At 35.5% G+C, this 72,089-nt stretch overlaps 1 protein-coding gene and 2 non-coding genes across 5 annotated transcripts; 2 read left to right on the forward strand and 1 right to left on the reverse strand.

The window, feature by feature from the left end:
• The first annotated feature begins 21,891 nt into the window (after window positions 1–21,891).
• On the forward strand, window positions 21,892–21,999 carry LOC112760196 (small nucleolar RNA R71). Its single transcript, XR_003180648.1, has one exon. It is a non-coding gene; the product is annotated as a small nucleolar RNA R71 (small nucleolar RNA).
• A 17,591-nt stretch (window positions 22,000–39,590) lies between these two features.
• LOC112760529 (small nucleolar RNA R71) lies at window positions 39,591–39,698 on the reverse strand. The gene has a single exon (XR_003180965.1). It is a non-coding gene; the product is annotated as a small nucleolar RNA R71 (small nucleolar RNA).
• Window positions 39,699–62,238: 22,540 nt separating this feature from the next.
• LOC112754611 (protein NRT1/ PTR FAMILY 3.1) lies at window positions 62,239–69,786 on the forward strand. 3 transcript variants are annotated; one of them, XM_025802306.2, is made up of 4 exons: window positions 62,239–62,422; window positions 63,026–63,243; window positions 65,511–66,061; window positions 68,663–69,786. In XM_025802306.2, the coding sequence occupies exons 1-4, from the start codon at window positions 62,314–62,316 to the stop codon at window positions 69,618–69,620; spliced, it is 1,836 nt and encodes a 611-aa protein (XP_025658091.1). In that variant the 5' UTR covers window positions 62,239–62,313; the 3' UTR covers window positions 69,621–69,786. The 3 variants fall into 3 exon arrangements, with proteins under 3 accessions (XP_025658091.1, XP_072077032.1, XP_025658092.1); XM_072220931.1 differs by lacking the exon at window positions 62,239–62,422 and adding an exon at window positions 63,700–63,775 and having other exon boundaries at window positions 63,105–63,243; XM_025802307.3 differs by lacking the exon at window positions 62,239–62,422 and having other exon boundaries at window positions 63,120–63,243; window positions 65,536–66,061.
• The last annotated feature ends 2,303 nt before the right edge of the window (window positions 69,787–72,089 follow it).

Consider the following 72,089-nt stretch of genomic DNA (forward strand, 5'->3'; position numbering starts at 1 on the left):
CAGAAGTGGTTTCAAAGGCCAGCAAGTATTGTCAAGTGAAAAGGGGGCTAAGATTCAACCCCCCTTCTCTTAGCCACTGATAACCATCAATTGGTATCAGAACTTGGTCTCAAAGAGATCAAGCTTTGCAGTTTGGAGTAAAGATCCAGATGGCAAAAAACAGTGGCTCAAATCTGGTGTCCTACAATCTGACCGAAGGACAATCAAGCAACAGACCTCCTCTTTTCAATGGGAAAAATTACACCTATTGGAAGGAGAGAATGAAGATATTTATGCAAGCAGTGGACTACAGACTTTGGAAGATTATCCTTGAAGGTTCTCAATATCCAACCATCACAAGTGCCGAAGGAGTTGTCACTCCTAAACTAGAAGCAAGGTGGACCGAAGAAAACAGAAAGAAGGTTGAACTCAATGCCAAGGCTATCAACTTACTCAACTGTGCTATCAGCTTTGAGGAGTACCGACGTGTATCACGATGCACAACGGCAAAGGAAATCTGGGACAAACTCCTAGTTACTCATGAAGGAACCACCATTGTAAAAAAGACTAGGATAGATATGTTAAACAGAGAGTATGAAATGTTTGCAATGAAGGAAGGAGAATCCATTGATGAGCTGTTTGAGCACTTCAACACCATTATTATTGGCTTGGATGCTATGGGAATCAAGTATCATGAATCTGTGCTAGTGAAAAGAGTGTTGAGATGTCTCACAAAAGAGTGGGAAACAAAAGCATTAATTATTTCTAAGAGTAGTGGTCTTGACTCCATGACTTATGATGATTTGAGAGGAAATTTACTTGCTTTTGAAAATACCTATTTAAAAAGGGATTCAAAAAAGAAAGGAATAGCTTTCTCATCTGTTACTAACCCTTTGGATGATGAATCCAGTGATAATTCATCTGAAAATGAATTTGTGTTGTTTGTAAAAAAATTCAAGAAAAGGGTAAAGCTCAAGGAGAGAGGCAAAGGAGGCAGCTCAAGAAAACAGAAGAAAGATCTCAGCAAGGTGACTTGCTATAACTGTAAGGAAACATGCCACTTCAAGTCCGACTGCCCTAAGTTGAAGAAGGAAGAAAAGCCAAAGAAAGGAAAGAAAAAGGGACTGATGGCATCATGGGAAGATCTTGAAAATGACTCTGAAGATGATGAAGAATCTGAAACAAAGTCTCAACCATGCCTTATGGCTGACCACGTTGAGCAGGTAATCATTCCTAACCCTGACACTAAATCTCTTCATCTTATGATAGATCATCTTTCTGAAAAAATAAGATGCTTTTTGCTGGATAATCAAGAACTTGAACAACAAATTATCTTCCTAAAAGCAGAAAATGGATTTCTAAAAGAAAAGCTAAGGGAGGCTGAAACTGCTTGTGATCTTGTTGAAAAAAATAAGCAGTTAAAAGCCCAACTTAGGAGCTGTAAAAGTGACCATTCGGTTGTTGCATATGTCGATTGTTTTGAAAGAAATGAAGAGTTGCTTAAAGAGGTCAAAAGGCTTAAAGAAGACTTAGCCAAGTTTACACAAAGTTTTGAAAATCTGAATCAAATCTTGGCTAGCCAAAAACCTCTATGATAAAGCTGGCTTGGGGTTCTATAAATCTGTTGAAAAATCTTATTTTGAAAATATTGCTTCATCTTCAAATGATACAAGGTTTCAAAACCCAAGAAGCTTTAACAAAACAGAAACACCAAGATTTTGTAGACTATGTAACCGAAGTTGACACTTTCCCATACAATGCTTTTTTGGTGAAAGAAGGATAGGTGATAAAGTTTACAAGGTTGTTTTTTATTATAATGGCTTAGGACATAAGAGATGGTTTAACATGAAAGGATCCAAGAAAATTTGGATACCTAAAGTCACTTGAGCTTGTTTTGTAGGTATGCCTAGCATCCAAACGGAAGGAGAATATGTGGTATATGGACAGCGGATGCTCTAGGCATATGACCGAAAAGACAACCTTCTTCATAAAGCTTGATGAATATGATGGAGGATTTGTCACTTTTGGTGATGATGCTAAAGGAAAGATTGTGGCTGTTGGGAAAGTTGGTAAAAGCTTTTCATCTTGTATAAATGATGTTCTTCTTGTAAATGGTTTGAAACATAATTTACTTAGTGTTAGCCAATTGTGTGATTTAGGTTTTGAAGTTATTTTTAGAAAGTTTGTGTGTTTGGTTGTTTGTGAGAAAACTGGGAATATTTTATTTGAGGCTAAAAGGTGCAATAATGTGTATGGATTGACTCTTGAGGACTTGAAAGAACAAAATGTAACATGTTTTACTTCTCTTGAATCTGAAAAATGGCTATGGCATGGAAAGTTAGGTCATGCTAGCATGTACCAAATTTCTAAGCTAGTTAAGAAAAAATTGGTTAGAGGAATTCCAAATATAAAATTTGATAAGGATCTTACTTGTGATGCTTGTCAATTGGGCAAGCAAGTAAAATCCTCCTTTAAACCAAAAGATGGAATTTCAACTAAAAGGCCATTAGAGATGTTACACATTGATCGTTTTGGTCCAACAAGAACTCAAAGTTTAGGAGGTAAACACTATGGTCTTGTGGTGGTAGATGATTACTCTAGATTTGGTTGGGTACTTTTTCTTGCTCATAAAAATGATGCTTTTCATGCTTTTTCAACTCTTTGCAAGAAACTTCAAAATGAAAAAGATTTAAAAATTGCCCATTTAAGAAGTGATCACGGAAGAGAATTTGAAAATCAAGACTTTGAAAAATTTTGTGATGACTTTGGAATTGCTCATAACTTTTCATGCCCTAGAACTCCTCAACAAAATGGGGTGGTTGAGAGAAGGAATAGAAGCCTTCAAGAGATGACTAGGGCCATGCTTTGTGAGAATGAGATTCCAAAATTTTTATGGGCAGAAGTTGTAAATACAGCTTGTTCTATTTTGAATAGGACAATTATTAGAAAAGGGTTGAAAAAAACTCCCTATGAGCTATGGAAAGGAACCCCCCCCCCAAATCTTAAGTATTTTCATGTTTTTGGATGCAAATGCTTTGTACTTAACAATAAAGAAAACCTTGGCAAATTTGATCCAAAATCATATGAAGGAATGTTTGTTGGATACTCCACCACTAGCAAGGCCTATAGGATTTATCTCAAAGAACATAGGACCATAGAGGAATCCATACATGTTACTTTTTGTGATTATAATTTAATTCCCAGTACTGTGATAGATAATGATTCAGATTGTGAAGAAGCTGGAACAAGTAAAGAAAATTCCAAATTTGCTCAAAATGAAGAATCTGCCAGCCTAGTTTTGTCTCGTCAGATTGAAGGAGACATTTCCATTTTGTCTCCAGAGCAAGCACGAGAAACTGAAACAGTGAGACCACCAGAAGCTCATCAAAGCTCAACGCCACTCCGGAAGCCTAGAGAATGGAAGTCTATGAGGGGTTATCCTCATGACTTTATCGTTGGTGATCCCTCTCAAGGTGTAACAATGAGATCCTCAACCAAAAGGCAATTTGAACCAAGAAATTTTGCCCTCTTGTCACAAATGGAGCCCAACAATGTCAAACAAGCTCTTGAAGATCCATCATGGGTTAAAGCAATGCAAGAAGAGCTTGCCCAATTCGACAAGAATGAGGTTTGAACACTAGTACCTCATCCGGATGGTAACAAAATAATGGGTTCTAAGTGGGTCTTTAAAAATAAACTTGGTGAGGATGGACAAGTTGTTCGTAACAAGGCTAGATTAGTGGCTCAAGGTTACAATCAAGAAGAGGGTATAGATTTTGATGAGTCTTTTACTCCGGTAGCTAGAATGGAAGCAATTAGGTTGCTTCTTGCCTATGCTGCCCATAAGGGTTTCAAAATGTTTTAAATGGATGTTAAATGTGCTTTTCTTAATGGCTTTATTGATAGAGAAGTGTATGTGGCTCAACCCCCCGACTTTGAACATAAAGATTTTCCAAATCATGTTTTTAAACTCTCAAAGGCCCTTTATGGCCTTAGACAAGCTCCAAGAGCTTGGTATGAAAGGCTTAATGCCTTCCTATTAGAAAATCACTTTCAAAGGGAAACCACCGACACAACTTTATTCATTAAAGTATCTAATGATGACATTCTCCTAGTTCAAGTTTATGTGGATGACATTGTCTTTGGTTCGGCCAATGAGTCCTTGTGTGAAGAGTTTGGAAAACTCATGACTAGTGAATTTGAGATGAGTTTAATGGGAGAGCTAACTTTCTTTCTTGGCCTCCAAATTAAACAAACTCCTAGTGGTACTTTTATTCACCAAGGAAAGTATGCAAAAGAACTTATCAAAAAGTTTGGCCTAGAAAATTCCAAAGCAATGGGTACACCAATGCATCCCAACACAAAACTTGAAAAGGATGATGATGGCAAAGATGTGGATGAAACAAGGTATAGAAGAATGATAGGTTCACTCATGTACCTTACTTCCTCTAGACCGGACATTGTTCAAAGTGTGAGTGTATGTTCAAGATTTCAATCTCACCCAAAGGAATCCTATCTTTCAGCCGTTAAGCGCATCATTAGATACATTAAGGGAACTAGTGATTATGGCTTGTGGTATCCTAAATCTAATAATTTTTGTGTAGTAGGGTTTTGTGATGCAGATTATGTGGGAGATAGGGTGGACAGAAAGAGCACCTCCGGCATGTGTTGCTTCCTTGGAAGCTCACTCAATATGTGGTCAAGCAAAAAGCAAGCCACAGTTGCTCTATCCACAGCTGAAGCTGAATATATTTCTGCATCTGCATGTTGTTTACAATTAATTTGGTTAAAAACGCAGTTGGAAGATTACAAATTAAAGATCAATAGTATACCCTTATTTTGTGATAATATGAGTGCTATAAACATTTCAAAAAATCCTGTTCTGCACTCAAGAACCAAGCACATTGAAATTAAATATCATTTTATTAGAGAACATGTGCAAAAGGGTACTATTGATATTCAATTTGTAAAATCTGAAGACCAACTTGCTGACATTTTTACAAAACCCCTATGTGAAGATAGATTCTGTACATTGAGAAAAAGTTTGGGAATGATTGATTTAAGTTCTATTGATAACTTGTGAAATTTTGATTCTGCTCATTTTTGTCTCGTAGGAAAGGAGGAGATAAAAATCAGAGTGTGTTGGAAGGGCTATGATCAAGGGGGAGACTGCGCCGAAATTAATTCTTATGGACCCCACCAAATTTTCTTGACCCCACTCTGACCGTTTTGTTAGTTTCTCTTTGTGTAAATCACAATCTCCTTTTGTTGTCTCATCAAATCTTGTTGGAAGAGGATGTTGTCAAATCAAATCTTTTTCTTTATCTAATCCCTTGATTCTAGGAAACCACTTTTCAGTTTTAATTTTAAAATCCCTCCTTGGTTAATAACCGTGCTCCTTAATAGGTAATAACTACCCCACTTCTCTCTCCAATCAGTATTTAATGCTCCCTATTGCTGCTACTGCTGCTGAATACACTGTTATTTTGCTCTCTGTATATTTGATGCTTTGTTATGTTTTATTGATTTGTTGCCATGTTTTGCTTTGTTATGTTTCATTGTTGTCCTGTTTTATTTTTCCTTGATCTGGCTCTGTTTTGAGCATTTTATGGATTAATTTTGACTTGAGCTTTGATTGTCATTGATAAATTTATTTGCTCAAATGCATGTGTGATATGGAATTTTATTAAGGTGTTGGAAAAACATTTTCTTGTGAAAATATGATTTAGTCTTAAAGGATCTAAATCCTTGAAATTTTCATCTTTTAGGAATCATTTGGAGCTTGTACACAGTTTTTGCTATCTTGTTTTGGTATTGTACTTGGATACTCTAGACCATTGTATTTTGGTAGAAAATAAATATTCTGCTGTTTGGTATGATGTTTTCATTTATTTGCAGTGCCCCTTGATGCCAAAAGGGGGAGAAAATGGCTGAAAATTGAAATTGAAAACAGGGGATGAAATCCTTTTGTGGGTTCATGATCACCCTTGATTCAATATTTTGTTGTGGTAATATATTTGATAATGCATCTGTTCTATTTTAGTAAACATGATTGCTGCTGCTTGATGTTTGTGATTTATTTACCTTGGTAAAATGTTTGCTGTGTTTGTGATGCATTTGATTTATTTGATGGTTGCTGTTTTGAATTTATTTTTTGGCAGTTCCTTTAAGCATAGTTGTTATGGTTTGAGATGATCATGCTTAATTAGAAATATTTACCTTACTATAATTAACTTGCTCTGATTTGCTTATTGGAAAATAGTTTTAAAAAGGCTTGAAAAGCAGCTTCAGGAAACATCAATTTTTTTACCCAATTTTTTTGTATGTTTGAGCAGAAAATCAAATTATTGATAACAAATGAGTTTTGATTATCATTTAGTTCTGCTCATAAATCAAGCCATTCAACATTACATAATGTATATGTTGAATAACATTGCTGTCTTAGGCTTGATAAAAATTGTTACAAGTATAAAGCTTCACTTGATAAAATAGCATACATTAAGGGGGAGCCATGTGATAATTAGAAAGGGGGAGAAATTCAAATATTCAAAGGGAGTATTCTATACTTTAATCTTTAATTTCTTTCCATTTCAATTTTTTATAATGTTTGTCATCAAGGGGGAGATTGATGAGTTTGAAAAACTCTATTTTTAATTTAAGTGATGATTAAACATTATAAATGTGATTAATTGCAAAATTATTATTTTGATCTTAATTTTCATATGTTGATTAAATAATTTTACAATGCATGTTTATATTGGGCCAGTTTTTCAACCTTAATATTAAATTGATGAGACTATGGCTGAAATAATTTTTGTTTCTTGGGCCGAATATAAAAGAAAAACCAAAGCCCAGTATGAAATCAAAATTCAGCCTTATAGGAAATAAATGGTGGCTGAATTGTTTAATTGGACCAGTTTCTATCAACATCATCATTAAGCCCATATTAAACCAAAGATCCAATGCTTGGTCCGAAACATATTGAGGGAAAGCAAATATTTTGCCTCCAACGGATCTCAATCTTTACCATGTGGTGGAATTCAAATTTCATTAAAGTGAAGTTAATGCATTGGGAACCATGAGAGAGAAAATGTGATTGACATGATTGATTGCATCTAGCTACACGCTACTCAGCAAAGGGAGTGGGAAAATTAATTCACTATTACACTTTTTCTTTGTTTCATTAATTGTTAATAGTTTCTCTTTTCTCTCTCTCATTTCTTTCTTCTCTATTCGGTCTTTACACAACAAACAATGGAGGCTATGGCTAGACACCGAAAGGAAGAACAAGCAACAAAGACCATCACTATGATGGCAAAAAAAAGCAAACTAAAAGTATGTAGTAGCTGAGATTCTCACCAAGAATGGTAAGATTTGGTGAGGTAATCTCGAGCTCTTCATACCCAAAAAAGAAAGAAGAAGATCTCGGCCAGCAAGGAGAAGATCCTTGGAGAGGATGGCTTGTCTCTGATTCTGCTCAACCGCCACAGGAGGTAGCTACAGTGGCTACGTGATGGAAGAGAAAGAGATTGAAGAAGATGAAGCTATCATCATCATGAAGCATCAAGGGCCAGAAGTTCATCTTGGAGAGCAAGGCAAGGATGAAGGGCTCGGATTGATGAAGAGTGGTGACCAAGGAAGGACTAGAAGTAATTGCATGTTGGGTTTTGCATGGGTTATCTCTTCTCTCTCTCTGGCGGAATCGGTTCTAACTTGAAGAAGAAGAAGATTGGCTTGGTTTGTTTGGTTTCAACCTTGGAGGCTTCTCCCTATAAGTATGGGTGAACAGTCAGGGTTTGATTCAAGGAGTAAGAGTGCAAAAGCACAGGGTTCTCATAGCTCTCTAAGCTGACAGAATTTCTTCTCCTTCAATGTTCTCATTTTGTAATTTTTTTGTTTAATTTCGTCATGTCTTGAGTCTCATGGAAAAAGGCAAACAATGAGGTTTGTATGAAAAAGCCATAGAGTGGAAAAAGGCAGAGAGTGCAAAATTAAAAGAAAAAGCCATAGATGTTCTTAGAGTTCCTTTGTACATCTGTGTTGTGTTTCATGATTCTGTGAGAATCCTCTTGTAAGTTGGGTTAGCACTTTACAGTTGAAAGCTTGGCTACGACCAAGTCAAGTTCAGTTTGGGTTTAGATTCTAGACTTGTCCCGGATAGGAAGGGTAGTTCCTAGGGAGAATTGGTGTTTGTAATCAAGGATGATTATAGTGAAATTTCATCATTATTGTGATGGAGACTGGATGTAGGCTGCCTTGCACTTAGCAGCTGAACCAGGATATATCTTGGTGTAATTCTCTCTTTCTTCTACTCCATTTCTATTTCTGCTGCTCAGGAGATAAAACTGAAAATATCTCATGCCGACTGATGAGACAAAAAGAAAAGTCTCGTGGCTGGGGACGAGACAAAAGAAAAAGTCTCGTGGCTAGTTACGAGATAAAAAGATAAAAAATTTCCAGAAGTGGTTTCAAAGGCCAGCAAGTATTGTCAAGTGAAAAGGGGGCTAAGATTCAACCCCCTTCTCTTAGCCACTGATAACCATCATCCTTCAATGTGATTTGATTTTAATCTCTTTTAAACCATAACTGTGCAAAATCCTCAATTAATGACCTTAAAGGTATACTGTAAAACCCTAACACAGCGCAAAATGAATAGTATTGGAAGCTCAACAAGCATGAAATGTCAAAGGAAAAGGAATGAAGGCAGCAATTGGAATGGTAGGGGACGAGTTAGGTTGAGGATTATGAAGTGTGGCGGGCACTATATCCCAAGAGTGTGGCAGGTGTAACACCCCAATTACCCTAAGCCTTACCTCTAGCCGTAAAGCAAAGGTTAATCAGAGATTACGACAATTCTAAGGCTTATACATATTTATATAGAAAGAAATAATATATTCTAGAAGTCTGATGAAAGATTTAGCTCAAAAACAGGATTTAAAAAGCGCATAACGTACTGGCGAAGCTACTAACTTAAATCACAAGGTACAGATAAGATGTATCAAAACATAATAGTATAATATCATAAGAATTTAGCCATGACTCGCGGAGTTTAAGTCGGCTAGCCATATACAGACAACAAGAAGACTGTAGTTCCTAAGGGCTTATACAAGTTTTGTTCTCTCAAATAAAAGCCTCTAGGCAGAACAAAATACAAAAGTGAGAGTACAAGATAAAATAACCAAGAAGACAACAAAATAGAATAAGATTCTCCGCGCTGCTACCATCACCCAACTCACTGCGGTGGGTCGTGACATGCATCTGAAAAACAACAACAAAGTATGGAATGAGAACCGAAGGTTCTCAGTATGGCAACAGTGCCCAATGATATCAGATGTAAGGCCCCGGGACGCCGAAGGCAATCCTAGAACTTCACATCACATACTGATATTCAAGCTTAGAATAAAATAAATAAATAAATATATAAAGAACTTAAACCATAAACCAGGGTTGTCTAAACCTAGGGGAATTCTAACTAATACTGTTCACACCGCTGTATCTCACAACCGTCGCCAACCTAACCTCCGTGCGATCCCATTGCCACCGCCTACCTAACCTCCTCAGCACCAGACAATCACAATATAAGTGCAAGCAAGTAAAACACAAGTAGAAGCATATAGAACAGTAATTCAAGTAAGCAAATAGGCATGTTATTCATTTAGGCATACAATTACAAGTCGGCAAAGCATACAAACAGATAGAAAATGTACATGATGAATGTCTATCCTATTGGCTCGTGATATCACTTGTCGATCCATAAATGCCAACCTGACACATCCTTTCAGATGTCGCTTTTCTGCCGCACCCACAAATATAGTGTCGGGCACACTCTATTGACCCACGAATATAGTGCCGGGTACACGCTATTCACCCACGGATATAGTGCCAGGCACACTTGCATGCATAACCCAAGGATATAGTGCCTGGCACACTCTTGCAGCAGAAAAGATTATCAATCATAAGTCAATCTCAGGGACATAATTCCCTGCACACTGTCATACTCAACCCATGGATATAGTGCCTGGCACACTCTCATTATTCAACAAGATCATCATCCCAAGGATATAGTGCCTGGCACGCTTTCCACATTCAACTAATCCATTAACAACCCCAAATCATCACCAGTCATTACCATTCCTCATCTCACATCTCCTTCAATTATCCATTTTCAACATTCTAAGGATATAGTGCCTGGCACACTTTACCTCAATAAACATCAAGCTCATAATACCCATCATCAGTTCTTAATTCCATTCCGAACTCATTAGTTTCTCAATTTCTCAATTCATTGTCAGTACTCGCCAAGTTCACTACTCTTCCTTCTCTCTCAACCACATTCATCCTCCATACCCCAGAAACCTAGACCTCCGTCTGCTAACTTTTCAAAATAATCACCAACTAAAACCATTAGCTTATCTCTCATATTCCCATACTCATAATTATGCCCAAAAGCCTTAAAATGGTGTTATAGAAGCTTACAACCTTGTTGGAAAGGTGAAATAGTTGAAAACAAAATTTAAAATTATGAAACAGCGCGTGTGCGTCCGCACAGGGGTGTGCGTGTGCACGCCCAGGAAGATTTTGAAAGTGTGCGTACGCACAGGGGTGTGCGTACACACAGGTACAAAAATTCACAAGTCTGTTTACTCGCACAAGCTGTGCGAGCGCCCCCAACAGACGACCCTTCCCGACTTGTGCGTGCGCACAGGGCTGTGTGTCCGCACAGGTCATAATTCCTCATTGATGTGCGTGCGCACAACCTAGGCTAGCGCTGCCACCAGAGCCCTTTTCCCTGCTTGTGCGTATGCACAGGTCTGTGCATACGCACAGGTCTGTGCGTCCGCATAGAATAACACTGTTACAGGGTTGTGCGAGCGCATAAGGCTGTGCGTGCGCACATATCAGAAAATCCTGAAATTCTGCAACTTAGCAGAATTTTAGATTTTCTACACCAACTTTGAATGTTCATAACTTCCTCTACAAAATTTCAAATTTCACAAACTTTATATCGATTAAAAAGGATTTTCAAAGATCTTTAATTCTAGATTAGTTTCATCAGATTTTGAAAACCGAGGCAAAAGTTATGATCAGACAAAGTTCACCAAAAATCCACTTTTACCAAGAATCTCAAAACCTCAACATTACCAACATTTCCAACCAAAACCAACCAAAACCACTTAAAAATCCTAATTTCTATCATCACCTACCCTTTATAGCATATTATACCATTCCCAACCGCCAAACCTCAATTATATGATACCAAAGTCAATCCTCCACCAACACTTTCCTCAATCCTAATTCAATCATTATCCAATATCAAGATCAACCCCATTTCATTCCAATTTCAATCTCTCACACCATCCTTACCAATTTCAACATCATAAATTCATCAACATATTCCAAAATCATCAACTCATCATAATTCACATCATGTATCAATAATCTTAACACTCACCTTCATTATACCAACAACATCACTAATCACCATCAATTACCAACCACATCAACAACAATAAATCACATATCCAACATCAAGCATCATAATCCCTCAATACCACCAATCATTATCAAATTCACATATTTCTCATCAACTTTCATAATCATTAAATGCCAACAACCTCATCAAATCATATAATCAATATTACTAGTATTTGAATTCGTTTCACACAACACCACCACTTCATTTATCAATCCTCATTAACAACACCAATCATCAACACTCAATAACACCAACAATTCCCAATAATTATCATCAACCACAATAATCCAATACAACCCATAATTATCATCCATTCACATATAAATATTTATACACCAACAATATTCAATCCTATCTTAGGGTCAACTAGCCTAAGTGTCCATGAACATTACATATTACATAAAAAAAACCGAAACCATACCTTGGTCGATTCCCAAATGCACCTAACACCAAAACGAAGCCACCAAGCTTGATCCAAGGCCTTAACCAACTCCAACAAACACCAAAGCTCAAACTAACAACACATATATATACCAACATCAAAACTTAAGATACATAAAACAACTAAATACAAGGATTTAGTAAAACCTTACCTTATCCAACGTAAGTAGCGGTAAAATCCAACAATTACCCGCTATTAAAGATAACCTAAACAAGCAAAACCACAAAACTTGCTCGAAAACCAAACCTAAAACGCGCAGATACTTAGGGCACAAAACTGGGGAGTGAGATGTAATTTCTTACCAGGTTTGCTTAGATAAAAACGTAGAGCTCGTCAAGAGCTTCACGTGGCCTCAAACGGCTCGTCAATCGGAGCTCCGGATCAAAAGTTATGGCTTCCGAAAGTGGAGGATGAATAGTGCTCCCATGGCTTCTCTTCTCTCTTCTCCCATAACCGAACTCTCTCTCTCTCTTTAATGAAAATGAGCTGAAAGCTCATTAAAGGAGACTTATATAAGTTGGGCTTGGGCCCAACTTGGGCCCGGTCTAACCCGTTAGCGTTTTTAGCCCGTTCGGCCTAACTTTGGGCCAAACCTTTAACACTAACGCCCAGTTTTCCATTCCTAATATTTTTCTAAGGTTTTCGACTATTTTTCACTTTTTCTCGCACAGTACCGGGCAGACTTGAACCGATTCAACCGGTTTAACTGCCGGTTCGTAGTTTTTTACAGTTTTTCGCAGAAAACACATTTTCTGACTCAGAAAGACCTACTGAGTCCAAAAATCATATTTAAATCCCCAAATTCTCATTCTAACTTTTTAGAACTTACTTTGGGCATTTAAATTATTTTATTCGTGAAAAACTCGGTTCTTATTGCAGGCACTATATCCCAAATAACAATACCTTCAGTGAGATGGTGGAAGGTTGAGGATTCCCTTCTAGAAGGTTCATGATTTCCTTCTTGTTGTTTCTCCTAGAGATGCACGACAGAGAGATTATGTCCGAGTTAGCTACCGAATGTGTCAGGTCTAGCAGTTGAACTGACACGTGAGCTCATGGCTAGTAGGACAAGCATGCATCATGTGCATTTGTTTACTATTGTTTGAGTGTCCATATTTGTTTGGGTTTGCCTAACTATATATTTCTGTTTAATTACTAATTGAAATACTTATCGTACATATTCTCTACTTGTGTTTTCCTTGTACTACTTATTATTTGTGTATGATTTCATTGTTGAGACATGAGACTTGAGATTAATGATGATTATGACTATGGGAATGAATGAAATCAGTGGTAGTTTAGAAAATGTTAAGCATAGCAAATTAACTCTATATTGATTAATGTTTTTGATTAAAATTATTGTACTAAATGATGGACCGAACAATCGTGGTATTGAGATTTGGATAGTAATATCACTACAAAAAAAGTGGATTAAAATGGTGGCAGTCACACAAAACTGCTATTTCTTTTTTGCCAATTTCAGCGTTTTTAGTCTCTGCCAGAATTTTCATATTTTTGTGGCGGTTTTAGTTGATTATGGCAGTTTAAAACCACCCCTATCATTTTTCGTTTCTCTTTTAATTCGGATTATTAGTGTTGCTGCATATATGAGAAATTTGTGGGCAATGTAAATGACGAACCCTAATCCTTTTCCACCGTTCATCTCACACCATTGTCCTTCACCTTGCGTCACTGCCAATTATCGCCTCGCTATCATTCATCCCCTCATTGCTGCTCTTCTCCTCGCCACTGCAAGAAATGCTATTGTTGCTGCCTTCATCGAGCTTCTACGATCTGTTTCTCAATCTGGCTTCAATTTGAATATCTAGCTTCAATCTGGCTTAATTCATCGCCATCGTTCATTCCCTGCCACTGCTCATCCCCTCGCGACACCTATCAACATCGTGCCGCTGCCTTCAATGAGCTTCTACAATCTTGTTCTGGCTTCGATCAGAAGGTTAGTCATCGCCTATCATCTCCTTGCTGCTTTGTTTATCACCTCGTCGCCGCAAGCAACATTGTTGCTGCCTTTAGCAAGCTTCTGCGATTTGGTTTCTGTCACTTGCGCAATTACGTCCTCGCTCTCGATCACTATCGAGAACTTCCTCGAGCACCGCCTCCAGACTCTCGTCTTCAAGTTCGGCATGGCCAAGTCAATCCACCACGCCATGGTCCTCATTCGCCAGCGCCGCACATTAGGTCTTTCTTTCTTTTTTTCACTTTTTTCAGAAATTTAGGGTTTTTAAATTTCTAATTTTCTATCAATGGTTGTTTGTTTTTGCTCATTGTCGAATTAAGAATCTAATTTCCTTGGTTTCTAGGATTTTGATAAAGTATTATTAAATTTTGTGATTATAGAAGATCTGTTCAATTTAACATTAGGCAAATAAAGTATTATTCTTTCTGAGTGTTTTTGTTTGCTGAAGTAGGAGATCTTATGTTATGTTTTGATCTTTGATTTGGTAATTCAAAGTTGAAACACTTGCCTAATTTTCTTTCTATATGCATGTGCTAATATAATTGCAATAATATAATTGGATCTTATGGAAAATCAATTCTACTTAGCTTTTGGTGCACTTTGTCATGTCAACTTCTGTTCCTCACTCCAATCCTTCTTGTGTCTTGATTATTGCTTCTAAAATGCTTATTTTGATTTTGAATATTTTTGCGTATGAGTTTGCTTCCTATTCATTTAGCATGTACATACACTTCATACTAGAAATGCCTGATTACCTAGAGTTTGATTTTGGTTTGTTGATTCAAAATCTAGTATTCATGATTATTGAGGGACATAATCGTAGAGATCCATAAGATGATAATGTCATTGAGGGACACAATAGATCTTTCTCTATGTAACAGCTCTGCTTCCTTACGTTAGGTATGAAAATTTATTATTGTTATCATCATAATGGATTTGTGTTTTCTACTGTGAATCATGTGTTTGTGTGACATTGCAGATTGTATTGAAAACCTTAGAAGATCTACAAAAGATTGTATGATCCAATGAAAACCAGGTGAATGGAAAGATTTACAATCATATGAAGAGCTTAGACAATAGCTTCCTAATCACAACTTTTGAACCGAATGTGACTGTGATGTTATTGCACACCTGGTTAGTTAGTCATCTTTATTTATTATTGTTAAATAATCAATGATTAAACTAGACTTTCTTGTTCTTATGGACTTGTTTGTTTTTCCTTGTTAAAATATTCTCAAGGTATAATTGTTACAACCGTATTTTTATACAATATGCTATTAACCTTTATGTATTCTTCTTCGCATATATATGGGTTCAGTAATGCTCCAATCGGTTAAGGAAAATGGAAATGGAATGAAACAAGGTTGTTATTTGTGGCTAGTGATGCTGATGCTTAGGAGATCGAAAGAAATGGACAATGGGGGGTGGACGTGAAGTGTTGGTGCACGAAATTGTGATCTCAGGCAACGGCGTCAAAAACTATGCACGCACGTCTTAATAAATTATTTTTTCATTCACAACTTCGATACAACTAACCAGCAAGTGCACTGGGTCGTCCAAGTAATAAACCTTACGTGAGTAAGGGTCGATCCCACGGAGATTGTTGGTATGAAGCAAGCTATGGTCACCTTGTAAATCTCAGTCAGGCAGATATAAAATAGTTATGGAGTTGTCGAAAATAAATATTAAAATAAGGATATGAATACTTATGTAAATCATTGGTGAGAATTTTAGATAAACGCATAGAGATGCTTTCGTTCCTCTGAACCTCTGCTTTCCTGCTGTCTTCATCCAATCAGTCTTACTCCTTTCTATGGCTGGCTTTATGTAAGGACATCACCATTGTCAATGGCTACTTTTGATCCTCTCTGGAAAATGGTCTGATGCGCTGTCACTGCATGGCTAATAGTCTGGAGGCATCACCGTAGTCAATGGCTGCATCCCATCCTCTTGTGAAAATGGTCTAAATGCTCTGTCACAGCACGGCTAATCATATGAGGTTCTCGATCATACTGGAATAGGATTCACCCTCCTTTTATGTCTGTCACTACGCCCAGCACTCGCGAGTTTGAAGTTCGTCACAGTCATTCAATCCCAGAGTCCTACTCGGAATACCACAGACAAGGTTTAGACTTTCCGGACTCTCATGAATGCCACCATCAATCTAGCTTATACCACGAAGATTCTAATTAAGAGATCCAAGAGATAATCATTCAATCGAAGGTAGAACGGAAGTGGTTGTCAGGTATGCGTTCATAGGGAATGATGATGATTGTCACGTTCATCACATTCAGGTTGAAGTACGAATGAATATCTTAGAAGCGGAATAAGTTGAATTGGATAGAAAAACAGTAGTACTTTGCATTAATCTTTGAGGAACAGCAGAGCTCCACACCTTAATCTATGGAGTGTAGAAACTCTACCGTTTGAAAATACATAAGTGAAAGGTCCAGGCATGGCCGAGAGGCCAGCCTCCATGATCTAAGAACCAGGCGTCCAAAGATGATCCAAAGATTCCTAATACAATAGTAAAAAGTCCTATTTATACTGAACTAGTTACTAGGGTTTACAGAAGTAAGTAATTGATGCATAAATCTACTTCCGGGGCCCACTTGGTGTGTGCTTGAATGTTACACGTGTAGAGGTCATTTTTGGAGTTGAACGCCAGTTTGTAACGTATTTCTGGCGTTCAACTCTGGCTTGTGACGTGTTTCTGGCGTTTAACTCCAGACAACAGCGTAGAACTGGCGTTCAATGCCCTTTTACATCGTCTAAACTCGGCCAAAGTATGAACTATTATATATTGCTGGAAAGCCCTGGATGTCTACTTTCCAACGCAGTTAAAAGCGCGCCATTTTAAGTTTGTAGCTCCAGAAAATCCACTTTGAGTGCAGGGAGGTCAGAATCCAACAGCATCAGTAGTCCTTCTTCAACCTCTGAATCTGATTTTTGCTCAAGTCCCTCAATTTTAGCCAGAAAATACCTGAAATCACAGAAAAACACACAAACTCATAGTAAAGTCCAGAAATGTGAATTTAACATAAAAACTAATGAAAACATCCCTAAAAGTAACTAGATTCTACTAAAAACATACTAAAAACAATGCCAAAAAGCGTATAAATTATCCGCTCATCACAACACCAAACTTAAATTGTTGCTTGTCCCCAAGCAACCGAAAATCAAATAGGATAAAAAGAAGAGAATATACTATAAATTCCAAACTATCAATGAAACATAGCTCCAATCAGATGAGCGGGACTTGTAACTTTTTGCCTCTTGAATAGTTTTGGCATCTCACTTTATCCATTGAGATTCAGAATGATTGGCATCTATAGGAACTCAGAGTTCAGATAGTGTTATTGATTCTCCTAGTTCAGTATGATGATTCTTGAACACAGCTACTTTATGAGTCTTGGCCGTGGCCCTAAGCACTTTGTTTTCCAGTATTACCACCGGATACATAAATGCCACAAACACATAATTGGGTGAACATTTTTAGATTGTGACTTAGCTTTGCTAAAGTCCCCAATTAGAGGTGTCCAGGGTTCTTAAGCACACTCTTTTTTTGCTTTGGACCTTGACTTTAACCGCTCAGTCTCAAGTTTTCACTTGACACCTTCACGCCACAAGCACATGGTTAGGGACAGCTTAGTTTAGCCGCTTAGGCCAGGATTTTATTCCTTTAGGCCCTCCTATCCACTGATGCTCAAAGCCTTGGGATCCTTTTTATTTACCCTTGCCTTTTTGGTTTTAAGGGTTATTGGCTTTTTGCTCTTGCCTCTTGGTTTTAAGAGCTTTTGGCTTTTTCTTGCTTGCTTTTTCTTTTTCTTTCTATTTTTTTTGCTTTTTTTTTTCTGCAAGCTTTGTTCCTTGCTGCTTTTTCTTGCTTCAAGAATCATTTTTATGATTTTTCAGATTATCAAATAATATGTCTCCTTGTCATCATTCTTTCAAGAGCCAACATATTTAACATTCTTAAACAACAACTTCAAAAGACATATGCACTGTTCAAGCATTCATTCAGAAAAAAGAAGCATTGTCACTACATCAATATAATTAAACTAAGTTCAAGGATAAATTCGAAACTCATATACTTCTTGTTCTTTTGAATTAAAACATTTTTCATTTAAGAGAGGTGATGGATTCATAGGACATTCATAACTTTAAGACATAGTTACTAACTACTAATGATCATGTAATAAGACAAACATAGATAAGCACTTAACATAGAGAAAATGAGAAACAGAAAATGTAAGAATAAGGAATGAATCCACCTTAGTGATGGTGGCATTTCCTTCTTGAGGATCCAATGATGTCCTTGAGCTCTTCTATGTCTCTTCCTTGTCTTTGTTGCTCCTCCCTCATTGCTTTTTGATCTTCTCTAATTTCATGAAGGATGATGGAGTGCTCTTGATGTTCCACCCTTAATTGTCCCATGTTGGAACTTAATTCTCCTAGGGAGGTGTTGATTTGCTCCCAATAGTTTTGTGGAGAAAAATGCATTTGAGGCATCTCCGGGATCTCATGGTGATGAGCTTCATGCGTCTCTTGAGATCCATGAATGGGCTCTCTTGCTTGCTCCATCCTTTTCTTAGTGATGGGCTTCTCTTCCTCAATGGGAATGTCTCCTTCTATGGAAGCTCCAGCTGAGTAACATAGATGGCAAATAAGATGAGGAAAAGCTAGCCTTGCCCAAGGAGAGGGCTTTTCGGCTATTTTGTAGAGTTCAAGGGAGATGACTTCATGAACTTCTACTTCCTCTCCAATCATGATGCTATGGATCATGATGGCCCGATCCACAGTAACTTCAGATCGGTTTCTAGTGGGGATGATGGAGCGTTGGATGAACTCTAACCATCCTCTAGCTACAGGCTTGAGGTCCAGTCTTCTTAGTTGAACCGGCTTGCCTTTGGAGTCAATTTTCTATTGAGCTCCTTCCACACATATGTCCATGAGGACTTGGTCCAACCTTTGATTAAAGTTGACCCTTCTAGTGTAGGGGCGTGCATCTCCTTGCATCATGGGCAAGTTAAACGCCAACCTCACATTTTCTGGACTAAAATCTAAGTATTTTCCCCGAACCATTGTAATATAATTCTTTGGATTCGGTTCTTACTTTGATCATGGTTCTTAGTGATCCATGCATTGGCATAGAACTCTTGAACCATTAGGATGCCGACTTGTTGGATGGGGTTTGTTAGAGCTTCCCAACCTCTTCTTTGGATTTCATGTCGGATCTCCGGATACTCATTTCTCTTGAGTTTAAAAGGGACCTCAGGGATCACCTTCTTCTTGGCCACAACATCATAGAAGTGGTCTTGATGAGCTTTGGAGATGAATCTTTCCATCTCCCATGAATCGGAGGTGGAAGCTTTTATCTTCCCTTTCCCTTTTCTAGAGGATTCTCCGGTCTTGGGTGCCATCAATGGTAATGGAAAAACAAAAAGCTTATGCTTTTACCACACCAAACTTAGAATATTGCTCGCCCTCGAGCAAGAAAAGAAAGAATAGATGAAGAAGAAGAAGAAATGGAGGAGAGGGAGAAGGGTTTGGCCATAAGGGTGGGTTTTGGGTGGGAAATTGATTTTGAATTTTGAAGGTAGGTGGAGTTTATGAGGTAGGTTTATGGGGAAGAGTGGATGGATGTGAGTGGTGAAGTGGTGATAGGGAAGAGAGATTGAGGTGATTGGTGAAGAGTTTTGGGGAAGAGTGTTTATGGGATTGTGTGAAAGAGGGGTGAGAAGAAGTGAGTGGAGGTGGGTGGGGATCCTGTGGGGTCCACAGATCCTGAGGTGATCCTGTGGGGTCCACAGATCCTGAGGTGTTCAAGGATTTACAACCTTGCACCAAATTAGGCATGCAATATACCCTTGCACACAACTCTGGGCGTTCAGCGCCAGATTGGTGCTTGTTTTGGGCGTTGAACGCCCATTTGTTGCCCATTTCTGGCGTTGAACGCCAGAACCATGCTTGTTCTGGGCGTTCAGTGCCAGCTCTTCTCCAGGGTGCAATTCTGGCGTTCAAACGCCCAGATGCTGCCCATTTTGGGCGTTCAGCGCCAGAACCATGCTCTGTTCTGGCGTTGAACGCCATCCAGATGCTTCTTACTGGCGTTTAAACGCCAGTAAGGTCTTCCTCCAGGGTGTGATTTTTTCTCTGCTGTTTTTGATTCCATTTTCAATTTTTATATTTATTTTGTGACTCCACATGATCATGAACCTATGAAGACATGTAACCAATAAAAATATAATTAAATAAAAATTGGGTTGCCTCCCAACAAGCACTTTTTTAATGTCAATAGCTTGACAGTGGGCTCTCATGGAGCCTCACAGATGTTCAGAGCATTGTTGAGACTTCCCAACACCAAACTTAGAGTTTGGATATGGGAGTTCAACACCAAACTTAGAGTTTGGTTGTGGCCTCCCAACACCAAACTTAGAGTTTGACTATGGGGGCTCTAGTTGACTCTATTTTGAGAGAAGCTTTTTGTGCCTCTTTTCCATGTTTACAGAAGGATAACCTTGAGTTGTAAACACAAGGGAGTCCTCATTCAATTGAAGGACTAGTTCACCTCTGTCAACATAAATCACAGCTCTTGCTGTGGCTAGGAAGGGTCTTCCAAGGATGATGGATTCATCCTCATCCTTCCCAGTATCTAGGACTATGAAGTCAGCAGGGATGTAAAGGCCTTCAGCCTTTACTAACACGTCCTCTACTTGTCCATAAGCCTGTTTTCTTGAATTGTCTGCCATCTCTAATGAGATTTTAGCAGCTTGCACCCCATAGATTCCTAGTTTCTCTATTACAGAGAAGGGCATGAGGTTTATCCCTGACCCAAGGTCACATAGAGCCTTCTCAAAGGTCATGGTGCCTATGGTACAAGGTATTAAGAACTTTCCAGGATCCTGTTTCTTCTGAGGCAATGTCAGTTGATCCAGATCACTCAGTTCATTAGTGAACAAGGGAGGTTCATCTTCCCAAGTCTCAATACCAAATAATTTGGCATTCAGTTTCATGATTGCCTCAAGGTACTTGGTAACTTGCTCTTCAGTAACATCCTCATTCTCTTCAGAAGAGGAATACTCATCAGAGCTCATGAATGGCATAAGGAGGTTTAATAGAATCTCTATGGTCTCTAGATGAGCCTCAGATTCCTTTGGTTCCTCAAAGGGAAACTCCTTATTGATCACTGGACTTCCCAGGAGGTCTTCCTCACTGGGATTCACGTCTTCTCCCTCCCTTACAGGTTTGGCCATGTTGATCAATTCAATGGCCTTGCACTCTCCTTTTGGATTTTCTTCTGTATTGCTTGGGAGAGTACTAGGAGGGATTTCAGTGATCCTTTTACTCAGCTGGCCCACTTGTGCTTCCAAATTTCTAATGGAGGACCTTGTTTCATTCATGAAACTTACAGTGGCCTTAGATAGATCAGAGACTAAGTTTGCTAAATTAGATGTATTTTGTTTAGAGTTCTCTGTCTGTTGCTGAGTGGATGATGGAAAAGGTTTACTATTGTTAAACCTATTTCTTCCACCATTATTAAAGCCTTGTTGAGGCTTTTGTTGATCCTTCCATGAGAAATTTGGATGATTTCTCCATGATGGGTTATAGGTGTTTCCATAAGGTTCACCCATGTAATTCACCTCTGCTATTGTAGGGTTTTCAGGATCATAAGCTTCTTCTTCAGAAGATGCCTCTTGAGTACTGTTGGATGCAGCTTGCATTATTCAGACTCTGAGAAATCATATTGACTTGCTGAGTCAATATTTTGTTCTGAGTCAATATGGCATTCAGAGTATCAACTTCAAGAACTCCCTTCTTCATAGGCGTCCCATTATTCACAGGATTCCTTTCAGAAGTGTACATGAACTGGTTATTAGCAACCATGTCAATGAGTTCTTGAACTTCTGTAGGTGTTTTCTTTAGGTGAATAGATCCACCTGCAGAAGTATCCAATGACATTTTAGCTAATTCAGACAGACCATCATAGAATATATCCAGGATGGTCCATTCTGAAAGCATGTCAGAGGGACATTTTTTGGTCAGTCCTTTGTATCTCTCCCAAGCTTCATAGAGGGATTCACCTTCTTTCTGTCTGAAGGTTTGAACATCCACTCTAAGCTTGCTCAGCTTTTGAGGAGGAAAGAACTTGGCTAAGAAAGCCGTGACCAGCTTATCCCAAGAGTTCAGGCTATCCTTAGGTTGAGAGTCCAACCATGTTCTAGCTCTGTCTCTTACAGCAAAGGGGAAAAGCATGAGCCTGTAGACTTCAGGATCTACTCCATTAGTCTTAACAGTATCACAGATCTGCAAGAATTCAGTTAAGAACTGAAAGGGATCTTCATATGGAAGTCCATGAAACTTGCAGTTTTGCTGCATCAGAGAAACTAGCTGAGGTTTCAGCTCAAAATTGTTTGCTCCAATGGTAGGGATGGAGATGCTTCTTCCATGTAAATTAGAATTAGGTGCAGTAAAGTCACCAAACATCCTCCTTGCATTATTATTATTTTCGGCTGCCATCTCCCCTTCCTGTTCGAAAATTTCTGAAAGGTGCTTGCTGGATTGTTGTAATTTAGCTTATCTTAGTTTCCTCTTCAGAGTCCTTTCAGGTTCTGGATCTGCTTCAACAAGAATGTTCTTGTCCTTGCTCCTGCTCATATGAAAAAGGAGGGAATAGAAAAATAATAATAATAGGGATCCTTTTTACCCAAGTATAGAGGTTCCCTTATGTGAGTAGAAGAAAAGAAGAAGAGAAAATCTGAACTCAGAGAGAGAGAGGGTTCGGATTTTTGGGGAGTGAGGGAGAGATGATTTTCGAAAATAATTTTTGAAAAAGAGTTAGTGATTTTTGAAAATAGTTTTTTGAAAAAGGTTAGTAATTTTCGAAAATTAAAATAAAAAATTTAAATAATTAGTTAATTAAAAAGAATTTTTGAAAAAGAGGGAAGATATTTTCGAAAATTAGAGAGAGAGAGAGAGAGAGATAGAGTTAGTTAGGTAGTTTTGAAAAAAATAAGAAACAAACAAAAAGTTAGTTAGTTAGTTGAAACAAATTTGAAAATCAATTTTGAAAAGATAAGAAGATAAGAAGTTAGAAAAGATATTTTGAAAATCAAATTTTTGAAAAAGATATGATTTTGAAAAAGATAAGATAAGAAGATATTTTTGAAAAGATATGATTGAAATTAGTTTTAAAAAAGGTTTGGTTTTTAAAATCACAATTAATGACTTGATTCACAAGAAATCACAAGATATGATTCTAGAACTTAAAGTTTGAATCTTTCTTAACAAGTAAGTAACAAACTTGAAATTTTTGAATCAAAACATTAATTGATGATGTTATTTTCGAAAATCATGTGATAAAGATAAGAAAAAGATTTTTGAAAAATATTTTTAAAATTTTCGAAAATAACTAAGAAAAATGAAAAAGATTTGATTTTTGAAAAAGATTTTGAAAAAGATAATATTTTTAAATTGAAAATTTGATTTGACTCATAAGAAACAACTAGATTTTTAAAAAGTTTTGAAAAAGTCAACTCAAATTTTCGAATTTATGAGAAGAAAAAGGGGAAGATATTTTTTTATTTTTGAATTTTTATAATGAGAGAGAAAAACGTGAAAAAGATGCAATGCATGAAAATTTTGGATCAAAACAATGAATGCATGTAAAAATGTTATGAATGTCAAGATGAACACCAAGAACACTATGAAGATCATGATGAACATCAAGAACATATTTTTGAAAATTTTTATATGCAAAGAAAACATGCAAGACACCAAACTTAGAAATCTTTCATGTTTAGACTCTATGGATGCAAGAATGCATATGAAAAACAAGAAAAGACACAAAACAAGAAAACATCAAGATCAAACAAGAAGACTTACCAAGAACAACTTGAAGATCATGAAGAACACTATGAATGCATGATTTTTTCGAAAAATGCAAGATGAACATGCAATTGACACCAAACTTAAAAATTGACTCAAGACTCAAACAAGAAACACAAAATATTTTTTATTTTTATGATTTTATAAATTTTTTTTTTGGTTTTTTTGAAAATTATATGAAAAAGAAAAATAAGGATTCCAAAATTTTTAATATGAATTCCAGGAATCTTGTATTCTTAGTCTAAAGCTCCAATCTGAGGGTTAGGCATGACTTAATAGCCAGCCAAGCTTTAGTATGTAACTCAGACATGACACGCCTGACATTCCCTATCGAGAAGAATTAGACATGGCTTTACAACCAGCCAGGCTTCAACATGCTTCATGAAACACTAGAATTCACTCTTAAAAATTCTGAAGAAAAATATATTTTTTGAAAACATTTTTATTTAAAATCTTTTTTCGAAAACAAAGGAGAAATTTTTGAAAGAAATTTTTTTTTAAAAAAAATTTGAAAATAAAACAAAAAGAAAATTACCTAATCTGAACAACAAGATGAACCGTCAGTTGTCCAAACTCGAACAATCCCCGGCAACGGCGCCAAAAACTTGGTGCACGAAATTGTGATCTCAGGCAACGGCGTCAAAAACTCTGTACGCACGTCTTAATAAATTGTTTTTTCATTCACAACTTCGATACAACTAACCAGCAAGTGCACTGGGTCGTCCAAGTAATAAACCTTACGTGAGTAACGGTCGATCCCACGGAGATTGTTGGTATGAAGCAAGCTATGGTCACCTTGTAAATCTCAGTCAGGCGGATATAAAATAGTTATGGAGTTGTCGAAAATAAATAATAAAATAAGGATAGAAATACTTATGTAAATCATTGGTGAGAATTTCAGATAAACGCATAGAGATGCTTTCGTTCCTCTGAACCTCTGCTTTCCTGCTGTCTTCATCCAATCAGTCTTACTCCTTTCTATGGTTGGCTTTATGTAAGGACATCACCATTGTCAATGGCTACTTTTGATCCTCTCTGGAAAATGGTCCGATGCGCTGTCACTGCATGGCTAATCGTCTGGAGGCATCACCATAGTCAATGGCTGCATCCCATTCTCTTGTGAAAATGGTCTAAATGCTCTGTCACAGCACGGCTAATCATCTGAGGTTCTCGATCATACTGGAATAGGATTCACCCTCCTTTTGCGTCTGTCACTACGCCCAGCACTCGTGAGTTTGAAGTTCGTCACAGTCATTCAATCCCAGAGTCCTACTCGGAATACCACAGACAAGGTTTAGACTTTCTGGACTCTCATGAATGCCGCCATCAATCTAGCTTATACCACGAAAATTCTGATTAAGAGATCCAAGAGATAATCATTCAATCGAAGGTAGAACGGAAGTGGTTGTCAGGCACGCGTTCATAGGGAATGATGATAATTGTCACGTTCATCACATTCAGGTTGAAGTGCGAATGAATATCTTAGAAGCGGAATAAGTTGAATTGGATAGAGAAACAGTAGTACTTTGCATTAATCTTTGAGGAACAGCAGAGCTCCACACCTTAATCTATGGAGTGTAGAAACTCTACCGTTTGAAAATACATAAGTGAAAGGTCCAGGCATGGCCGAGAGGCCAGCCCCATGATCTAAGAACCAGGCGTCCAAAGATGATCCAAAGATTCCTAATACAATAGTAAAAAGTCCTATTTATACTGAACTAGTTACTAGGGTTTATAGAAGTAAGTAATTGATGCATAAATCCACTTCCGGGGCCCACTTGGTGTGTGCTTGGGCTGAGCTTGAATGTTACACGTGTAGAAGTCATTTTTGGAGTTGAACGCCAGTTTGTAATGTATTTCTGGCGTTCAACTCTGGCTTGTGACGTGTTTCTGGCGTTTAACTCCAGACAGCAGCGTAGAACTGGCGTTCAACGCCCTTTTACATCATCTAAACTCGGCCAAAGTATGGACTATTATATATTGCTGGAAAGCCCTGGATGTCTACTTTCCAACGCAATTGGAAGCGCACCATTTTGAGTTCTGTAGCTCCAGAAAATCTACTTTGAGTGCAGGGAGGTCAAAATCCAACAGCATCAGCAGTCCTTCTTCAACCTTTGAATTTGATTTTTGCTCAAGTCTCTCAATTTCAGCCAGAAAATACCTGAAATGTGAATTTAACATAAAAACTAATGAAAACATCCCTAAAAGTAACTAGATTCTACTAAAAACATATTAAAAACAATGCCAAAAAACGTATAAATTATCCGCTCATCAAGTGTAATACTCAAATCTGTTATGGGAATCTGACTCTGCATGCATTCTTGCTTGTGCCGTGTTTGTTACATTCAATTCAACGCTACTACCAAAAATACGGGTAATTGCATTTAACACCCTTCAATCTTTTGTTTTATACATATTACTCCCTGGATTTTAAAAAATGTACAGATTGATAAAATCAGGCAACAGCATCATAAACGTAGAAGCTTTAAAATACAGCAAAATACGTCTCCTATTCATCTCACGACCACACCTTCCATAGAAGCTTTAAACTATTTATTTTGATTGGTTTCTCAATTTTATAATTAACTATCTTCCTTAGTCTTTCACTTCATTACAAGACATGTTAATCATAATGCTAATGCTAATGGATAAATAGAAGAGCAATAATATATTTCGCAATTGTAATCAACATATACAATGACACTTTGGATTAATTTTATCATGAATAAAAAATGTTTGGACTAATTCTATTAAGAATCAATAATACTAGTACACTTTTTTTTAGAAGATAGGGTTTGCATTTTTGCTTATGGATAAGAGAAAATCAGAGTCATGAACATTAAACTCTTTGGGACATTGATTTGATTGCACAAAAATGGAAAGCCTTAGGTTCCAATGTTAATGTTTGAGAAAACACAATTTAATATATATATATATATATATATATATATCTTAGGAAAAATACGCATTCTAGTAAGTAGCATTATTGACAATATCACTAATAAATAAGACATGTAAGGAAGGTTAATAGTAGTTGCAGGACTCAAGGAGCAGCCCTACAAAATCGAAATGATTGGCTTCAGGTTTGAAAGATTTTATTCTAGAGTAGTATGAACCTTTTTTCTCTAGTATGAGAAGCTAACAAGTTGTTCCCATTCTTATATATTGCAGATGTTAGTTAATGAAAGATATGAGCAGATCAATACCTTGGAGTCCATGCTGGTATAGTTCTACTTTCGGTTGTTAGCATAAGACAAGCCACAGCTTACGCTCTGTGTAAGGAGATTTGTCCCTTCATTCCTTCCTTTCTGTTGCAGGGAAATGTTAGGCAACAGTTAGCTCTCTCTAATGATAAGGTTCGCCAGTTGGAAGTCGAGTTAAGCAAGGCAAAACTGACTGCTGTGAATTGAACAAAGGCAATCAATCTGGCATAGATGCTATTGAAGATGTTATCTATCACATTGAAATAACAAGTTTGTTTGATAGAGGAAAAGAGTTTTTAAATTTAAAGTGGCTCTTAAAATTGTTTGATTGAATTAGGTTTTATTTTTTATTCCTTGGAGAATGCTCTTGGTAAATTTAAGAAGCACTCATTTTTTTCCCTTAGTTTTATTTGGTGAATTGAAACATGCTGAAACATGCTGGGACCTCCCATTTGCATAATATTATTTAAGGAGTTAATTTGCAAGCTAATCGTGCTTTGAAGCCTTTGTTTGAGAGACAAGTGAGTGAAGTCTAAATTTTACATGTTACAAATTATCATCTTTCAATTTCAATTTCAAAAAAAATAAAACAAAAAAAAATTAATTTCTTCTTTAATCTTAAATATCTTTTTCAAATTTTTTTCAATTTCTTTTCAAATCTTTTTCAAAACTCATCTATCTTTTAAATTTCTTCTCAAATATTTTTCAACTCATCATACTATCTTTTCAAATTCATATTTATCTTTTCAAATCTCTCATATCTTTTCAATTTTAAAATTTCATCTTTTTCATATCATATTTATCTTTTACAAATCGTATCTTCTACCATATCTTTTTCAAAAATTTTCGAACCCACCCCCTCCCTTATAAATTCACATTCGGCCTCCCCCTCTCCTCCATAACTCGAATTTGACTCTCCTTCTATTCCTCTCATTTTCTTTCTTTTGCTTGAGGACAAGCAAACCTCTAAGTTTGGTGTATTTTTCGTGATCACTAAACTAAGATTCACTAAGATCATGGCTCCTAAGGGAAAACAAACCACTTCAAGAGGCAAGAAAGAGAACACTCCAAAACCACTTTGGAATCAGGAGAGGTTCTTAACCAAAGAACATGCAGACCATTACCACAAAATAATGGGTCTAAGGTCAGTGATCCCAGAAGTTAAATTCGATCTGAAAGAAGACGAATATCCGGAGATCCAAGAGCAGATTCGAAACAGGGGCTGGGAAATTCTAGCTAACCCTGAGACAAAGGTAAGTAGAAACATGGTTCAGAAATTTTACTCAAATCTGTGGCAAACAGATAAGAAGAGAATGACTGGAACCGCCTTCTCTACCTTTCGAACTATGGTCAAAGGGAAGATTATTTACTTCCACCTGGACAAAATAAGAGAGGTCTTCAAGCTGCCTCAACTACAAGATGATCCAGAATCCTTTAATAGGAGAATGGTGAGATTAGATAAGTGCTTGGACCAAGTTCTAGAGGACATATGCATCCCTGGAACTAAGTGGATAACCAACACAAAGGGTGTCCCAAATCAACTCAAGAGAGGAGATCTCAAATTAATTGCTAGGGGCTGGCTGGACTTCATTGGGCGTTCTATACTGCCCACCAGCAACCGCTCTGAAGTCACTGTCAAAAGAGCAGTGATGATCCACTGCATTATGCTGGGAAATCAAGTGGAGATTCATCATCTGATCTCTTGTCAGCTTTACACAATTGCAAACAAGAACTCCACTGACGCCAAATTGGATTACTCAAGCCTAATCTCTCTGCTATGTAAATATGCTGGGGTAAAGATGGGAGTGGATGAGTATATCTCAGTCGAGCACCCAATCACCAAAAATTCAATGGAAGGACAACAAGTGCAAGATAACTCCATCAAAAAGAGGGCACAGAAGTTCCTTCCAGAAATCTCTCAGATTGACTACTAGACCCGCCTAAAAGCATCTGTCACCAAGCTGCAAGAAGCTATGGATCAGCTGAAAGAAGAACAGAAAATTCAAAATAGTATGCTCTGCAAACTGCTGAAGGAACAAGAGAAGTAAGGGCGTGAGCTACAGGAGTTGAAGCGCCAGAAGCTGTCTCTTGAAGGGCCAGACACCCCACAGATTGAAGGAGCATCCATCTCCCAAAATAAAGGTTGTTGAGTCCTAATCTTAACTCTGTGATAACTTTTGTTATTAGAGATCTATTTTAAGAGTCATTTATTTTTATATTTTTAATTTTCTGTCTTCTATTATTATTGGTCTGCTTTTATGTTTATTTTAAGTCTTATTTTTATTTCATGATTAATAAAATTTAGACTCTATGTCTTAAAGCTATGAATGTCCTATGAATCCATCACCTTTCTTAAATGAAAAATGTTTTTAATTACAAAAGAACAAGAAGTACATGATTTCAATTATATCTTGAAAATAGTTTAATTATTTTGATGTGGTGGCAATACTTTTTCTTTTCTGAATGAATGTCTAACAGTGCATATTTTTGAATCTGTTGTTTATGAATGTTAAAATTGTTGGCTCTTGAAAGAATGATAGAAAAGGAAAAATGTTATTGATAATCTAAAAAATCATAAAATTGATTCTTGAAGCAAGAAAAAACAGTAAAAAGCTTGTCAAAAAAATGGCAAAAAAAAAAGAAATAAAAGAAAAAGAAACAAAAAGAAAAAGCAAGCAGAAAAAGTCAATAGCCCTTTAATCCAAAAGGCAAGGGTAAAATAAAAAGGATCCAAGGCTTTGAGCATCAGTGGATAGGAGGGCCCACAGGAATAAATTCCTGGCTTAAGTGGCTAAACCAAGCTGTCCCTAACCATGTGCTTGTGGCGTGAAGGTGTCAAGTGAAGAGCTTGAGACTGAGTGGTTAAAGTCGTGGTCCAAAGCAAAAAGAGTGTGCTTAAGAGCTCTGGACACCTCTAATTGGGACTCTAGCAAAGCTGAGTCACAATCTGAAAAGGTTCACCCAGTTATATGTCTGTGGCATTTATGTATCCGGTGGTAATACTGGAAAACAAAATGCTTAGGGTCACGACCAAGACTCATAAAGTAGCTATTTTCAAGAATCAACATACTGAAATAGGAGAATCAATAATACTATCTGAATTCTGAGTTTCTATAGATCCCAATCATTCTGAACTTCAAAGGATAAAGTGAGATGCCAAAACTGTTCAGAAGAAAAAAGCTACAAGTCCCGCTCATCTAATTGAAGCTAATCTTCATTGATAAGTTTGGAATTTATTGTATATTCTCTTTTTTTTATCCTATTTTATTTTCAGTTGCTTGGGGACAAGCAACAATTTAAGTTTGGTATTGTGATGAGCAGATAATTTATACGCTTTTTGGCATTATTTTTAGGCAGTTTTTAGTATATTTTAGTTACTTTTTATTATATTTTTATTAGTTTTTAAATAAAAATCACAATTCTGGACTTTACTATGAGTTTGTGTATTTTTCTGTGATTTCAGGTATTTTCTGGCTAAAATTGAGGGACCTGAGCAAAAATTTGATCCAGAGGCTGAAAAAGGATGCTGTTGGATTCTGACCTCCCTGCACTCAAAGTGAATTTTCTGGAGCTACAAAAGCCCAATTGGCGTGCTCTCAATTGCGTTAGAAAGTAGACATCCTGAGCTTTCTAGAAATATATAATAGTCCATACTTGGCCCGAGTTTTGATGATGCAAACTGGCGTTTAAACGCCAACTTTCTACCATTTTCTGGCGTTAAACGCCAGAACTAGCATAAAAGCTGGAGTTAAATGCCCAAACTGGCATCAAAGCTGGCGTTTAACTCTAAGAAAAGTCTCTATATGTGAAAGCTTCAATGCTCAGCCCAAGCACACACCAAGTGGGCCCTGGAAGTGGATTTCTGCACTATCTATCTTAGCTTACTTATTTTCTGTAAACCTAGGTTACTGGTTCATTATAAAAATCACTTTTAGTGATTCATTTTGTACCGGATAACATTTTACATCAGAACTTGTATTTTCTATGGTATGAGTCTCTAAACCCCATGGTTGGGGGTGAGGAGCTCTGCTGTGTTTCGATGGATTAATGCAATTACTACTGTTTTCTATTCAGTCACACTTGTTTCTATTCTAAGATATTCACTCGCACTTCAGCATGATGAATGTGATGATCCGTGACACTCATCACCATTCTCAACCTATGAACGCGTGCCTGACAACCACTTCCATTATACCTTAGATTGAGTGTGTATCTCTTTGGTTCCTGGTTCACGAGTTTGATTGCCTCTCCTGACAACAAAGCATTCAAATCTGTGAGATCAGAGTCTTTGTGGTATAAGCTAGAATGAATTGGCAGCATTCTTGAGATCCAGAAAGTCTAAACCTTGTCTGTGGTATTTTGAGTAGGATCCGGGAAGGGATGACTGTGACGAGCTTCAAACTCATAAATGTTGGGCACAGTGACAGTGTGCTAAAGGATCAATGGATCTTATTCCAACACTAGTGAGAACCGACAGATGATTAGCCCTATGAAACCCGTAGCATGACCATTTTCACTGAGAGGACGGATGGTAGCCATTGACAACGGTGATCCACCAACATACAGCTTGCCATGGAAGGAGCCTTGCGTGCGTGAAGAAGAAGACAGTAGGAAAGCAGAGATTCAGAAGACAGAGCATCTCCAAAACCTCAACCTGTTCTCTATTACTACATAACAAGTATTATTTATTTTATGTTCTTTAATTTTCATAAACCCAACCATTTTTATTACTAATTTCCTGACTAAGAGTTACAAAATAACCATAGCTTGCTTCAAGCCAACAATCTCCGTGGGATCGACCCTTACTCACGTAAGGTATTACTTGGACGACCCAGTGCACTTGCTGGTTAGTTGTGCGGAATTCCAAAAGTGTGATTGTAATTTCGTTTACCAACGCCCAATATGGCATTTAAAGCCAGTAGTTGGCCAAATTCACCCATTCTTTAGACTTCTCAAGTGAATTTAGTATTTATTAGTTTTTTTTCTTTTTGTAATTTTTATTTACAAATAATATCTTTTAGTCTTAGGATTTATTATTTTATTTTATTTCCGTATGAAATTAGGTTAGTATAAAAGGAAAAAGATACTCCTCTAAAAGGGGTTCGAACATTATCTTCTTTCTGCTGCACTTTTCATAACCCTAGTTTTTCTATAAGTCATGAGCAACTAAACCTCCTGGTTAAGGTTAGGAGCTCTGTTTATTTCTATGGATTAGAACTAATATTCTTCTATTTTAATTAATGTTTTGATTCAATTATAAGGATTGTTTTTGTTCTTAATCTTATGAATTTGGGTGAAACGAGAGTATGACCCTTATTCTACATGAGTACTTGAGATTCTTGAGAGAGTTATCTCGCTTGAACTACAGCTTGGAAACAAATTCCTCCTAAATTGCTAATTACATAAACTAATTGGGATATGTGACATATAATCCTATTAGCTTTGGGTAATTAGGGTTTTTGAACTTAACCCTCTAATCGGAATTAAGTGACCACGAGAGTGGCGGTTAATGAAGGATAGAGGAGGCTAAATCACTAAGAGATTATGGTTTAGACATTTATAGTTTGTCATAGAATGAATCTGCATTGTTAAAATAGTTGGTAAGAACATTTAATCCGAAAAGATAAACATCTCTGAAGCCTTAACTATTTTCTCATACTGTTTTCACACCAAACCCTTATTTGCTTTCTTTACTTGCTTCTTATTTATTGCATCGTGTGAATTGTGTAACACCCTAATATTCAAATCCTTATGCTCGAGTCATAAGTTAATGATAATAAGGTGGTAAGACTCTCAAAGGGGATTTTTAGGAGTATTAATCGAGAAGTCTGAAAAGAGTAAAAATAAAATCGCGAAGTTGTATCACCCACGTATTGACAACTAAAAGATAAAGCGTGAAGTCAAAAGCGATATACAGATGAATGCATCAAGGGGAATAAGAGAAGGACATTATATAGATATATAACATAAGTAGATAGCCACTAGGGTACAGTATAACAGTAGTTGACAACAGTATCTCCTAATCTCTCCCAAAAGAAACATAAAAAGCCTATATAGGCAAGTTCAAAAGAGTTCAATACATAATATAAGCTTTTCAAACTAAAGGTGGAGAGATTCTAAGAAAAATATAAAGTAGAGAATATAAAGATCTTCACCATCTCTAAGATGAAACACAGCTCACTTCTGAGCACCTAAACCTGTATCTGAAAAACAAGAGATATATACGAAATGAGAACCCCCGACCCATGGGTTCCTAGTACGGTAAAAGTGCCAAATAAATACAATGCATTGTAATAAAAACTCACTAAACATCATAAATTTCCTTTCACCAAATATTCATCCTATATTCTCGCTAATCCATGAATAGGCAGCTGTCATAAGGGAATGCTAAATCTGATTCATGTTCCTTATGCTTCCCAATTTTCTAACCCTTCGACAATTCACAATTAGAATTATAAACAAAACTATCCCCATCTATTCGGTCTCAGCATATCTATATCATTACCTCATATCCTTACCTGGATCAAGTGAAATCACTTCACTACGTCTACCCAGGGAGCTCAATTACCTCATTTAATAATCATCATCATTATTCAATTACATCATCAACTCATCTCATCAAGAACAACCCTCAGCGTCAACCGACACCAGCATGAGGGACCTCTCAGTTGTACAAACACAAGCAGTACAAGCAAGTAAAACACAATAAGGTACAAGTAGAACAAGTAGCACATAATCAGGTAACATAGCATATATGATATAGCAATCCAAAGCAAGTAGGCAAACCCAAACAATTCAAACATATGCAAATGATGTATGCCTGCCCTATGCCTGATGATATCATCTGTCGGTTATCAAGCCAACCCGACGTGTTCGGTAGCTAACCCGGGAACGGTCTCTCTGTTGCGCATTAATATCATTAGAGGGAATACGTGTCCTGTCACCATTAGAGGGTATATGTGCCCTGTCACCATTAGAGGGTATCGGTGCCCTGTCACCTTTACAACCAGAGAGAAAACACAAGCATACTCACATTCAAACATTTTCCATCATTATTCATTTACCACATTCATTCGTAATCACTCTTCATTATTACCAAGTCTCAAACAATGACCCAGAGCAAGTGGGATGAACCACGACGCTTGCTACTACCCAGGTATCACAAATACATTCATTCAAAACTCCATAATTAAACTCATTTATCATAATTCTCCTTCCCCATCTCATACCCGAAGCAAGTGGACAACGCCACTGCCTACTACCCGGGGTCACACGTCACATTCATTTTCAAACCATCATTTCTGCACTTCCGCAATCACAATTCATTACTCCAAGTCTTTCTTCATCAATAAGTTATCACATTTCCTATCTTCTTCTCAATACTAGGCATACTATAAAATTTAGGACTTAAAGGATAAAAATAAAGGCTTAGAAGTCTGAAATTCGGCTTAAAAAACTCAAAAATCAATCTTTGTTGAAAACGAGGTCACGCGTGAGCGTCGCCCACGCGCACGCGTGGGAAGCGTAGAAAAGCAGATGATGCGTAAGCGTCGCCCATGCGCACGCGTGGGAAGTAGAGAGGTAGGGTGATGCGTGCGCGTCAGCCACGCATATGCGTGGATGCGTTTTGTACTCCTTGCACAAAATCGGCACACTACCATCATAACTCTCTGGAATTTGTACCACGCACCTGCATCAATACAGTGACGCGTATGCATCGGCCAAGCGCACGTGTGAGAGAGTAAAAATCGTGAGTGACGCGTGCGTGTCGGAGTACATTTTACCAAAAATTTTACTAAGTTTAAAAAGCTACAAGATTACATTTTTAAACACCAAACTTCCGACGGGCATAACTTTTTCGTTTCAAATCATTTTCGACCCGTTATTCGAACGGCATAAACATCTCGGATCCAATTTTATTTCTAAAGAAGTTTGATACAAATTAGGGATCCGGGGACCAAATTATGCTCCGTCAAAGTAGACCAAAATCACAACTTTCATAAAAACAAACAAAAACTAATTTTTAACACAAACCAATTTCAAACCTTTTCAAAACCAACCAAAACTTACAAAAAATCAACCTCAAGCCTCCTCAACTCATATTTTCAACATTCTCATTAAATTCACAATCCACCAATCCACCATTTTGACTAATCTCAATCAAATAACTCAACTTCAAACAAAATACCATATCATATATCTCATTCCACATTCCTCCCATTTATTCACACACTCAATATTCAATATCCATTCAATCTCATATGACATCACACAATACACATATCACTTACCTTCCTTACCTCTTCGCGGCCTCCGGCCCAAGATTCACGGCCTCCGGCCAAAATTCACAATTTAAATGCATATTTCACAAACCAATATTCATTATCCAATTAATCAAATCCTCAACACACCAAACATGCAAATTCACACAATTCTCAATCCAATCATTAATTTACATTACATAACAACTATCCATATTAGCACCAACCATTTACAAAATCCAAACTTATTCATAGGGGCATCTAGCCTAGGAATTATCATCACACCACCCGGTACTTAAATGAAACTTAAACCGTACCTCTTGGAGCCAAACTGATGAGCGGATAATTTATACGCTTTTTGGCATTGTTTTTACATAGTTTTCAGTATGATTTAGTTAGTTTTTAATATATTTTTATTAGTTTTTAAATAAAAATCACATTTCCGGACTTTACTATGAGTTTTTTTGTTTTTCTATGATTTCAGGTATTTTCTGGCTGAAATTGAGGGACTTGAGCAAAAATCAGATTCAGAGGCTGAAGAAGGACTGCAGATGCTGTTGGATTCTGACCTCCCTACACTCAAAGTGGATTTTCTGGAGCTAAAGAACTCCAAATCGTGCGCTCTTAATTGCGTTGGAAAGTAGACATCCAGGACTTTCCAGCAATATATAATAGTCCATAATTTGCCCGAGTTTAGACGACGCAAACTGGCGTTCAACGCCAGCTTCCTGCCCTATTCTGGAGTTAAACACCAGAAACAGGTTGCAAAGCGGAGTTAAACGCCAGAAACAGGTTACAAACTGACGTTCAACTCCAAGAGAAGCCTCTACACGTGTAAAGCTCAATGCTCAGCCCAAGCACACACCAAGTGGGCCCCAGAAGTGGATTTCTGCATCATTTACTCATTTATGTAAACCCTAGTAACTAGTTTAGTATAAATAGGACTTTTTACTATTGTATTTGAATCTTTGGATTATCTTTTGATCCTTTGATCACATTTTGGGGGCTGGCCATTCGGCCATGCCTAGACCTTGTTCTTATGTATTTTCAACGGTAGAGTTTCTACACACCATAGATTAAGGTGTGGAGCTCTGCTGTTCCTTGAGTATTAATGCAAAGTACTATTATTTTTCTATTCAATTCAAGCTTATTCCTATTCTAAGATATTCATTCGCACCCAAGAACATGATGAATGCAATGATTATGTGACGCTCATTACCATTCTCACCTATGAACGCGTGCCTGACAACCACTTCCATTCTACATGAAGACGAGACAGAATGAGTATCTCTTAGATATCTAATACAGGGGACCGAGTCCGAGATATTAGAGTCTTCGTGGTATAAGTTAGAACCCATGGATGGCCATTCCTGAGATCCGAAAAGTCTAAACCTTGTCTGTGGTATTCCGAGTAGGATCTGGGAAGGGATGGCTGTGACGAGCTTCAAACTTGCGAGTGCTGGGCGTAGTGACAGACGCAAAAGGATAGTAAATCCTATTCCAGTATGATCGAGAACCGACAGATGATTAGCCATGCAGTGACAGCGCATTGGACCATTTTCCCAGAGAGGATGGGATGTAGCCATTGACAACAGTGATGCCCTACATACAGCTTGCCAAGGAAGGGAGTAAGAATGATTGGATGAAGACAGCAGGAAAGCAGAGGTTCAAGAGGAACAAAAGCATCTCTATACGCTTATCTGAAATTCTCACCAAGGAATTACATAAGTATCTCTATCCTAGTTTATATTTTAATTATATTTTTATTGTCAATTCACCATAACCATTTAAATCCACCTGACTGAGATTTACAAGGTGACCATAGCTTGCTTCAGGCCGACAATCTCCGTGGGATCGACCCTTACTCACGTAAGGTTTATTACTTGGACGACCCAGTGCACTTGCTGGTTAGTTGTGCAAAGTTGTGACAAAGTGTGATTCACGTCTGAGAGCACCAAGTCTTTGGTGCCATTGTTGATGATCGCAATTTCGTGCACCAAGTTTTTGGCGCCGTTGTTGGGGATTGTTCGAGTTTGGACAACTGACGGTTCATCTTGTTGCTCAGATTAGGTAATTTTATTTTAATTTTAAGCTTTTTATTTCTTATTTTCGAAAAAAAAAATTTAAATTATGTTCTTCAGAATTTTTAAGAATGAATTCTAGAGTTTCATGAAGCATGTTGAAGCCTGGCTGGCTATAAAGCCATGTCTAATTCATTTGGACTGGGGCTTCCACTTATCAGCATAAGAATGAAGTTGGATGAAGCATCAGCTTTTGTATGTCTGATTTGTATCTACTAAAGCTTGGCTGGCCATTGGCCATGTCTAGTGTTTTGGACCGTAGCTTTCACTGAAAGCTTGGCTGGCTAGTAAGCCATGTCTAATTCCTGGATTGGAGCTTTAGACTAACTTTGCAAGATTCCGAAATCCTTATTTTCCTTTTCAAAATAATTTTCAAAAAATCCAAAAAAATTTATAAAATCATAAAAAAACCAAAAATTTGATGTTTCTTGTTTGAGTCTTGTGTTAAATTTTAAGTTTGGTGCCAATTGCATGTTTTTAACATTCGTGCATTTTTCGAAAACTCATGCATATGTTCTTCATGATCTTCAAGTTGTTCTTGATGAATTGCTTTGTTTGATCTTTGCATTTTTATGTCTTGTGTCTTTTCTTGTTTTCCATATGCATTTTTAATTTGTTAGTGTCTAATTTTGAAAATTTCTAAGTTTGGTGTCTTGCATGTTCTTCTTTTCTTCAAAATTTTCAAAAATAAGTTCTTGGTGTTCATCTTGACATTCAAAGTGTTCTTGGTGTTCATCTTGACATTCAAAGTGTTCTTGCATGCATTAGTTGTTTTGATTCATAATTTTTATGTTTTGTTTCAATTTTTGTGTTTTTCTCTCTCATCATTAAAAATTCAAAAATAAAAAAATATCTTTCCCTTTTTCTCTCATAAATTTTTGAAAATTTGAGTTGACTTTTTTCAAAAATTTTTAAAATCTAGTTGTTTCTTATGAGTCAAATCAAATTTTCAATTTAAAAATCCTATCTTTTTCAAATCTTTTTCATTTTTCTTGTATGATTTTTGAAAATTTCAAATTGATTTTCAAAAATCTTTTTCTTATTTTATTTCATAATTTCAAAACCTTTACTAACAATTAATGTGATTGATTCAAAAATTTCAAGTTGTTACTTGCCTATTAAGAAAGATTCAATCTTTAAATTTTAAAATCATATCTTTTTGTTTCTTGTTAGTCAAGTAATCAACTTTAATTTTCAAAATCAAATCTTTCTCAAAATAAGTTTCAATCACATCTTTTTCAAAATCAATTTCAAAATCTCTTCCAACCTCTTATTTTTTCAAAATTGATTTTCAAATCTTTTTCAATTAATCTTATCTTTTTTTGTTTGATTTTAAAAGTTTACTATTTCAATCATATCTTTTTCAAAACTACCTAACTAATCCTCTCTCTCTAATTTTCGAAAATCACCTTCCCCTTTTCAAAATTCCTTTTTAATTAACTATTTGTTTTAAATTTTAATTTGATTTAATTTTATTTTCCTTTCTTAATTTTTGAATTTTAACTTTAATTTCAAATTAAAAACAAAAATACTTTTATCTTAATTTATTTAATTTTCGAAATTCTCTCCCCCCCTCATCTCTTTCTAATTATTTTATTTATTTACTAACACTTCTCTTCATCTAAAAATTCGAACCCTCTCTTCCTCCTGGTGTTCGAATTTCTCTTCTTCTATTCTTTTCTTCTTCTACTCACATAAAGGAATCTCTATACTGTGACATAGAGGATTCCATATTTTCTTTTCTATTTTCTTCTTTTTCATATGAGTAGGAACAAGGATAAGAACATTCTTGTTGAAGCTAATCCTGAACCTGAAAGGACTCTGAAGAGGAAGCTAAAGCACAACTCTTTGGAGAAAATCTGACAGAAATTTTCGAAAAAGAAGGAGACATGGCCGAAAATAATAACAACGCAAGGAAGATGCTTGGTGACTTTACTGCACCAAATTCTAATTTACATGGAAGAAGCATCTCAATCCCTGCCATTGGAGCAAACAATTTTAAGCTGAAACCTCAATTAGTTTCTCTGATGCAACAGAACTGCAAGTTTCATGGACTTCCATCAGAAGATCCTTTTCAGTTCTTAACTAAATTCTTGCAAATCTGTGATACTGTTAAGACCAATGGGGTTGATCCCGAGGTCTACAGGCTTATGCGTTTCCTGTTTGCTGTAAGAGACAGAGCTAGAATATGGTTGGACTCTCAACCTAAGGATAGCCTGAACTCTTGGGATAAGCTGGTCACGGCTTTCTTAGCCAAGTTCTTTCCTCCTCAAAAGCTTAGTAAGCTTAGAGTGGATGTTCAAACTTTCAAACAGAAAGAAGGTGAATCCCTCTACGAAGCTTGGGAGAGATACAAGGAACTGACCAAAAAGTGTCTTTCTGACATGCTTTCAGAATGGACCATCCTGGATATATTCTATGATGGTCTGTCTGAATTATCAAAGATGTCATTGGACCATTCTACAGGTGGATCCATTCACCTAAAGAAAACGCCTGCAGAAGCTCAGGAACTCATTGACATGGTTGCAAATAACCAGTTCATGTACACTTCTAAAAGGAATCCTGTGAGTAATGGGACGCCTCAGAGGAAGGGAGTTCTTGAAATTGATACTCTGAATGCCATATTGGCTCAAAACAAAATATTGACTCAGCAAGTCAATATGATCTCTCAGAGTCTGAATGGATTGAAGGAATCATCCAACAGTACTATAGAGGCATCTTCTGAAGAAGAAGCTTATGATCCTGAGAACCCTGCAATAGCAGAGCTGAATTACATGGGTGAACCCTATGGAAACACCTATAATCCCTTATAGAGAAATCATCCAAATTTCTCATGGAAGGATCAACAAAAGCCTCAACAAGGCTTTAATAATGGTGGAAGAAATAGGTTTAGCAATAGCAAACCTTTTCCATCATCCACTCAGCAACAGATAGAGAATTCTGAGCAGAATCCATCTAGCTTAGCAAATATACTCTCTGATCTATCTAAGGCCACTTTCAGTTTCATGAATGAAACAAGGTCCTCCATTAGAAATTTGGAGGCACAAGTGGGCCAGTTGAGTAAAAGGGTCATTGAAACTCCCCCTAGTACTCTCCCAAGCAATACAGAAGAAAATCCAAAGAGAGAGTGCAAGGCCATTGATTTGACCATCATGGCCGAACCTACAAGGGAGGAGAAGGACGTGAATCCTAGTGAGGAAGACCTCCTGGGACGTTCAGTGACCAATAAGGAGTTTTCCTTTAAGGAACCAAAGGAATCTGAGGCTCATCTAGAGACCATAGATATTCCATTGAACCTCCTTCTGCCCTTCATGAGCTCTGATGAGTATTCTTCTTCTGAAGAGAATGAAGAAGTTACTGAAGAGCAAGTTACTAAGTACCTTGGTGCAATCATGAAGTTGAATGCTAAATTATTTGGTAATGAGACTTGGGAAGATGAACCTCCCTTGCTCACCAATGAACTGAATGCATTGGATAGGCAGAAATTACCTCAGAAGAAACAGGATCCTGGTAAATTCTTAATACCCTGTAACATAGGCACCATGACCTTTGAGAATGCTCTGTATGACCTGGGGTCAGGAATAAACTTAATGCCACTCTCTGTAATGGAGAAACTTGGGATCTTTGAGGTGCAAGCTGCCAAAATCTCATTAGAGATGGCAGAAAACTCAAGAAAACAGGCTTATGGACAAGTAGAGGACGTGTTAGTAAAGGTTAAAGGCCTTTACATCCCTGCTGATTTCATAATCCTAGACACTGGGAAGGATGATAATGAATCCATCATCCTTGGAAGACCCTTCCTAGCCATAGCAAGAGTTGTGATTGATGTGGACAGAGGAGAGTTGGTCCTTCAACTGAATGAGGACAACCTTGTGTTTAAAACTCAAGGATCTCCTTCTGTAACCATGGAGAGGAAGCATGAAAAGCTTCTCTCACTGCAGAGTAAACCAAAGCCCCCACAGTCAAACTTTAAGTTTGGTGTTGGGAGGCCACAACCAAACTCTAAATTTGGTGTTGAACCCCCATATTCAAACTCTAAATTTGGTGTTGGGAGGTTCCAACCTTACTCTGATTATCTGTGAGGCTCCATGAGAACTCACTGTCAAGCTATTGACATTAAAGAAGCGCTTGTTGGGAGGCAACCCAATGTTATTTAATCATATCTATTTTATTTTCTTTTTGTTATTTCGTGTTTTATTAGGTTGATGATCATGTGGAGTCACAAAAACTACTGAAAAATCAAAAACAGAATGAAAAACAGCATTAAAAACAGCACACCCTGGAAGAAGAGCATTCTGGCGTTTAAACGCCAGAAATAAGCATCTATCTGGCGTTTAATGCTAGAAACAAGCACCAAGCTGGCATTTAACGCCAGAAACAAGCATCTACCTGGCGTTAAACGCCAGAAACAGGCTACATTTGGGCGTTTAACGCCAGAAACAAGCAGCAGTCTGACGTTAAACGCCAGGATTGCACAGCAAGGGCGTTTTACATGCCTAATTGGAGCAGGAATGTTAAGTCCTTGACCCCTCAGGATCTGTGGACCCCACAGGATCCCCACCTACCTTCTTCTCTCCTCTTTACACCTTTCCATAACACTCCTCCAAAACCATCATACAACCCACCTACACCCACCCACTCATATTCAAACCATTCACACACCTCCATCTCCTCCATTTTCTTCTTTTTCTACTCACTTCTTTCTTCTTTTGCTCGAGGATGAGCAAACCTTTTAAGTTTGGTGTGGTAAAAGCATTGCTTTTTGTTTTTTCATAACCATTTATGGCACCTAAGGCCGGAGAAACCTCTAGAAAGAGGAAAGGGAAGACAAAAGCTTCCACCTCCGAGTCATGGAAGATGGAAAGATTCATCTCAAGGGTCCATAGCTCAGTAGTAGAGCATTTGACTGCAAAACAAGAGATCATGGACCTCAACAAGAGCATGAGAAAATCCCTCACCATGAAATCCTTGAGATGCCTCAGGGGATGCACTTCCCTCCACAAAACTATTGGGAGCAAATCAACACTTTCTTAGGAGAATTAAGCTCCAACATGGGACAACTAAGAATGGAGCACTGATAAACCACTATTTTATGGTTTATATTGTGTTTATTTATGTGGTTTTATCATGATCTTTACCTATTTATTCGTTAAATAAGCATGCATTTATAATTTCTTCCTAAAGTTATTGCATGATTGAAAACTTGCTTCCTAGAGACTTTTAATTATGTATTTTATTTCTCTTTTATTCCATTCGATGCCGTGATCTATGTGTTAAATGTTTCAGGCTTTATAGGGCATGGATGAGTTGGAGATTGGAAAGGAAGCTTGCAAAAATGGAAGGAACACAAGGAATTGAGGAGATGACCAGCGAGAAGTGACGCGGCCGCATGGATGACGCGACTGCGCGACATGGAATAGCACGAGTGATGCGGCTGCATGGATGACGCGACCGCGTGGCAAAGCAGAAAGCCGAATGACGTGGCCGCATGGATGACGCGACCGCGTGACATGCGCGATCTGCATAATCTGCAGAATCGCTGGGGGCGATTTTGGGCCCTATTTTGACCCAGTTTTCGGCCCAGAAAAGCAGACTAGAGCCAGAGAACATGCAGAAACTAACAACAACATTCATTCCGCATAGTTTTAGTTTTTTAGATCTAGTTTTCCTCTCCTTTAGGTTTTTTCTCTCTACACATTCATGGTTTTTAGGATTCGTTATTTTTCATTTTTTTTGCATTGGGATATTGAGAAGAGTTATTGCCTCATCAAGACTTCGACATTCTAGTTCGTTCTCTTTACTTGTCTATTACCCTTCCATGTTCCTTAATTTACTTAATTTTACTGTTGGATTATTTTAGCATTTATTAAATACAAGAATTACTTTTATTTTTAATCAATTTTTTTATCATTATTTATCATGTTTTTCTTTAATTCCCTTTCTTATATTATGAATTTTACAATTACAATGAGCGAGTAGTTCCCTAGGTTGATGGGGAGTTGAGTGAAAGGAACACTTGAGTTGGAATGCTCAAGAGAAAGATTGTAATTGAGTTTATTGTTGGATTGCTCTTTCGTCACTAACACCAATCCTCCCAAGAGTGGTTTGGAACTTGTGGATAGAACAACGTTCCAACTTGTTTAACTTTCCCTTACTTAGTAAGGGACAACTAAACTTAATAACCCTCAATTGTTAATTAATCTTGAGAGTACTGCAACAAGAATAGGGCTTCCAGCTAATCAACTCCCAGTCAAGGCTTTTATTTAAATTCATATAAATTCTCTAATTTAATTTTCTTTCATTCAACTCAAACCTTTTTGAAAACATCTGATTAATAAAATAGCACACTTTTCTGCAACTCGTTGGGAGATGACCTGAGATTCATACTCCCAGTATTTTCATTTTAATTTCTGTGACACCCTTCCAAATTGATAAGCGAATTTCTGGTTGGTTGAGGACTATACTTGCAACGCATATTTTATAAACTTTCTTAACTCGCCAATTTCCGCTCGCATCAAGCACCAAGAGCACTCCATCATCCTCCATGAGATTAGAGAAGATCAAAGAGCTATGAGGGAGGAGCAACAAAGGCAAGGAAGAGACATAGAGGAGCTCAAGAGCACCATTGGTTCTTCAAGAAGAGGAAGACGCCACCCTCACTAAGGTGGACCCGTTCCTTAATCTCCTTGTTCTTATTTTCCTATTTTTCGTTTACTATGCTTTATGTTTATGTTTGTGTCTTATTGCATGATCATTAGTATTTAAGTGTCTATGCCTTAAAGTTATGAATGTCCTATGAATCCATCACCTCTCTTAAATGAAAAATATTTTAATTACAAAAGAACAAGAAGTACATGATTTCGAATTCATCCTTGAAACTAGTTTAATTATTTTGATGTGGTGACAATACTTTTTGTTTTCTAAATGAATGCTTGAACAGTGCATATGTCTTTTGAATTTGTTGTTTATAAATGTTAAATATGTTGGCTCTTGAAAGAATAAGGAAAAAGGAGAAATGTTATTTGATGATCTGAAAAATCATAAAATTGATTCTTGAAGCAAGAAAAAGCAGTGAATACAAAGGCTTGTGAAACAAAAAAGAAAAAAAATGGCGAAAAAAAAAGAAAGAAAAAGAAAAAGCAAGTAGAAAAAGCCAAAAGATCTTTAAACCAAAAGGCAAGAGCAAAAAGCCAATAGCCCTTAAAACCAAAAGGCAAGGGTAATAAAAAAGATCCAAGGCTTTGAGCATCAGTGGATAGGAGGGCCTAAAGGAACAAAATCCTGGCCTAAGCGGCTAAACCAAGCTGTCCCTAACCATGTGCTTGTGGCGTGAAGGTGTCAAGTGAAAACTTGAGATTAAGCGGTTAAAGTCGAGGTCCAAAGCAAAAGAAGAGTGTGCTTAAGAACCCTGGACACCTCTAATTGGGGACTTTAGCAAAGCTGAGTCACAATTTGAAAAGGTTCACCTAGTTATGTGTCTGTGGCATTTATGTATCCGGTGGTAATACTGTAAAACAAAGTGCTTAGGGCCACAGCCAAGACTCATAAAGTAGCTGTGTTCAAGAATCAACATACTGAACTAGGAGAATCAATAACACTATCTGAATTCTAAGTTCCTATAGATGCCAATCATTCTGAACTTCAATTGATAAAGTGAGATGCCAAAACTATTCAAGAGGCAAAAAGCTACTAGTCCCGCTCATCTGATTGGAGCTAAGTTTCATTGATATTTTGGAATTTATAGTATGTTCTCTTCTTTTTATCCTATTCAATTTTCAGTTGCTTGGGGACAAGCAACAATTTAAGTTTGGTGTTGTGATGAGTGGATAATTTATACGCTTTTTGGCATTGTTTTTACATAGTTTTCAGTATGATTTAGTTAGTTTTTATATATTTTTATTGGTTTTTAAATAAAAATCACATTTCTGGACTTTACTATGAGTTTGTGTGTTTTTCTGTGATTTCAGGTATTTTCTGGCTGAAATTGAGGGACTTGAGCAAAAATCAGATTCAGAGGCCGAAGAAGGACTGTAGATGCTGTTGGATTCTGACCTCCCTGCACTCAAAGTGGATTTTCTAGAGCTACAGAACTTCAAATGGCGCGCTCTCAATTGCGTTGGAAAGTAGATATCCAGGGATTTCCAGCAATATATAATAGTTCATACTTTGCTTGAGTTTAGACGATGCAAACTGGCGTTCAACGCCAGTTTTCTGCCCTATTCTGGAGTTAAACGCCATAAACAGGTTGCAAAGTGGAGTTAAACGCCAGAAACAGGTTACAAACTGGCGTTCAACTCCAAGAGAAGCCTTTACACGTGTAAAGCTCAATGCTCAGCCCAAGCACACACCAAGTGGGCCCCGAAAGTGGATTTCTGCATTATTTACTCATTTCTGTAAATCCTAGTAACTAGTTTAGTATAAATAGGACTTTTTACTATTGTATTTAAATCTTTGGATTATCTTTTGATCCTTTGATCACATTTTGGACGCTGGCCATTCGGCCATACCTAGACCTTGTTCTTATGTATTTTCAACGGTAGAGTTTCTACACACCATAGATTAAGGTGTGGAGCTCTGCTGTTCCTTGAGTATTAATGCAAAGTACTATTGTTTTTCTATTCAATTCAAGCTTATTCCTATTCTAAGATATTTATTCGCACCCAAGAACATGATGAATGTGATGATTATGTGACGCTCATCACCATTCTCACCTATGAACGCGTGCCTGACAACCACTTCCGTTCTACATGAAGACGAGACAAAATGAGTATCTCTTAGATATCTAATACAGGGGACCGAGTCCGAGATATTAGAGTCTTCGTGGTATAAGTTAGAACCCATGGATGGCCATTCCTGAGATCTGAAAAGTCTAAACCTTGTCTGTGGTATTCCGAGTAGGATCTGGGAAGGGATGGCTGTGATGAGCTTCAAACTCGCGAGTGTTGGGCGTAGTGACAGACGCAAAAGGATAGTAAATCCTATTCCAGTATGATCGAGAACCGACAGATGATTAGCCATGCAGTGACAGCGCATTGGACCATTTTCACAGAGAGGATGGGATGTAGCCATTGACAACGGTGATGCCCTACATACAGCTTGCCATAGAAGGGAGTAGGAATGATTCGGTGAAGACAGCAGGAAAGCAGAGGTTCAGGAGGAACAAAAGCATCTCTATACGCTTATCTGAAATTCTCACCAAGGAATTACATAAGTATCTCTATCCTAGTTTATATTTTAATTATGTTTTTATTTTCAATTCACCATAACCATTTAAATTCGCCTGACTGAGATTTACAAGGTGACCATAGCTTGCTTCAGGCCGACAATCTCCGTGGGATCGACCCTTACTCACGTAAGGTTTATTACTTGGATGACCCAGTACACTTGTTGGTTAGTTGTGCGAAGTTGTGACAAAGTGTGATTCACGTCTGAGAGCACCAAGTCTTTGGTGCCATTGTTGATGATCGCAATTTCGTGCACCACAAACCAATTGAGCCTCTTCTTTGGAAGTCTCCACCAACCTTAGCTCCAAGCCTCACCAAAGTCCCACAGGAAATATCAATCTTCCAATTGTGCACCAAAATCACCCAATACTCTAACATAATCAATTTTCACACTTATAATCAACCTAAGGTTCATGAAATTAATAAATCACAAGGGCTAGAGGATTCCTTACCTTAACCCACAAAATTGGTTGATGAAACTAACTAATGGCTCGTACTAGAGCACTCCTAAACAACCAAAATCATAAAATTACTCAACACCCATAACCAAACTCGAATTTAAGGAGAAAAATGAAAAATGGGCAGAGGACAGTGGAATACTGGTGCACAAAATTGTGATCTCAATGGCGCCAACAACTTGGTACACACAATTGTAATCTCAACTCTATTTCAGAACTTCGCACAACTAACCAGCAAGTGCACTGGGTCGTCCAAGTAATAAACCTTACGTGAGTAAGGGTCGATCCCACGGAGATTGTCGGCTTGAAGCAAGCTATGGTCGTCTTGTAAATCTCAGTCAGGCAGATTCAAATGGTTATGAGGTTTTGATAATTAAAAGATAAATAAAATATAAAATAAGATAGAAATACTTATGTAATTCATTGGTGAGAATTTCAGATAAGTGTATGGAGATGCTTTGCTCCTTCTGAATCTCTGCTTTCCTACTGTCTTCATTCAATCATTCATATTCCTTTCCATAGCAAGCTTTATGTTGGGGGATCACCGTTGTCAATGACTACCGTCCATCCTCCCAGTGAAAATGGTCCAAATGCGCTGTCACCGCACGGCTAATCATCTGTCGGTTCTCGATCATGTTGGAATAGGATCCATTGATCCTTTTGCGTCTGTCACTACGCCCAACACTCGCGAGTTTGAAGCTCGTCACAGTCATCCCTTCCCAGATCCTACTCGGAATACCACAGACAAGGTTTAGACTTTTCGGATCTCAGGAATGGCCACCAATAATTCTAACCTATACCACGAAGACTCTGATCGTGAACCAGGAGGCTAAGAGATACACACTCAAGCTATTGCAGATAGAACGGAAGTGGTTGTCAGGCATGCGTTCATAGGTGAGAATGATGATGAGTGTCATGGATCATCACATTCAACAGGTTGAAGTGCGAGTGAATATCTTGGAATAAGAATAAGCTTGAATTGAATAGAAAAACAATAGTACTTTGTATTAATTCATGAAGAACAGCAGAGCTCCACACCTTAATCTATGGGGTGTAGAAACTCCACCGTTGAAAATATATAAGTGATGAAGGTCTAGGCATGGCCGAATGGCCAGCCTCCAAACGTGTACAAAAGCATAAAGGTCTAAGGACTAAACGTCCAAAGATGTAAAATAAATCTCTAAAAGTAGTTCTTATACTAAACTAGTAACCTAGGGTTTACAGAAATGAGTAAATGATGCAGAAATCCACTTTCGGGCCCACTTAGTGTGTGCTTGGGCTGAGCATTGAAGCTTTCATATGTAGAGGCTTTTTTTGGAGTTAAACGCCAGCTTTGGTGCCAGTTTGGGCGTTTAACTCCAGCTTGTAACTCAGTTCTAGCGTTTAACGCCAGAATAGGGCAAGAAATTGGCATTCAAACACCAGTTTGCGTCGTCAAAACTTGGACAAAGTATGGACTATTATATATTGTTGGAAAGCTCAGGATGTCTACTTTCCAACACAATTAAGAGCGCACCAATTGGGCTTCTTTAGCTCCAGAAAATCCACTTCGAGTGTAGGGAGGTCAGAATCCAACAGCATCTGCAATCCTTTTTCAGCCTCTGAATCAGATTTTTGCTCAGGTCCCTCAATTTCAGCCAGAAAATATCTGAAATTATAGAAAAGTACACAAACTCATAGTAAAGTTCAGAAATATAAATTTTGCATAAAAACTAATAAAAACATAGTAAAAACTAACTAAATTATACTAAAAACTACCTAAAAACAGTGCCAAAAAGCGTATAAATTATTCGCTCATCAAATACTCACAACAAAACTTAGATAGAATTGTAGAGGATGAGAAGAGTAACACGTGACCACAAACAGCTCGTCAATCGGAGTTCTAGATCAAAAGCTATGGTGATTTGAAGTTTGATGGAAATAGAATTTTCTCTCTTCTTCCTCTCTTCTCCATTTCAGCGCCCCACACCCTTTCTTTAGGGTTAATGAGTTGAAATGTTGATAACTAATATTTATATATGTTGGGTCTTGGGTCCACTTGGGTCCGGTTCACTTGTTTTAGTCCGTTGGCCCAAATTTAGGCCAAAACCTTTAAGATTAGAGTTTTAAATCGTATTTTAAATATTTCTAACTTCCCAAATTATAATTTCTCATTTCTTAACCTTATTCACTTATAATTAATTTGTTCAGCTGCAGTACCAGATAGATCTTAGCCGGTATTGCCGGTCAAATTTCTAGTGCGCATTTTTATTCAAAAAGCTATGTTTTCTGACTCAGAAAAATTTACTGAGTCCAAATATCATACTTAAATTATCGAATTCCGATTTCTAAATTTTCTAACCATGTTCGCTCCTATTTAATATATATTTAATTAATTACGTTTGACCGGGTTTTACAAATTGACTCACCAAACCCCTCTTTGGTTCTCCTAACTAAGACCAACTTGACAACCATTGTTTGCTCAGTCCGACAATCCTCGTGGGATCGATCCTCCCTCACCTGAGGTATTACTTGGATGACCCGGTGCACTTGTTGGTTAAGCTGTGCAAATTTCTCGATTCGCACACCAATGATTTGTGTTGAAATGGCTTAAGTTGGGGGTTTATATATGTGGGCTTGGGCCCACTTGAGCCCGGTTTACTCGTTTTAACCCGTTGGCCCAATTTTCATCTCCCCAATTATAAATTTCAATTTCTTAACCCTCTTTACTTATAATTAATTGTCTCACTCATAGTGCCTGACAAACTTAAGTCGGTACTACCGGTTAATTTACCAATACACATTTTTACGCATTTTTTCGTAGAAAATTATATTTTTCTACTAAGAAAAATCCATTGAATCCAATTATCATCGTTAAATTGTCAAAGTCCTAACTTTTGATTTTTAATCCCATCCAGGCACGTTTTGATTAATTATGCAATTAATCATTTTATAATTTTTTCGGGCCTTACATGTTGGGTGAGAGTAATTGACAAACCCCATTTGTAGGGTTTATCTTGTATTGATTTTTGGGGATTTTATCACCTTTTACCCACATTTATCCATTGAAATAGCATGGTTTTATAACTTCTCCTTTAATTGTGCTTAAGAGTGAAAACATGCTTTTTAGGACTTAAAATAGCTAAATCTAATTCTCCTTGATTCTATTAGATGCCTTGATATGTTTGTTAAGTGATTTAAGGTTTAGGAGGCAAAGATTGGATCAAGGGAATGAAGAAAGAAGCATGTAAAGTTGGAGAACTCATGAAGAAATGAAAGAACCGGAAAGCTGTCAAGCCGACCTCTTTTCACTTAAACGACCATAACTTGAGCTACAGAGGTCCAAATGATGCGGTTCCAGTTGGGTTAGAAAGCTAACATCCGGGGCTTCGAAACGATATAAGATTTGCCATAGTTGCTACACGTATGGTGGCGCGCACGCGCAAAGTACGCGCACGCGCCGTTGCTGCCACCTAGTTCACTTAAAGCAAAACGTGGCCAACGAATTCTAAAGCCTTGTGGGCCCAATCCAACTCATTTCTGATGCTATTTAAGCCAAGGATTGAAGGGGAATCAAGAGACTTTTGATACTTTACTTATACTTTTAATCATTAGCTTAGTTTAGTAGTTAGAGTTAGTTTCTAGAGAGAGAAGCTCTCACTTCTCTCTAGAATTAGGATTAGGATTAGGTTTAGTTCTTAGATCTAGATTTTAATTCATCTTCTTCTACTTCTATCTTCTCAATTACTTGTTGTTACATTCATTCTTCTTCCATTCTTTTATTGTAATTTCCTTTATGTTGTTCTTATACTTTGTTGTAGATCTACTATTGTTCCTTCCATTTTCTTTCAATTCAATAAGAGGTAATTCATAATAATTGTTCTTCTTTGCTTTTCTATTGTTGATCTCTTGCCTTTGTAGTTAGATCTCTCTTTAATTCTTGCAATTTATGTTGTTTGCTTTTATTGCCTTTTATGTGTTTGTTGAAATGTCTCTCCTAGATATAGTATAGATTTTGTTCCTCTTGGCCTAGGTAGAGTAATTAGTGACACTTGAGTTATCTAATTCCTTTGTTAATTGGTAATTGGAGAGATTGCTAATTGGTTTGGAGTGCACTAAAGCTAGTCTTTCCTTGGGAGTTGGCTAGAACTTGTGGCTCAAGTCAATTCATCCACTTGACTTTCCTTCAATTAGTAAGGGTTAACTAAGTGGTAGCAATGAACAATTCTCATCACAATTGAAAAGGATAACTAGGATAGGACTTCTAGTTCTCACACCTTACCAAGAGCCTTTTATAGTTGTTAGTTTATTTTCATTGCCATTTACTTTTCATGCTTCTTATCCAAAACCCCAAAATAACTCATGACCATTAACAAGACACTTTATTGTAATTCCTAGGGAGAACGACCCGAGGTTTGAATACTTCGGTTTATAAATTTTAGGGGTTTGTACTAGTGACAAACAACTTTTTGTATGAAAGGATTAGTGATTGGTTTAGAAACTATACTTGCAACGAGAATTCATTTGTGAAATTCTATACCATCAAAAATCCAATCGTCAAAAATGGCGCCGTTGCCGGGGAGTTGCAATGGTGTTATGTTATTGGTTATTGTATATATGTGAATATTGTGAATAGCTTGATTTTTGGATTGCTTGTTAGTTTTTGCTAGTTCTAGGACTTTGTTTCATCATTTCTTGTTAGCTTTTGCTTCCTATTTTTACTTTTCACTATGAATTCTCACTTTGGCTATGAGTGTGATTACAACTATGTTGTAGGTGATGGGAGCTACAATGAAGATGTGTATCAAGAATGGGATGACCAAAGGTGGGAGGAGCCATATGCATATGATCAATCCTCATGGCAACAACCTCCACCAATGCACTATGAAGAAGAGCCATTCTATGATGCACACCAATCCAATGGCTATGGTGACTCACCTTGTGATTTTCAAGAACCACCACCATATGCTTATGATCCATACCCTCAACATAACTCCCAACCATACTCACAAGCCCCTTCTTACCAACCATTTTCATATGACCCTAATCCATATCCATCCTACCAACAACCATATGAGCAATATGAACCACATATAGAGCCACCACCATTCCAACATCAATATTTTCAAGAGCCATCTCCTCCACATTATTACCAAGATGAACCACCTCCAATATATGAAAATTTTCAACCACAAGATGAATACCACTTTCCACCACAACCTCCCATGGAAGGATATTCATGTCCATCAATCCAAGAGCCATATGATCCTAATCATATTATCCAAGAGGAACAAGAGTCAAGGGATCGTCTCAAGGAAGCATTGGATCAATTTCAAGCAACCATGGAGTGTGTTGTGCAACAAGTGGAAAGAGTGGAAAACATAGAACCACCACAACTCTACCAAGAAGAACCACCTTCCTACTATGAACCCTCCCCCCAATTTAATGAACCCTTCCACCCACCCCAATCTCTAAGGGATGAAACCCTTGGTGTTCTTGTTCAAGGGCAAGAAGAGATGAAGAGGGATGTGCAAAATTTCATGGCCGCCTTGGATGCGGTAACAAATCAATTAGCCTCCCAATGCTTGAACACTCAAGGAACTCCCATGGCTACATGTGGAGAATCAAATGAAGAACATAGCATGAAGGAGAGATTGGAAACTCCGGTGGAAAATGAAGGAAGTTGCATTGTATTGGAACAATTGGAGGAAGCTTTAATTGTTGAAGACAAGGAAGAAGTGGTAGAAGACTTAGGAGATGCGGAGCCTCCATGGGAATCTAGAATTGAAGAAAACCCCTCCAAGATGATTGAAATTGATGCTAGGAAGGAAAGTGCACACCTTCCAAGACATATTCCATATGAAGATTTGGATGGGATAGAGCAAGAAGTGAGTTCCCTTGGTGATGAAGATCAAGCATCAAACCTTAGTGGTGAAGAATCCTTTGAGTATGAAGAACCTTCTCCCAACAAGATGGAAAGCAATGTGGAGGTAAATTTTTCTTACCCTCCCATTTATGACTTGAGTAGGAGAAAAGGTTTATATAAAATTGTTGAACAAAGGATTATAATTGAGAAATCTTGTGAAGAGGTGGAAATCCTTAGAAAAAGGAGGATGGGAATTGAATACGCTTTATCAAAACTCTTGGAGTTGTCTTTGCCTAGGTTGCCATCTACTCCTTCATTTGAGTGGGTGAAATTCATTTCTATTAGCTTTATTATCCCACTTGAATATGGTTTGCTTGAAACGGATGGCCAACTTAGGGAGCTTTGTGGGATGAAGCGTAAACGAAAAAGGTTTTGTGGTTGGCGTTGCAAATCAAGGCTCATTATGGTTGATGCATCAAACATGAGATATAAAGGTTGGAGTAGTGCTCAATTAGATGGGTCTAGGAGGATTGTTGGCTACTATATAGAGAATTCACCTCACTCACCACCCGGTTGGACTAATAATGATGATCAACCTCAAGACGGGTGTGAAAACAAAGTGTGGGATCCTGGATTACAAGAAGAGAATCAACTTTGGGAGCCCCAAGCTTGTGAAGAACTCCATCAAGACTTGGCTCAATCCATGAAGAACCTTGGGGCACAATGGAGAACCAAGCATTGGTGGGAGTTCCAAGATGAATACAAGCACAAGCCACCTTGATGAGGAGCTCCCCATAAGTCTAACTTAAGGACAATAAACAAAAGTGCTAGGTGGGAGACAACCCACCATGGTAAAATCTTTTCATTTTCTCTTTTGTATATATTGGTAGAATTAGCTTAATTTCATGTTTTGTTTAGATAGTTGAGTTTAATTGGTAGTTTAAGTATGTTAAATAAGGTTTTATGGTGTTTTGGTAGCTGTTTGGAGGTTTGGAATGCTTGGATTGGTGCAAAAACATAGAAAAATTTTTTTGAAAAACAGAGCACCATCCACGCGTACGCGTACATGGCGCGTATGCGCACTTCCAGTATTTTCGACCATCCACGCGCGCGCGCCATGCGTGCGTACGCGTGGATTAAGAAGTTCCAACCTCCATACATTTTCCAGAGAGTTGTGCCTGCGCCGCGCCAACGTTGTGCCTTTGGCACAAACCTATTTGCGCGCTCGCGCACATGACGCGTACGCGTCACTCTCGAAATAAGCCACCCGCGCGCGCGCGGCATGCGCGCGTACGCGCGGATGTCCCTCCTTCACACATTTCTTTTCTTCTCCTCTTTCCATTTCTTTCCTTCTCCTTTCTTCTTCCCTTCTTCTACCCCTTATCCAACACTCCCAAACACCATTGATAACCATTTATTTTAGTTAACAAATTAGTTAGTTAGTTAGTTGATTAGTTAGTTTTAGTTTAGTTTTCATTTTATTTTCTCTCTTTTCATCATAAGTGTTGGAGTATTGACTTTGTTTACTATACATTGCTATATCCCTTATTGCCTAAATGCTATTTTAGCATGAATGTTTTTAGATAATCTTTGTTGGATTCTATGATTGAGGTTATATTTTGTTACTTGGTTTTGAGTTCTTCATGCTTACCTTTTGAAAAATACCAAGTGATGAGAATTGTCTTCGAGCTTATAACTCTTTTGAATTGCATGTTGTAGCTAGCCACCATGTGATTTGAACCGTATTCTTTGATTAGGCAATCTCTTGATGGATAATGTTGAGCATTTACCTTAATGCATTGTATTTCATGATTATATCCATCCATATGTTTGACTTGAATGCTTTCATGCTTCTCTAATGCTTGTCTTACCTTACAAGCTTACTTAAAGCATCTCAAGCACACTAGGATAAGTGAAGTGCATGCTTCTTTTGTGACATAGCTTTTATGCTAATGTGTATTCTAAACCGCGCAATTTAGAATTCACACACCTAATATTTCTTAATGTCACACTAATTCACTCACCTCATTCTAGTGATTTACCTCATTCCAACAATGTATACTTCCTTGCTTTTATATCTTCTCATCTTATGGTGTTATATTTTTGTTTTTCATAACGAATGCACCACAAGCAACCATGGAAGCGGAAGAAAGAACACATAGCAATCCGGAGAGTCACCGTACCCCCTTGCTCATCTTTGAGTGCACCGAGGACGGTGCAAAACTTTTAAGTGTGGGGAGGTCGTCCGACCGATCGGCGATTTTGGGTGACAAATTTCTAATCCCAATACTTTTGCATTTCATTTTAGGATTTTAGGATTTTTACTTGCATTTTCTTATTTTTGCATATGCATACACAATAAGCTTAGTCAAAATAATGAGAATTTTTCAATATTTCTATCTATAGGGCATGTCAATTGATTTGAGTGAAAACTTTTCATAGAACTTGCTTGAATTATATATATTGTGGAACATGTTTTGAGCTAAGAACACAAGCTTGTGAGATTTGAGCCTAACGGTGTGGTTACATCTTACAACCACTTATTTTTCCTTCTTGTGTGCATTATTCTCTTTCTATGATTGTAATCTTTGATTTGTTTGATTCTTTATGTCCATTATTTTGTGTATTCATGTATTTATGTGATTGAGGCCATCATTTTATTAGCTCACTTACCCAAATAGCCTTACCTTTTATCTTCCATTGTTAGCCAAATTTGAGCCTACGATTAACCCACTTGTTCTTAATTTAGCACATTACAAGCCTTAAAGCGAAAAACAATAAATGTCCTTATTTGGATCTTTGATTAGCTTAGGCTAGAGTGTGTGTATCATTCAAGTGTGGGAACCTTGGGACATTGGGTGAATAAAAGGGTAGTTTTGTATTATTATTGTAAATATTGGGAATTGGGTACATGCTCATGTATTGATTAAATGTATAGACCTTATGCATTGGTACTCTTGTATATAGTTTGAAAGAAAGAAAAAAATGAGAAAAACAAAAAAAATATATGAAAAGTATAGAAAAAAAATGGAAAAAGAAAGAAAACAAAAAAGAAAGAAATAAAAAGGGGACAAAATGCCCCAAGGTGAAGCTCAATAAGATCAATGCATATGAGTTGTGAAATGAAAAGAAAATGCATGAGTATGTGAAAAAGTGAAAAATGGGTAGCTAGATTAGAACTTAATTGTATAGGATGTCATAGGTTAGGTGGGAAGTTTAAGCTTATCAAAGATTCAAATTTCAAGCTCACTTGACCAAATATGCATCCTACCTTGACCCTAGCCCCATTACAACCAATGAAAAGACCTCATGATACTTGTATGCATGCATGAAATAAATGTTGATTGTTAGAAGAAAAACAAATCTTGGAAAGCATGAAATAGAGGAGAATTGAGTGAATCAACCCTAAACACTTGAGCGAATAGAGTGCAAACACATCCGGTGAGGGTTCGATGCTCAATTACATGTTTTCACCTATGATCATCATTCTTCATGCAAGTTTGTAAAAATATTTAATAACTCAATTCAATTGTGGATTAGACTTGCTAGTCCTTAGCCCTTGTGCATATATGTTTCTTGGGAATTGATTTATTTTGACCAAGCACTTGCATTCATTTAGATAGTTGCATATAGGTAGATTGCATTTAGTTAGTTTCCATTGAATAAATGCCATACCCTTACTTCATTCTTGGTTTAAGCATGAGGACATGCTTGGTTTAAGTGTGGGGAGGTTGACAAACCCCATTTGTAGGGTTTATCTTGTATTGATTTTTGGGGATTTTATCACCTTTTACCCACATTTATCCATTGAAATAGCATGGTTTTATAACTTCTCCTTTAATTGTGCTTAAGAGTGAAAACATGCTTTTTAGGACTTAAAATAGCTAAATCTAATTATCCTTGATTCTATTAGATGCCTTGATATGTTTGTTAAGTGATTTAAGGTTTAGGAGGCAAAGATTGGATCAAGGGAATGAAGAAAGAAGCATGTAAAGTTTGAGAACTCATGAAGAAATGAAAGAACCGGAAAGCTGTCAAGCCGACCTCTTTGCACTTAAACGATCATAACTTGAGCTACAGAGGTCCAAATGATGCGGTTTCAGTTGGGTTAGAAAGCTAACATCTGGGGCTTCGAAACGATATAAGATTTGCCATAGTTGCTATACGTATGGTGGCGCGCACGTGCAAAGTACGCGCATGCGCCGTTGCTGCCACCTAGTTCACTTAAAGCAAAACGTGGCCAACGAATTCTAAAGCCTTGTGGGCCCAATCCAACTCATTTCTGATGCTATTTAAGCCAAGGATTGAAGGGGAATCAAGATACTTTTGATACTTTACTTATACTTTTAATCATTAGCTTAGTTTAGTAGTTAGAGTTAGTTTCTAGAGAGAGAAGCTCTCACTTCTCTCTAGAATTAGGATTAGGATTAGGTTTAGTTCTTAGATCTAGATTTTAATTCATCTTCTTCTACTTCTATCTTCTCAATTACTTGTTGTTACATTCATTCTTCTTCCATTCTTTTATTGTAATTTCCTTTATGTTGTTCTTATACTTTGTTGTAGATCTACTATTGTTCCTTCCATTTTCTTTCAATTCAATAAGAGGTAATTCATAATAATTGTTCTTCTTTGCTTTTCTATTGTTGATCTCTTACCTTTGTAGTTAGATCTCTCTTTAATTCTTGCAATTTATGTTGTTTGCTTTTATTGCCTTTTATGTGTTTGTTGAAATGTCTCTCCTAGATATAGTATAGATTTTGTTCCTCTTGGCCTAGGTAGAGTAATTAGTGACACTTGAGTTATCTAATTCCTTTGTTGATTGGTAATTGGAGAGATTGCTAATTGGTTTGGAGTGCACTAAAGCTAGTCTTTCCTTGGGAGTTGGCTAGAACTTGTGGCTCAAGTCAATTCATCCACTTGACTTTCCTTCAATTAGTAAGGGTTAACTAAGTGGTAGCAATGAACAATTCTCATCACAATTGAGAAGGATAACTAGGATAGGACTTCTAGTTCTCACACCTTACCAAGAGCCTTTTATAGTTGTTAGTTTATTTTCATTGCCATTTACTTTTCATGCTTCTTATCCAAAACCCCAAAATAACTCATGACCAATAACAAGACACTTTATTGTAATTCCTAGGGAGAACGACCCGAGGTTTGAATACTTCGGTTTATAAATTTTAGGGGTTTGTACTAGTGACAAACAACTTTTTGTATGAAAGGATTAGTGATTGGTTTAGAAACTATACTTGCAACGAGAATTCATTTGTGAAATTCTATACCATCAAAAATCCAATCGTCAGTAATTTATAATTCAAATCAGTTGAATTTGAATTCTATATATAGGCCTCATACAAGTAAATTGACCTCAATAGGTTCGATTTACTAGTGACTCACAATAGCTATAAAATCAAAGCCATTATATTCGATCTAGTAGTGATGGTAAATTGAAACCACTTGTTTCGATTTACTATGGGCGCACAATTCGAAGCTCATTGATTCGCAGCCCATTATAAATCGACTTCAATTCATTCAATTTATTAGTGGTCATTGTAATTCGAAAGGTATTGATTCGATTTAGTACAACTTAGCCTAATTCAAATTCATCGAATTCGATTTACATGTAAATCCTCAAATCAACTAATTCGAATCAAATAGATTCGATTTAGTACTATGAAGCCTAATTCGAATTCAGTGAATTCGATTTACATAAGAACATGCAAAGAGACATCCACGTAATGTTTTTTGATTTGGGAGATACACGTAAAATTTGCATGTCTTTGATTTATAAAGATCATTTACCCTCCTTATAATAATCAATTTTCTATTTTCCAACCACATAATCAAAATTCACATGCAACACATTTTTCATTTTCATTAATATTTAATCCTCTATCGAAAATGTTACTCCAACATCTTTGTCGATTCCAACTCAATCAGTGTATCGAGACATGACTTATCTGGTGTTGGTGGCTCTTCTAACCCATCCCTTCAGACTCCGATACAATCTAGTCCAAATTCGCAATATTCAGATTTTGTCAACCCTCGTAGATTAGATGCTATCGACCTCAATGATGATGACATTGAAAATCATCAACAAGATATTATTCAATACTGACAATTGGAAAGAAGATAAGATGTTGATCAGTGCAAAGAAAAGGAAAATAAAAAGGATGACTAAGGAAAAGGGGAAGCAAAATGGATATGAAAATACTTAACACTGATACATCTACAATAAGTAAAAAACGACGAGCTATTCATGAGATTGTATGTGAGAAAATAATTAGTAAGTTGTTTATTTAATGGTTTCTTGTATTCATAGAATTAAGTAGTTTGTTTTATTTTTATTACGTATTACCGTATGTGATATAATATGTTTTATTCATTTATGATGTAACTTTTAAAATTAGTCAATATTGTTATGTCATTATTGTTTATGAAAGTAACCGTTACGAAACTAGCCGTTTCAAAATTAGACAAAAAAAAATTAGCCGTTAAGTTATTAATTTTTTTCAAATATTAATATTTTTTAATATATTGTGTATTATTGTTATATATGAAATTATTTTTTTTCGAATATTAATATTTTTTAATAGTAAATTATTTTTGAATTTATAAATTTTAATAATATTATTGTAAAAAAATAGTAACTATATTACTTTAATAAATTTTAATTAAGTGAGATTACTAGACACTAAAATTAGTTTATTCTAATAAAAAAAAGAAATATTTTAAATTCTTATTTATTATTTATGATACAAAGATTGATATAATTTTTTTTTATAATAAGTGGACTATATATAAAAATTAAGATGAATTCTCTACTAAAAATGGTATAAATCTTCACAAACAGCTTGTGTGCCATATAATTTACCAAAATGCAAATGCACCACCTAGCCCTTGTGCAGAACCTTGAGTCATGAAGTCACATCTAATTAAATTTTAAATATTTGCAAAATAGTAGCAGCTATATTTTCATTTTTCCTATACGATAAAACTTATTTCGAGAAAAAAAAAAAAAAAACTGTACAATCTGACTTTTGTTGCTGGCGCAAGTTTAAATTTTTTTATTCCCAAAACATTGTTCACATCTCATAAAAATTAGTACTAGTAGTAAAGCATGAATATAATCACCGAATCAATTATATGATTATTAATTATTTATCATCCTTCATCATCCGCGGCCTTTGTCCTTTCGCTTCGATTCAGTCGTGTAACTGATCCCTGCTACAATGGACAAATATTACCACATTTTTTAAATATATTTAACGTGTGTTTAATAAATAAAAATAGTTACTAATTTTTTAAATTCTTATATAGTTTTTAATAATTATAAATAAAAATTAGTGGTTGTAATTAAAAAAGTACATAAGTTGGATCAAAATGGCTTTGGCAAGATCTAAACTTGACCCTAGTATATTATTGGTCTATTTTTAATATTTGAATCCAAGCATAAACTTGATATAAATCGAGTAAAATTGGGGGCTAATTTCTTTTTATATTAGACTGTTTTTGATAATTTTTGTTAATAGTATGATGTTTTAATGTAATACGTTCATATACAAAATATTTAGAATAAGAAGAAATCGTGATTAACAATTTTAAATAAGATAAAATATTAAAAGAATAACCATAAATCGTAAGTCACGATTCTTTTTTTTGGTATTACATAGGTCACGATTTTAAATAGGATAAATCTAAAAAAGATAACCAAAAATGTTGAGTTATAATTTTAGTTTTTAAATTCCAAAAATTTTGTAATTTATAAAATCATGAATTATAATATATAAATCAATAATATCCACGATTTGTGTTATCTAACAGTTGTAAAATATACCAATTTAGTCTTATATTAATGTATTATATTACACAATTTCATTCATAATATGAAAAATATATAGCGAAAATTGAGTCGACTCTGACATATAATTAAGGTATATAGCTTTAAAAATTACGCATAACAAATTAATAAAATTATTTAAAAATTAAATTAAATAAATATGTAATAATTATTTTTATAAAACATATGTATTAAATAAGTTTCAAGAACGTATAAAACTTCTTCCAATACAATGACTTATTTGAGTTATTTTCTATTTCATAGTGACTCTTGTAATAGTACTTTAATTAATTAAGTTAATTAATTCTGAGAATCTATCCTTATTGTACCATCGCATTTTCAAAAAATGGTGAAGAATATTCAGAGTTCGACTGGAGATATTAGCTCCTCCTATATCGAAGAGGGCGCATGAGGTCGAAGGACGCTACGAAGTTGGGAAAGATTCGCTGCTTACGCATAAACTAATCACAATTAAAATTTAGAGTAAACTATTTAAATGGTATTTGAAAAATTCTAACCCTGATTACAAATATTTTGAAACAATAAAATGATAAAAATATTCTAAAAAAAAAATCTTTGACAACAAAAGCATTAAATAATCTTATTTTTATTAATAAAAAAATAAAAAATATTATCTACACAAAAAAATAATATTAATTATATTATTTTTAATATATATTTTATAAAAAACTGATTTAATAGCTAATTTTATATACACATAACATAATTATTATAAATATCGTATTATCATTCACATTTGGTATATATTAGAGCAATTTTAATGGATCAATTTTAGGTATTACTTTTGACTTTATAATAATTGAAATGATTTAAAATTAAAATTTGTATTGGATATCTTTAAAATGATATTGGTATTAGTAAGAAGATATTGTATTATTTTAAAAAAAAAATTAATAAAATACTAACTTGTATAATTTATTAAATTCTCATTAAATAAATATTATAATATTATTGTAATGTTATTGAAATGAGACTAATTATTAGAATGACAAATTTTATATTAAGTTTTAAATTAAATTTTATGATATATAATTTTATAAATATTTATGTAACATTTTATAGGATCCAAAATAAAATGAAATTAAATCTATCTATTAAAGATGCTCTTAATATTTGCTAATAATGGTTGGATTTTTTTTATCGAATATTTTTTATGTTTAGGATATTTTCGTCATTTTTGTTGATGTAAATTTAGGCATATTAATGATGTACCATTTTTAATATTATTTAAGACAACACAAGATTCTAATATAATAAAAAAATAAAAAAGCTAGTTGTGACAGCTCAACGGCAAATTAAGATACTATAGTATTATAGTTGCAATTAACCTATCATATTACTAGTTAGATTCGCCACTTGCAAGAGATTCGCATCATAGTCATCAATTCATTATCACTGTTCGTTTTATTAATGTTTTATTATGTCAATTTATTTCCTTCGCTGAAGACGTTTATGCGGTAATAAGCGACAACATAAGCCATGACAATAATTTTTTTTTTTTTTTTTTTGGGGGTATTGATGCATAATATTAATTAATTATTTCATATATAAGAACAAATTTTGGTTGAGAATGCGCGTGGTCTCTACTCTTCTCTAGCCTCCATAATTGTAACAAATATGGTGGTAGAGAAGAGTGATGAGGTGCTGGAACAACAAAAGCGTAAGCAACATAATGAAAGGAAGCATAATCAACACGGAGGAATGAAAACAGCACCCTTCATTCTTGGTAATCATATATATATATATATATATGTTTCAAGTGTTTCTAAATACAATTTCATACCCTTTTCTTTTGTTATTTTTCTAACTGTCGTCGTCCCTTGTATTTTGAATCGTTGTTTCAATTGATTTTCATTAAATAAGTTATGAAAAATATATATTGGCGTTTACAAACAACATTGACATGGCGCACGCAGTGCATAAATGATGTGAATTGTCTTATTACTTCAGTAATTTTTCGTCATTTATTTAACAAAAAAGATTTAATTGAAATAATTTAAACATAAAAGTTGAAATTGCGAAATATAAAAAGATAAGAGATCAGACAAAAATTAATAAGGGACCAGAAAATTATAAGAAACAAAAGTAAGGACCAAAAAGTAAAAGATTGAGCACAATTTGTTACTGCTTTATAATAAGAAAGAACCACTATTCTATTTCATTTGTTGCTCAAAACAAATTGCAACTAGTAAAGTCTTATCTCAAGCAGACAAAATTATATAAGTGTAAACTGAAAATGAAACCGTGAAATGTGAAAATTTTACATAATATGATAGTTATAAAATGATTGTATTATGTAATAACATTTTGCGTTATTGAACACGTATAGCAAATGAAGTGTGTGACAAATTTGCATCAATTGGTTTCAATGCAAACCTGATGAGTTATCTGACACAAGAGCTGCATATGGCAACGGTTGCAGCCTCCAACACTCTGATTAACTTTGACGGAGCAGCTAACCTCGCTCCTCTTCTTGGAGCTGTCATTGCTGAGACTTTTGCCGGCACTTTTTGGACCATCATTCTTGGTTCTATTCTCTGTGAACTGGTATACCATCATCTCCCTTCTCTTTTCTTTCTTTCTAATCGATTTAATTTATTTACTACTCTCTCTGTAATAATGTTTCCTTTTATTTTTTTTTTCTATCTTTTACTATGCCACAAAATTTGGTTTATTAAAAAAGCACATTAAAGCGGAGGAGCTACATTTAAGTCTATACAATATAATGGTGAATCTTTTATAAAACTAAGACTACACATTATAAAGGATAATTTATCTTCTATTTCTTGAAAAATTTATATACATTGATTTAATGATATACTAAATTTTTAATGAATTTTTTTTTTTAAAGAGTGACTTAACCTAAAAATGGTCAATACAAGAAGTATACTATTTGCTTCCCTTTTGCTATCTCAACTCTCAATCATAATTGTAAAAGAATTTGCAAACCTAGACAACTTATGAGTAAGTTAGTAATATTTATTTATTTATTTTTTATCGAAGATAGGGAGACTCGAACCCGCAACTTCTTAGGTGAATATGGGGAGATTACGCTATTTGAGTTATAGCTCGTTGACAAGTTAGTAATATTCATATTTTGATTTATGTAAAAATTATATTCTTTTTTTCTAAATTAAATTATACTTTTTGGTTAGGTTACATTATTAATTACTTTATTAGTATATCTCTCGTAATTAATGTGGCTAACATAAAATTATAGATCTAACCAAAAGTTATAATTTAATGTAAAGGAAAGAGTGTAATTTTTATGTCCAAACCAAAATATGGCTAATGCTAACCTATTCATGAACTTGTGTAGATTAGCAAATTCTAGCGTAAAAATTACTAAATTTAGTGTTAAGCATTTAGGTTTTATGCACATCAATATAAATATAATAAATTAAGGGTGTCATGCAATAATATAACAATAAAGATATATATATATATATATATATATATTAATTTCGATTACATGAACGTTTAAAGCTTATTTGGTTTGAAAAAACGTATTTTTGTGAAAAAGTAATATAAATAATAAAAATTAAAATAAAATTTTATTATTTTCACTAATTATATTTTATTTTCATAAAATCTTAAAAATAGAAATATCCTTAAAACTAACAGAGTTCATTTTTATTTTTAATTTTTGTATAAATTATTTTATTTTATTTACTGTTTTTGGTCTGGATATTTATTTACTTTTTCTCTAGTCCGGCATGGTTGTTTGTTCTAGTTTAATGGATTTCGGTCAGGAATGTATTGGATGATTGATAAACTAGCCCAACATGCCGCCAACTGCTATTTATAAACATGGGCTATTCACGAGGTTTCTTCAACTCTAGTCTTCCACCATCAACGAAAAGATCTAAAGTTTACCAGAAAAAAAAAAATTAATAGGAATGTGTTTTTTTTTTCTTAAACAGAGAATAAACACTGAAATATGATTTTGACAACAGAAAAATTCAAATTGCATACCAAAAAAAAAAAAATTCAAATTTGATCTTCATAGAATTTTAAATCTAATGCTTTGGTCTCCAATAAATTCTTATTCTCTATAAGTTTTTGAGAATTATTTCTTTCGAACAAATTTGTCCTTTTATGAGTTTTTTTCTTTTTTTGGTATACTTTTATTAGCTTTTTTGGTTGAATAGAATTTGCCCTGTATCTGAACTCTATAAACTTGACTGAATTGGAGTGAGTTGAATATCCCCAAATGCTGATAGTGTTGCCAATCCTAAATGTATATATAATGACCCCAAAGGCCGAAACAATAAACTTTCTAAAGATATAAATCACAAACAAATGAAAATGTGATGTAAATAAAATTCCATGGACCGATAGTTCAAAAAGTAGCAATTTATTGGAGTGGCTTTTCGGCTGTCATGTTAAAAAAATAAAATAAAATAAAATAAAATAAAATCTTTGAACATTGAATAACTTCAAAACCGAAAAAATCGCGAGGTATAGTGGTAATAGTTTATGTCGTCTTTTAATTATATTATTAAACATTCGATCCCTATTATTGGGAAGAATAAGCACATTTCATAGTGTTATTAGCTGTTTTCTATTTCAGAGAATAATGGTTAAAATTGAACTGGTCATCGAACCGATCAAGTTAATAATTTACTAATTTATTAGTTTAATCGATAAATTATTGGTTAAACCATCGATCTTATATAAATAAATAAAATAATTTTTTTTCAGCAGCTCTGATCGGTTCTTACTTGTTCTTGTCTTTGAACGTTTCTGGACATTATGACAAAATTTTCTAGTACTTACTCTACTTTTGGCACATAATATCCTCCTTGTTACAGGGTTTGATCATTATTACAATTTCAGCATCAATGCAGTCCCCAGGATGCCAAACCAAGTTGAATTGCGATGAAGCAACATCCTCACAACTACGGCCACTCTATCTGTCTCTCCTGCTCATAGCTTTTGGGTCAGGCTGCATTAGGCCTTGTGTTGTGCCATTTCTAGGAGACCAATTTGACATGACAAAAAAAGGTGTGGCATCTAGAAAATGGAATCTCTTCAATTTGTACACATTTAGCATGGGTTTGGCTCCACTCACTGCTTTGACCGTTGTGGTTTATGTTCAAGAAAACATGGGTTGGAGTTGGGGGCTTGGGATCCCAACCATTGCAAGGTTGATTGCTATTTTTGCTTTTGTTATGGGCTCATCATTCTACAGAAAAGTTAAACCACAAGGGTGTAGTTTGATTAGGTTGGTGCAAGTTCTTGTTGCTGCTATAAGGAAGAGGAAAGAGGCTCTTCCAGATGATCCTAAACTTTTGTATCAAAATAAAGAGCTTGATGCACCTATTTCTTTGCAAGGAAGGCTTTTGCACACATACCAATTCAGGTAAATGATTCAAGTACCATATATTTTTCACCAAAATAACTATCTTTTTAAATATATTTAAATTTAAATATAACAGGAAAGATTACAATTTTTTTTGTGATTACTTTCATGAAGACATTTATATTAATGATGATGTTAGAAACCGTTGGATAGATTAGTCAAATATATTTAATCAAACTTATTAAATTATCTAATAATTTATAATATCATATTTATATGAAGATGTCTTCATTCAAATAACCACCTTATTTTTTAAAGGAAGAAGTGATAATCACTTTTATAATTCTCTTTTTAAGTTACGGTTTAACTAGGTATCCTTTAAAAATCGTACAACATTCAGCCTTTTATTACAATAATTAAAAAAAATTAAAACAAACACAACTAAAAATTATGAATAGATTTATTGTCTTTTTAAAATTAAATATACATTCAAAATACAATCTAAAAAAACTGAAATTTAAAATTTAAATTTTAAATTTTTGTTTCAGATTTAATATATTTAATTATTAATATATTATAATTTAAATACATATATAAAAATCAAATTATTCAAAATTCAAAATTTTGATTTTAAAAATATAAAATAAACCTTAAACTATCAAATTATTAATTAAACTCGTACAAAACACTCAAAGAAGCAGAGAAGTCACGTTTGCGCCATGTCGAAAATTCAGAGGCGCACATGGAAAACTCAGAGGTGCACATGGAGAAGTCATCCTCCACTGTCGTTCATCCTCTTCCGCGCTCATCCTCAATGCTGCATTCCTCCTTTTCGGAGCTCATTTACAACGCTGTCTTTTTAATGTTTAAATTTAAATTTTAGATTTATGATTTTGGATGTGTTTTAAAAATATTTTCTGTATAACATCATAATTTTAGATGTGTTACAATTATTTTTTAATGTTTAAATTTAGATTTTAGATTTATAATTTTGGATGTGTTTCAAAAATATTTTCTGTATAACTTTGTAATTTTAGATGTGTTACAATTATTTTTTAATGTTTAAATTTAGATTTTAGATTTTATATTTTATATTTTCTGTATAACTTCATAATTTTAGATGTGTTACAATTATTTTTTAATGTTTAAATTTAAAATTCTAGATTTATGATTTTGGATGTGTTTTAAAAATATTTTTTGTATAACTTAATATTTTAGATGTGTTACAATTGAAAAAGAAACTACAATTGAAAATATTTTAGTTTATGTATATAATTATATTCGACCATTCATAATTGTATTATTAACATTTATATTGTATTATTAAAGTTGACTGATTTTAGATGTGTTTTAAAAATATTTTGTATAAAATATCATACTATCATATGTATTATAATCGAAAAATAACAACACAATTTTAAATTAATTGTTGATTATATACTTTATTTGCAACAACTTTATTAATAAAATTAAATAAGATCAACCTTGTTTCAATTAAATCAGCAGAGTGTTTTTATGTTTAAATTAAAATATAATTAAAAATGTTGAACATGATATTTCTTAACAAATTACATAAACACATGTGTGAAAAATAATGATACCTTTCACCAATACAAAATGAGAGAGTGCTTCAGCTGGAAGGTGGTGATGGTCTTCACCAATGAAGACGAGATGGAGAATTCAGCTGGCAGCGTCCTTTTTGGTTTGGGATTCACTAATGCGTGTGAATATCCCGTAGAATAAGGAATTTAAAAAACTGTATCTGTTACATGAAGTTACGAAAGTAAAGCAAAGTCACCGTAACCACCAATGAAGTGGGTGAATTTCAAATTTTAAATTTAAATTAAAATCTAATTATAGATATGTATCTACAAAATAGGAATATGTTACACTAAAAAAATAATTAAATATTATTTAAATCTGATTAAAGGCTGATTAAAGGCTGATTAATATTGTACAACTAGCATTTTCCTTTAAGTTATTCTGTTCATATTTTTATAATATTTAAAACATATAAACCAAAAATAAAACCTAAAAGTAAATCAAATAGCACAAATATTTCTAAGACCACTGAATTGGTATATACACACTAAGATAATAATAGAGAAATTTGTTTGGCTTTGTACTTTTTGAAAATAGAAACCGTTTCTTTATCCATATCTCTTGTCTTTGACAATTATTTTCTGATTTTACTTTTAGAAAATACATAACGAAACAAAATTTTCTATTTTACATTTTTTATGTATTTTTGTTTAAAAGATAATATTTAAAATGTAATCTACTATTTTTAAAATAGAATTTAGTAATTAAAACAAGACATGAATACAAAAATAAAAGAACAGAAAACGAATGCTTTTTTATTTTTTTTTTTTATCAAAAATTGATCATTTCAATTTTTTTAAATTTTTTTTTGTACTATCTATAAAATGTATGGTGTGAGATAACACTTTATTCCTCATGTGACGAAAAAATTTAAGAGGATGTAATATCTCTTTTATCTCTATTTTTTGAGAAGATAGAAGTATAAAAAAATGTTTTAAAATCAAGTGCCTTAAGTATGTGTGTGTGTCTCTAGTTCTAATTTCTAAATATATTTGTCTTTGTAACTGAATTAGATCCTTGATATTAAAAGATAATCTTGCTCAATACACTTCATGACAGATGGTTAGACAAGGCAGCTACAGTGACAAAAGAAGAGTCCAATATCAAAGACAAAAAAGAAGCACCAAAACTATGGAGCCTAGCCACTGTACACAGAGTAGAAGAGCTAAAATCTATCCTCAGATTGGTTCCGATTTGTTTATCAACCATATTGCACGTAGCATCTGTGTCGTCCAACCAAAACTTCCTAATTCAACAAGCGCGGTCCATGGATCGCCGCATAACTTCTTCGTTCCAAATCCCACCGGCCACCATGTTTGTTTTCAGTGTGATGACAATGATGATTGGTGTCATTTTATATGAACACCATTTTGTTCCCTTTGCAAGTAGACTAACCAAGAATCCTTCTGGCCTCACATGCCTACAAAGAATGGGAATAGGGTATGGAATCAGCATAGTAGCCACAATAGTTTCATCACTCATTGAAATCAAAAGAAAAAATGTTGCTACAAAGTACAATATGTTGGACAGCCCTAAAGCCATTGTTCCAATTAGTGTGTTTTGGTTGTTACCCCAAATTTGTTTGCATGGTTTGGTTAAAGTGTTTATGTCTGGTGGGCATTTGGAGTTTCTCTATGACCAATCACCTGAGAGCATGAGAAGCACCACCATAGCTCTGTTTTCCATATTCATATCTATTGGAAACTATTGTAGCACTATGATGGTATCTTTTGTTCATAGGTTTAGTGGAAATGATGAGAGTAATTGGTTGCCTAATAGGAACTTGAATAAGGGTAGATTAGAGTATTATTACTTGCTTGTTAGTGTGGTGCAAGTTATTAATCTCATTTATTATGTCATTGTTGCTTGCTTTTACACTTACAAACCTGTGGAAGAGATTAGTAGTGTCATGATGAATGGGAAAGAGGATTTACAACAGGGAAAAGAAAAAATCTTTGTACTTGAAAGTGGTTGTACTATGGAGGATCAAAAGATGATTCTTACCGTTGAAAGGTGAATGAATAAGTCAATGATCATTGACACAGGAAAAAAGAACTTATGAACAATTTTGCATTTTATTAGTTTCTTGTGTTACTTCATGGATGGCAAGTTCCATTGCCTTTTCATGTGTTGTAATAATTTGACCCCTATTCTATTTATATGGTTATAGTTTTCTTTATTTAGAGGGTATTTTGACACTTTTGAGTTTTGACCTAATAAAAATACCGACTATATCCAGAGTATCACCTGAAAAGATTAATCGCCATTTTTCAAATTATTATGAATTTATGATATTGTGATTGGAAGATTATATATGAAGGGCAAGTGGGACAAATCATACTATATATTGTACATTATATAAAAAAATCAACCACCAATCAATTAGTCATATAAAAATACAAAATAATGTTATACTTTTATTTATAATCAAAATTTTTTAATATAATCAAATTAAACTCACATTTATAATCAAATTTTATAAATAACATAATCAAATTCGGTTTATAATTATAATAAAAAATCATAATTTTTTTCATCAATATAAATTATATTTATAATTAAAATAAAAGATACAAAAATATAGTAACGATTGACTTCTGCTCCTCATGAAACATTTGATTACTTTGTTACAAAAAGATTAATCATTTTGTTGTGAAAAGTTTGATTACTTCGATCATTGATTACTCTAATAAAAATTATCTGAAAAATATTAAATATGTAAATATATATAAATACATATTAGTTAAAATTATCTTATAACAAATAATTTTAAAAGTTATGGCCCAAAATCTAGTTAAACCCAATGAAAAGTACTTAGAATTATCTTATGACAAATATTAGTTCATATTATGGATTAAAAGAACAAAGTCATGGTCCGAAATCTAGTTAGACCCAATGGAAGGTACCTAAATCAAAGATCATTTCAAAAAGCTATGCTAGATCACCTATCTAATCTATTTGGAACACGGGTACCACGACTCGTGCCCGACCTGAAGCCACACCACAGGAAGCTCAACCCATCTCACACCTCTTTCCCAAAGCTCAAATCACCAATAATTTGTTTCACGCACGTCTCAGAACATTAGCGTCATTACTGGAAACCTTAAGTTTAACCTTTGATAATGGCGAACTACCCATAGCGATTCTAAAAGAAACAAAGGGAAGCAAAGAAACAAAGGGAAGCATGGAAGACGAACAGTAAGCTCCTAGATTCATATCCCAAAATAATCAAGAGATAGGAATGCAGTTGAGATCATGGGACTCGTCCATGGTCATCAAAGCCGACTCAAGCAGTTAGAGATCCAGTTGGAGCGACAAAGAGAATCTGAATGGCAACTTCGGAAGGAGTTGTGTAATCGTAGAGAGTTGGAAGATAAGCTGAGAAAACTAGAGGCCGACTTGAAAGGTAAAGGAAGTTAGGAAGAGAGGAATTTGATCTTCTCGAAAAGTGATAACCTTTCTTATAGGAGACCATGTGGGCTAAAGTTCCTAGAAATTTTAACAGTCAAAACATGGACGTGTATGATGGCACCATGGATCTGCTACATCACTTCAGCAATTTCAAGAGTCACATCTACTTGACTGATTCATCTGACGTGACTCTGTAAAGCATTTCCAACTACATTGACTAAAGCTGTCATGAAGTGGTTTGACAATCTTTTCCCAAGGATGGTCACGTGCTCTAACGATTTAGCCAAAAAAATTTTCTAGGTTTGACAATCTGCCATTCAAAAAGATAAAACAAAGCATGCACCAAACCTGCTTGGAGTAAAGCAGGAGACATGAGAATCCCTTAGAGCCTATATGGAGATATTCAACAAAGCCTGTCTAGAAATTCAAAGCTTGCCAAAAGAAGCAGGCATCATAGACCTTATTAATGGCCTTCGAAAAGGACCATTTTCACAATCTATATCAATGAGGCACCCAATTTTTTTTATCTGAAGTTCAGAAAAGAGTAGAGAAGTAGATCAATATGAAGGAAACAACCCAGTTGAGGAGATCTCTCTCGAGCAAGGAAACCGGCCATAGTAGCAAGGACAAGAAATAGAAGAAGCATGACGACTACTCAAGTCGTATGAAGAGGTACCATTCTTACATGTCTTTAAGAGTATCCCTAGTGAAAGTTTACAAGAATATCTGCCAAGTAGAGAAGCTACCACTACCGCGCCCAATCTGAAACAAGAAAGGAGGCAACAAATTGAAATACTACAAGTATCATCGTATCTATGATCATCACACCAATGATTGCTATGCCCTCAAGAATGTCATAACAAAGCTCATGCGAGATGGCAAGTTCGATAAATACTTGGAACCTCACAAGTCGGATAGGAAGCACAAGGCACCCAGGTAAACCACAAAAATAAAAGTTAGAGAAGATTCAGATGATCCATGAAGAACTCTAAAATGGCATATCCATATGATTGTAGGAGGATTCACAGGAGGAGACATTACAAAAACCTCCCGAAAGAGACACTTGAAAAAAGTA

Source organism: Arachis hypogaea, chromosome 16 (genome assembly GCF_003086295.3).
Source record: "Arachis hypogaea cultivar Tifrunner chromosome 16, arahy.Tifrunner.gnm2.J5K5, whole genome shotgun sequence".
Classification (NCBI taxonomy): domain Eukaryota; kingdom Viridiplantae; phylum Streptophyta; class Magnoliopsida; order Fabales; family Fabaceae; genus Arachis; species Arachis hypogaea.

Bases quoted from the DNA above. Each gene is read 5' to 3' on its own strand.
- LOC112754611 (XM_025802306.2), top strand. From the start codon at position 62,314: ATGGTGGTAGAGAAGAGTGATGAGGTGCTGGAACAACAAAAGCGTAAG. The intron at 62,423-63,025 runs GTAATCATATAT...GAACACGTATAG, and splicing joins AACAGCACCCTTCATTCTTG to CAAATGAAGTGTGTGACAAA. The intron at 63,244-65,510 runs GTATACCATCAT...TCCTTGTTACAG, and splicing joins GTTCTATTCTCTGTGAACTG to GGTTTGATCATTATTACAAT.